Genomic DNA, 72,089 nt, shown 5'->3' with positions numbered 1-72,089 from the left:
TTCTATTCATTTGTTTGTTGGTGTGTGTGTGTGATCTTTTTTTCTCTCCTTTTTGCAGAGGGTGCGCTTTGTGTAAACGAAATGGGGGATGGAGGTCATTCGAAGACTTCAATGGCATAATTGCTATTTTACAAGAACAAAAGCAACATCACATTTGCCTCATGGAAGTACAACAAGTGCTTTCGGCTACTAGCACAAAAATTACACAAACAATAACATTGAAAGAAGGTTTCATTCATCGCATGTGGACGGTAAACAACAAGTATAAAACTCATTCCACGCAAACACACTTACATCCATACATACATACATATATATCCATTCATGGCACGCACACACCCATGTTTTTGTTTGCTTGTAGATATGTGCTGTGCGAGTGCACGTCCCCTGCCGAGTGTTTGGTTGGATGGCAGGAAGTAGAGGAAATCGTCGTCGCGGCATTGAATGAGTGCGTGAAAAGAAATTAAGTTCAAATTTTGTGGCAAACAAAATGAAGTGGCCACTTGCATGTGCCACTTGTATGAAGTGTTGTTGAAGTTAATTGAAGTGTAGTTGGTATCGCCGGTGCTGCTGTTGTTGCTGCAAAATGTGTTGCATGTTGTGTGTGTTAACACGTGTTTTGATGCTCTCTAAGTTCGGTGATACGATTTAGACTTGCCTGTTTTTGTTGCATCTTTCGGTTCGCATTATGCTTGCAATTTGCAACATCTGCAGTTATACTTGGTAAGTGTGCGAATTTACTAGTAGGTTACTAAAAGGCGTTATTCAGCCTTTGAAGTTGGTTTGAATGAAAATATTTTCATAAGTATGCTAAGCCATTGAAAGCTTGGTCTTGAAGAAGTAACGGTAAAAATTTGAAAATTAAAAACAAAAGATTTACAATTTTAACAAATAGCGTCGTATGTCCATCTAATACCAGCAGAAAAGTAATGAAGCGCTTAAGCCTCAAAATAAAGCTTCCCATAAGTCAAAATCATTTTTTCTATTTAGCAAAGAAGTTATTCAAAAACAAAATTGCATGATTAATTTTGCGCCACCTTGTGAAGGGTTATTTAATAAGGGGTGTTATTTTGATATTCAAAGAAAAATGATATTTTTTAATATAAATGATCGGATGTTTATTTCATTATAAAGAGGAAGTTATGCCGTTAATAGTGGAAAATAACATCAGGCAAATGACCACCACAACCACGCTTACAGGACAATATCCTTTCATGAAATTTTCCACAACCGAATTGTAAAGTGGCTGCTCCTCGATAGCCTCATGGATTCCATCTTTGAGGTCTTGAATCTACCCTCGGCTGTTGGCGTAGACCTTCTCTTTCACGTGGCCCCAAAGAAAAAGATCTCGGTGGCCAATTGTGATCACCTCTTCGAGAGATAACTCGGTCCGGAAAGTTTTCGCGTAAAAGACCAATGGTTTCGCTGCTTGTTGAATTCCGCAAAGTGCCACCAACTACAGAGTGTCGTTAGCAAAAGAAAAGGTGAAGAATATTCACTACCTACCGCACTTAGATGCAGTTTCCTCGAAAATCATTGAAGAATTTAATTTCAAGACAAGGTATTTAAAGTTATTTCAGCACTATAAATTCCTACTGCTTAGGGAAGGTGGGAGTGAGGGAGATATTAACAATTTTTTTTTCGATAGTCAGGCCGCAATCAAAGCTTTGAAGACGCCAGGGTGCAGATCCATACCAGTCGACTCCTGTAAGAATGATATAAATTCTCTTGGATATGCAGGTAACATTTATCTGATCTGGGTTCCAGGGCATAGGTGGCTAACGGGAAATGAAAGTATTGCTGAGCTTGCCAGGAAAGGGTCAACTGAATTGGTCTTAGAGACCCTTACCCAATCATCGGTATCCCTCTGACTGTTGTTAAATGGGAGTTCCCTTTTTCTTCCTAATTGGCGCAATAACCGCTTACGCGATTTTGGCCGAGTTTAACAAAGCGTGTCAGTCGTTTCTTCCTCGTGCTAACCGGCAGCTGTTGGACACAACAAGTGAAGCCAAGTCCTTCTCTACCTGATCTTTCCAACGCAAAGGAGGCCTTTCTCTTCTTCTGCTACCACCAACTGGTACCGCATCGAATACTTTCATAGCCGGAGCGTTTATTTCCATTCGGACGACATGACCCAGCTAGCGAAGCCGCTGGATCTTTATTCGCTGCGCTATGTCTACGTCGTCGTAAAGCTCATACGGCTCATCATTCCATCGTGCAAAGGTCCAAGAATCTTCCGCAGAATCTTGCTCTCAAGTACTCCAAGCGACGCTTCATCGGATATTGTCATCGTCCACGCTTCTGCGCCATACGTTAGGCCGGGCATAATGAGAACCTTGTAGAGTATTTGTTTTGTTCGTCGAGAGAGAACTTTACTATTTAATTGCCTACTTAGTTGGAACTCACGTATTTCGGCCTGTCGTTTCTTCTTTCTGATAATACGTCTCTCGCGCTTTCTTAGCTCTCGGTAGCGATCCCACAAGGCTCGCGTTACTCCCGTTCGCAGTGTGGCTCTATAAACAGTATATTTTCTTTTTGCCATTCCTCGTCGTACCAGCTGTTTTTTCGGGCTCGCCGAACTCCAATTTCTTCTTCGGCGGCGGTACGTAGAGAACAAGAAATGTTACTCCATTGCTCGTGCATGCCTGGACAGTATTCTCCGAGAACAGGAGTGAGAGTCGAGTAGCGAATCTTCTGGCTGTATGTTGCGTTTGCAGCTTTTTTATGTCGAATATTTTTTGCGTAGGTAGATAAATATTTTTTTTCGCACAGAGGCGTGTGCGTAGTTTGGCTGCAACAAGGATTTTGGCCGCGCCGCCAAAGTTCATGGATACCGAATTGGAGGAATTGCTCGATCAAGATCCGGCTCAAACGCAAGAAGAGGTTGCAAAAACTTTGGGAGTTGATCAATCAACCATTTCCAAACGTTTAAAAGCCATGGGAATGATCCGAAATTCAAATTTCGGAAAAAAACCGCACGAACCTATTCATAGACCTATTAATGACCCGAGTCGATGTTGGGTACTCGGATTGTATCACGATTCGGATTCTATCACAACATAATCGATCTTGTTTTGCATTCCGATCAGAAGACAGCCACGTTGCTTAGTGTATTTTCTTATGCTGGAATCTGGTGCTGTAGATTACCATGCTTCGGATTCCGGCAAAATCGATGAGCGTCTGTCAGTTACCGCATGTATCGTTGAGCAGGCTGAATTTTCCGACTGTGGTTGAAGTCGCCAAGCACGACTTTAATGTCGTAGCGGGAGCAGCGCTCATAGGAATGTTCCAGGCACTTTGACCGCATTGTCTTTCTCTTACCTCAGGGAGTGGGCGCAAATGAGGTAGATGTTAAAAAATCGGGTTTTGATGCGGATTATTACGAGACGCTAGTCCATCGGAGTGAACGAGAGTACTTGGCGATGAAGTCTCTCTCCCACAACAAATCCGATACCGAATTTGCGCTCCTTTACATGGCAGCTGTAGTAGACGTCGCAAGGTCCTATGTTTTTCTTGCTTTGCACCGTCCATCGCATATCTTGAATGGCAGTGATATCAGCCTTTACTCCTTTACGAGGACATCAACCACCCGAGCAGAGGCACCTTGCCCATTAAGCGCCCGGACATTCCAGGTGTGTGACCCCTCAAATCGTAGTCCTTAGTTTGTTTGCAGGGGTCGTCATCAGTATAGGAAGTTCCCATCCTAAATATTAAATAATTTTTAGTGATGGAAATCTTTATTTTGACCTTTACGCGCTCCATTGCTTGTCTGTTTGCATACTGTAGCTCTCTAGTTCACAAGGGTATAAGTCTTCCGATAGTGGGATATCGTAGGGTGTATGTGATTTTTGGCCGGCGCTGATCTTTGTATTGATATTCGATCGCAATCAGGGCCGGTCATTTACTTAAAATGAGCTAAGATATCTCATCGTCCTCCAGGCATAAATAGTTGGCATTTTGTCTCAGTTGGCAGATCCATCCGGTGCAGATACGAACACTACCGTTTATTCCAAAAGAGATGATTCTTAGGCAATTTTAAATTGGTCCTACTCAATCGATTTAGGTACTCACTACGAATAACTCCACTTTTTTATGACAGGTGGGCGAGGCACAACAATTATAAACACTAGGTTATATTTAAAAAAATAATAGTTTAACATCAAAACCGGAAATGGAAAAACGCGTATTTTTTTTAAATCGCTGCCTCTCACTTGAATTTACAGTCGCTTAAATTTACTTCCACTTGCACTTTTCAAAATCAGTTACCTTAATTATGGTCACATTTAGACATGTCTACCCGCAACAACACGCCGATAAACCGGTAAGCGACAATGGTTCGTATATAATTTATTCCTTGTAGCAGTGGCGCATAAATTAAACTTTATTATGCATAATCTAATTCGTAACAGATGAGCCACATCAAGCAGAAGGTGGTGAGGGAGCATCAGCCAAGTACCCGCTCCTCAATCATACAAACAGCCAGCCAGCCAACCAGCCAGCGAGGCAAGTCACCAACCCCACAACAATCACAAAACATTGGCACAAGCGAATACCAGAGCCAACCCTGCGCACCATCAACCAACGAAGGGCACACACTCACACACACACACGCAACTACGCAAAGGCAATTGGCAATCTATCATAAGCGAGTCGCTTAACATATCCCGTTACACAGCCCATATCCGCTCAGTACAATATGCGAGAAATTACGAAAAGGAAATGTTAAAGGACGATTCATCGTCAGCGTCGTTGCTGCCTTCAAGTGGATGGCGAACGATAAAATGTTGACAAATCTAATAAAATTTTCAACACCCAAAAACAAGCGAACACGGCAACGGCCCACGATTTGCCGCTGTCTCTGTGTGTCTATCTAAATAAATGACTGTTGTCGGCTGAAATCTGTGCACTCGAAAAAATTGCCCAAATCTGTCTTTCAAAGGCAGTTACATAAATCTCACTTTCCTTTTATATTTATGTGCAATTTGGGTGTGTGTGTATATGTATGTGCATATTTACTGACTGACGACGGGATCAACTGCCTCAGCGTTTCATACTTTACTACCCTGCCTGTAGACGCAGCGAATTCCCCAAAGGGACTTTAGTGCAGCCAAATCATTCCATGTCATTTCGCTTTATAACAATGACGCGGCAGGAGTAGCCGTGCAAGGTTGGCAGGCTGTGCAATACTCACAGTTGGGGTTGGGGTTGAGGTTAAGGTTAAGGTGGAAGTATTTGAAACAGACTCATGAAAAACAAGAAGAATTTGAATGCAAAAAAAGAATTACATAATGCAATGAAATAAAATCTCAAAGCCTCGGGGACATTGCGCGTTTGTTGACTATGCACCGCCTTGCTTCTACTGAATCTACTAACTTGAATTTCATAATATTTATAAATTTCTTATCAAAAATAGGTGTTACCTTCGGAGCAATATTTTTCCTAGACTCAGTGCAACTTAGTGCATAACTGAAAAGCAGTAGAGACTCGACGATCTTTTATCTACCGAGAGTGGGAAAGCATCCGCTAAGAGTTTTTGCAGAGCCTTGTGCAAAGTCGCTGTAGCAGAAGCTTCATTTGGCCTGTGTGGCGAAATCGGAGAGTGAAAGTTCAACTATGGGCACCCAAACACTTCTAATATAACTTTAATGCAGGGAAATTCTTAAAATAAAGGAGCTGCCGAAAGTAGTGAAAGATCTCGATGGGGAGTGAGATCAGATTAAACTAATTTGACATAATATATATTAGTTTTGGAGTTTTAGGAATCGCTCGAAAATCGCGGACTATAGGCTTTCCGTCAAAGGGAAGTTTTATTAGTCAAGGACCCATATATGGATACAAGTTTTTGAGTTGGAGTTTAAGATGGAATAAACCTAAAAGCGATCAATTAAAGAAGGAAAGCATACCGCTGGAAGATGGGAACGTATTGGAGGATGGAGCAGGAATCGAAGTGGAAGCAGGTTTTACAGAATTGGTCTTTTAGTAAAAAACTTATCTATTGAGCTTCTAGAACTCAAAGTAGAATATTTAAAAATAGTAGAACAACTAGCCGATTCCAGTAAGGAGATCTTTAGACAAAAGCGAGTTTCAGTTAAAGAGATCTCTAGATATCAATGGTTCAAAGCGAAGGAAATTCTTTGTCGAGTATCGCAGACGATGGAACAATGAGCTGTGTGAGCTTTACGACAACATAAACATAGCGTAGCGAATAAAGATCCAGCAGCTACGTTGGTTGGATCATGCCGTCTGAATAGAAACAAACACTCCGGCTCTGAAAGTATTCGATGCGGTAACAGCTGGTGGTAGCAGAGGAAGAGAAAGGCCTCTTCTGCATTGATCAGGTGGATGAGGAATTGGCTTCACTTAGTGTTTCCAACTGGCGCGCTTTGTTAAACTCGGCCTAAATCGCGTAAGCGGTTATCGCGATAATCATTGTGCTCGCCCTAAGGCCCATTGTAATACCTGCATTGAATTTCCATCTCCTAACTAAGTTTTTTAAATCAGTTAGATCTTTTTGAGAAGGTAATTAGTCCCTTTAGTAAGATATTTTGTAAATTTACCAGGTCTTCAAAGAAATAAGCGCCAAGATATTTGGCACGGCTTCTTTGAAGTGCAGGGCATTCACAAGGGCACTCAATTTCTTCTTCATCTCCACAGCTCCTACAAAAGTCATTGTGAAGTACACCCATTCTATTCCCTACGGGGCCAATAGTGTCCGTTATAACACCTGTGAGCACGCTGGTAGTTGATCTGTTGAATCCAACCATATATTTTTTTCCTTTCCTTTTAAGATTCTGTTTTGGCCAGAGCGCTTTTGAAGACCCTGCAGTTAGTAGTCAGAGACCACATTCTTTCTTCCTTTCCGTGATTACGCTCAAGTCAACTACAGTGTACAGTTCGTTTGGAGGAACGATTATGTCCTCTACCACTCGCTGAAGGTCAAGCTTAGAGCCTTTCCTTGCACACTCATCCGCTCTTTAATTTTCCTCCACTTCAAAGAAAGTTGTAGTTTCTAACTACTGTCGACTATCAGTCAGCACTTGAAACACTCGAATATCTTAGCGTTGAATCGAAATATCCTTTCTGTCACACCCTTCTGCAGCGATGAAAGCCACGGTTAGGAAAGGGGTTACTCTTACCCACAACCGAGCTTGACAGGCTGAGAGAGGCCGCAGATGGGCATAACTGATGTTACCTTTCATGTCCGACCGACTGTCGCAGTTCCTCCTGACACAAAGCAGAGGGGACTGCAGACACTTTCTGTGGGCAAAGCACATGGAAGAGGTGGGCATCTCGGACAATGCACTCTGTCCAGCATGTGGAGAGGAGGATAAAACGGAGGACCATTTTCTGTGCATCCAATCCTCCGATAGAGTGATTAATTTTGCGCCACCTTGCTTGTAAAGAAAGGGGTATTTTTGTGTCAGATAAAGAATTTTGTAAGTACGAGAGAGAAAAGCCTGCGTCTGGCTTCATTAGAGCGCCGATGCCCAACGATGGGCTCATTGTTTGAGAAATTGGCTTGAAGAAAATTGGAAGGTAGCTGCTTTACTTACTTTCAACCAAAAGTCTCATTAGAAATAAAATGAATAAATAATTAGCGCGTACACTTTTGTTAGGTGTTTGGCCAAGCTCCTCCACCTATTTGAGCGTGCGTCTTGATATTGTTCCGAGATTGTGCCCTAACAAAAATAAGCGAATCTTAAGTGAGCGTCACAATGAAGTCACTTTCGCTCACTTCTTCCTATTTCTTAATCTAGCGGCTGTTGTACTATTCCCACTTTATGAATGACTCAGTCCACTACGCTTCGTCATCACTTTTTATAAACTTTGAATTTTTAATTATTCAAATCTTATTTGGATTACAAATTTCCCATGAGAATTTTCTCATTTGTTTGATTTTCACGAAACAAAATTGTTAACTGAAGAGACACAAATTACTTTCCTATTGTTTTAAGTATTTTTTTGTTTTTACTATGCAACTTCTCACCTTACCTCACCAGTCTAGTTACACTCGCAATTCTTTTGTCATAACAGCCTTATTGAAATGTCCTTTGAGACTCGCATAAATATGTGTGTATGCGCGTCTTCGACACGGTCTCAAGGCACCACACTTTAAAAACCGATTAATTTTCAAGCACAAAGTGGATAAGTGCCAAAATATATGCAACGGCTGTCCGCCCGCCCGCCTGGCTGTTGTGTTCAACGGTCTGATTGTATTTTTAGTGTATAAATATATATATGTATGTCTGCGTGCCTGCCTGCCAGTTGCAAGTGAATGTCGCGCGTGTCAGCATTTTGCATGGCACGGCTTTGATAAGACACAGCCGCCGCTGACGTTGGCGTGTGTCAGCAATAGAAATGCAAACGAACAACTTGCAACACCAGCAAGGACAACAATATACATACAATTACACCGTGTGTATGTGTGAGTGGATGTATTACACACACATACATAAGTACTTAGCGAACATTGGCGCCTGGCGACAAACAAATGTGGCAGTGATTGGAGCGGCAGCCGCGGCGGCTTTAATGCTCTACGATTGTCTACTGTGGCCACTTACGCAACACACACACACGCACGCAATCACACTATTTTAGCTCAACACAATGACATTCACATGTTGTTGTACGTGCATGCAACATGCCACACGCGCTCGGTCACGTGCCGTTGGGCCTCAATTCGTTGGGCATTCAATTCGTAGTGGTGCGAGATTAGCTGAGCAAATATTATTTATTGCATTTGTTAAGTTGATTCATCATCTTGTTAAGCAATTTCGGGTACAAACAACAACGTTCCAACGATGCATTGTTGTTGTTTAGCGTGAAAGGGAATGCAAGGAGATACGCCGGTACTATTTAGCGACGGAAGAGGCACGTTCAAGGGTTAAAGTTCACAGCCTTGTCAAAATTAAAAGCTTCTATTGTAAGTTTGAGGTGTCTAACGGGGCGTGTGCGGCCAGTCTTATGTTCATATGTATGTATGTATGTGTGTAGCTATGATGTAAGTTGCAAAGTAGTACGTAAGTAACTCTACCATAATATTAATTCAAGAACCGTCTAAAGGACAAATACGGAGCCTGGGAGATATAAAGTGGGGGTCTATCCCTTATAAAGAGGGAGCGGTCCATCCGCGTACGTGTATTATTATGCCGAAAGCGGTTGATTGCACTTTGTTAAGACAATTCTGCTGTCAAAACTTAGTTGCGGTCAGCATAAAGTATTGATTAGAGGGGAAAGAAGTAGAGACAATTGTCGTCTCGGCCTATTTTCCTTGCGACTCTATTCTCCCTCACCCTACGAGGGAGTTTATGGAAGTTGTAAGATATGCTGAATCCATGGGATTAGGTCTAATTGTGGGATGTAACGCAAATTCACAGAACACACTCTGGGGTAGCACAAAATGTAACTTCAGGGGACATAAACTCATGGACTTCATTCTGTCATTTCGCTTGGTCATACAGAACGTTGGCACCAGTCCGACTTTTGTGACCAGCAAGGAAGTGATTGATACTCGTATGACATTATCTAACGATAAAATATCAGATCATATCACCGGTTGGAAAGTACTCGATAAAGATTCCCTGTCGGACCATCGTTATATAGAGTTCAGGCTTGCGGTCGAGATAACCTCGACCCCAGTAGGCCAGAATCCTCGAAAAGCGGATAAGACACGATATGAGGATCTCACTAAAGAGGAAATCCGTGATGTTCCCAAACTCCGGACAATAACTGCAATTGAAGAAGCCACAAACTCATTGGGGCGAAATTTGATCGAGTGTTATAACAAGGTGTGCCCGGAACGTAGGAGAAGAGAGAGCAAGACAGTCCCTTGGTGGAATGCCGAACTCTCGAAACGCCGGAAAACTTCCAGGAAACTTCTGAACAAAACTTTTAAAAATCAGTTGGAAGAAGATAGGACTGGCTACCGAAAGCTGAGGAAGGAATATAAAAAGAAAATTAGATCATCTTAATTGGACTCTTATAGAACCTTCTGCAGTGAACTGGAGGGACGGAAGAGTTCACCGAGGTTATGCAAAGCCCTCCAAAGAGACCGGACGGCTTGGCTAGACTCATTGCTCAAACCAGATGGTACTTATATGGTTTATTGCATCCAGGATATTTAACAAGGAAACGATAAGGTTCGCCTTCTCGTCATTCGAAAACTTTAAGTCCCCAGGATGCGATGGCATAGAAAAACTAATAAAGGCTTTGAAAAGAATCTTTACGGCATGTCTTCCGCACCCTTATGTGCCACAATTGTGGCGTTTGGTGAAAGTTGTATTTGTCCCAAAGCCAGGCAAGGATAGCTACACTTTACCAAAAAGTTCCAGACCTATAAGCCTGACATCGTTTATGCTTAAGGGTCTGGAACGTAAGGTGGAGGAGCAAATTAGGACGAGCGTTCTAATCCGAAACCCTCTCAACGTCAGACAACATGCTTATCAAAGCGGGAAATCTTGCGAATCGGCTCTGCACGAGTGCGTTAGTATAATTGAAAAAGGGCTGGAAACAAGAGAGTACACCCTTGGTGTGTTTGTGGACATTGAAGGAGCTTTCGACAATGCTACCTTTGACTCTATGTGCTTTTCTACCAGAAGTCATGGAGTGGAAGAAATCATGGAGTGGAATAAATCATTGCCAGATGGATCCACTCTATGCTATCCAGAAGACTGCTTACCATGGATAGAGAAAGCGATGAAGAAGTCAGGGTTGAGGTCAAGAAGGGTTGTCCACAAGGCGGTGTATTCTCTCCCCTACTTTGGTGATTCGTGGCCTTCAAGCCTACGCAGACGATGTGTGCGTACTAATCTCAGGACGATCACTTGAAGTTATATGCAATAAAATACAGGTAGCTCTAAATAAGATTGAGTATTGGTGCGAATTGCATGGTCTTTCGGTGAATCCTACAAAAAGTACCTTAGTGCTTTTCACTAGGAAACGCAATATGGAATTCCTGTTACTACCCACATTGAAAGGGGTAACACTGCAACTGTCTTCTGAGGCTAAATATTTAAGAGTAATCCTAGATAGTAAACTTACCTGGAAGAAGCACGTCGAGCAGAAGATCTCTCGAACACTAAAAGTCTTCTGGCAGTGTAAAAGAACTTTTAGCAAGACATGGGATCTAAGACCGGCGATAGTATTCTGGCTGTACATCACCCTGACTAGACCCATTATTACATATGCCTCTGTAGTATGGTGGGAAGCCACAATGGTTAATTCCAAAGTAAACCAGTCTGAACAATAACAGAAGAAGATGGGTAGAAAAGGCGGATAAAACCTAGCCCCAATGCGCATAATATATTTACTGACGGCTCGAAAATGTTGGACGGAGGAGGTGCAAGGATCTATTGCTCAGAGCTAGGCATCAGACAGACGTTCAAGCCGCCTGACCACTGCAGTATCTTTCAAGCAGAAATATTTGCTGTAGGAAAGGCTACATTTATTATCAAACAACACAGACAGATGCGAAAATTGCGAGCCGAGTTTATCGAGCAGCTTTATTCGTTATGTGAGTTATTGAAGTCGTCATTGGCTTAAAGGAAAAAGTTTCTCTATACATATTTTTGCTAACCTTTTTAAATATCATATACAAAAAAAAGTTATGAAAACTGGCATCAATCAAAAATATGGGAAAGCGTCAATACAACGCTGGTTAGGCGAAAATATCTTTCCACATTATTCAACTTTTTTGATAATTGTAGCAGACTATGCAAGTTTTCGTTCCCTCCTCGCAGAGTTGAAAATAACTTTCCCAAATTGTATATCGGAAAAGTGGCAATTTGTACTAAACATTTCCTTGCCATAAAAATTTTGCTTGCCACACCTGACTGCATTTCTATTCCATCGTCACAAACACATACACACTTAACGCAGCTACTTAACACTTTCCCCTATAAAAATAAGTACAACTAAATGAACTCAGCATCAGTTCAGGTTCCCAAAACATTTTGCATTAAAAACACATTTTTCATTCCATCAAAATATCTTTCCATTTATTTTTACGTAATTTCCACTTTTACATATTTCCCATTCAAATTTAGTACACCTATCGATTCGACTTATTTCCTAATCAGCAACTTTTTGTTGTACATCTTTTCAGATTCATTAATGGGTTCCGCCAGCGAAGATGAAGACGACGATGATCCGCCACATTTGCGCGGGCCACCACTCGGCCTGGGCGTATTAGGACCGAATGGCCCAGACTCAGCGGGTGGACCATTGGGAGCATCCGATATCTCAGTACAAAGTATGAGCACGGATAGTAAAAACACGCATGACGACTCCGATCAGGTAATAATCATTAGCAAGCAGCTAAGAGAAATAAAGCCAAAAGCAACAACCAAAAACCAAAAAAAAAAAAAACGACAAACACATAAAAAAGAAAGCGAAAAGACAAAATGTGGCAAGCGTGTTGTTGTTGATGAAGCAGCAATAGCCGGTGTAAGCGGTGCATAACTCATTGTGAACTTCGATATGTGGTTTTATTTTTTTTTATTTTTATTAACTATTTTATGTTACCGACAAAGACGTGTGTACTTGGCTTTTTGACTTTTTAACGCCGCTAAAATCGTTGGGCCGGATGAATGATGATTATCCGCGGTGCGCTGCTGATGACGTTGTTCGCTGTCGACTGTTGGCTGTTGGCTGTCGACTCTCGGCACTCGAGCCTTGGCTAATGTTGCCGCTGATGATTAATGATTTGCAAATGGTTATTTAACAAATTTATCGATATGCCATTGCATTGTATTTCGTTCACATAAAATTGCTTAATTCCCTTGCCTGGTTTTGCTGCTTTAACAAAAAAACAAAACACCGTTTGCTCTCACCTTCACGAAATATTTCACTTGAACCGCACACCTTTCATTCGCTTCCTCACACTGCATTACATTTCATTTGTTCTTCCTTTTTCGCAGGGTTCCTTAGATGGTGATCCTGATGGTCGTGGCGATTCGCAAGCGGAGAACAAGAGTCCTGACGATGCGAACGGCTCGAAGCGACGTGGCCCGCGAACGACGATAAAAGCCAAACAATTGGAAGTACTGAAAACGGCATTTAATCAAACACCGAAACCGACACGGCATATTAGGGAACAATTGGCCAAGGAGACGGGGTTGCCAATGCGTGTGATACAGGTGAGTTTTCTTAACGAAATCATTAAAGAAACGAAATATTTATGAAAAAAAAGAACATTCATTGCGAGTGCATTAACGAACCTGTAAAGCGTTGCAAAGTGTTGTCACAAAGATGAATGAGTATTTTGCATGTGGGCGGCGAATGGTGAAATTAAAAATAAACGAACAATTTAAGAAAGATATCAGATATATCAAATGAGAGGCATTCATTGTAATGCTTTTATCTGTTTCTGCTGTATGAGACAGGCAAGCAAGCAAAGGCTGATTGTCCACTAAATTTAACCAAATGTTTACTCTTACACAGATCCAAGTATGTTCGGACACCGCCAAACCAGATTGATAGCTTAGTAAATTCGTTGTTTTCATTGTTTATGCTGAGCTCCAAAAGCACATTTAGTAGAATATCGCATTTTGTAATATGTAAAGCAATAACTGAAAAACAAGTAATAAAAAAAACTGCGTGCTTGTGAATTTGGTGGTCATTTGAGCAATGTGGGTTCTAGGTGACTATTTGTAGTTGGCTCCGGATCTTATGCATTAAATATCAAACATTAAAAAAACCACTTTCTAATAATAGTCGCCCCACACGAGGCAATGGTAGGTCTTCTAAAGGGTGGTTAAGTTCTAAGGCCCGATGTTGATTTTGAATAAAATACAATTTTTTTAGGAAATTGTTGTCATTTCTCTTTTTAATGATAATATTGGTATGGCTCAATTACGCATGAAACAAAATATCAGCCAATTAGGCACACCTCCATCCGATGGTCCAAATTTTCGATGACGCTGAGGCATAATTGAGATTCTATGCTGTTAATGTGCCGAAATATCTCATCATTTAGCTCTTGAATTGTTGCTGGCTTATCGACGTAGACCTTTTCTTTTAAATAACCCCAAAGAAAGAAGACTAACGGTGTCAAATCACATGATCTTGGCGGCCAATTGACATCGCTGCGACGTGAGATTATTCGGCCATCACATTTTTCGCGCAAAAGAGCCATTGTTTCGTTAGCTGTGTGACAAGTGGCATCGTCCTGTTGAAACCACATATCTTCCACATCCATTTCCTCCAATTCGGGCCATAAAAAGTTCGTTATCATCTCACGATAGCGAACACTATTCACAGTAACTACCTGACCGGCCTCATTTTGAAAAAAATACGTCCAAATGATGCCACCGGCCCATAAACCGCACCAAACAGTCACTCTTTGTGGGTGCATTGGTTTTTCGGCAATCACTCTTGGATTATCATTCACCCAAATGCGGCAATTCTGCTTATTGACGAATCCACTGATTTTCTTCACGAAATGCGATATGCATTTTGATTTGAACGCCCGTTTTCATAATAAGCCTGAATAACTTTAGTGCGTTGCTCGATTGTGTATCTTTCCATGGTTCAAATTGAGTTAGTCTGAAATTGAAAATTGTCAAATGAAATGCAGAAAAAAACTTGACTTTTACAATATAAACATTTAGCTTCATATCAGCCTCTAAGTAAGAACCAACGAATCTTAATACTCAACGATCTTATCAAGTCGCGTATGGCATTCTGCAAAGAATACAAAAAACCCTGGGTATGGCAGGAATGGAGTCTGATAGAAGGTATTGCTGCTGACATCGTCCGGATGCAAGACTTCAAGTGCGCACGGTCAACTCAATTGCAACATGTTATGTAGAGCGCGAAGCCATGTAGGATGTGGCTTTTCATTCAAAAAATGGGCTACTTTGTGCGAAATTACTATTTGGGAACCAAAATTTTGAGTCCAATTATTGAGATAAGACCGGGTAGTTTACAAAGCTAAAGCTAATAGGCGCCGCCAACTGTTCAAAAACCAACAACAAAATTCTAAAGCTCTAAATAAAGTTTAGAGATTGACAATTACAAGTTCAGATTCATTCACAGCTACGTGGAGCGAAATTAAATGGAGAGGTATCATCAATACGTTGCTGAGGAAGATAAATGAGTTTTACGACAAAAGTCAGATCAAAAGTTAAATAGGTAGTCATATTAGATGACAAGAGTACTACGGGTACACTACAAGTAGCACTAGAGTGCCGTTTTGATACCTACTTGCGAGAAGTTAGAAAACTTAAAGGAAGAAAAACCATCTACAGCCATTCAGTGCTGTTAGTGTAGTGCCGAAGAGAAAAGAGATCTAGGGTGGAGAACTGCCTCAGGCTATCGCCAAAAGGTACCCTAAGGAGCCTCAAGCGCCTAGCCGCCAAACCTGGAAGTTTGCAAGAAAGTTTTCAACAGTTTCTTTCTCTGAAGGATCCCCACAGCTTCTGCAATGAGCGTTGTACGGAAGTCCAAGCTTCTACCAATCACGCAGTGACCAGTGAACACCGCTATGAGTTTGCGAATTGAATGGCGCGCACTTTGAGTGTCCTGCTTCTGTCGTATTGAGGTTCAGGATGTGTTCTTTTTTAGAAAATTTACTCACAGGCCCGACCAAAGTATGGAATCGTTAGTGTTCCCCAATGTAAGTAAACAAAGCAAAGGCATATTATTTAGGTTTATACAAATTATTCGATCACCGTAGCCGAATGAGTGGGTGCGTGACTACCATTCGTAATTCAGAGAGAACGTAGCTTCGAATCTCGGTGAAATACCAAAATGAAGAACAAGTTTTTTCTAATAGCGGTCGCTCCTCGACCCCCTAAAAAATATCTGCCGTTCAGAGTCTTCTTGAAACCGTAGGTCGTCCCTCCATTTGTGGAAGAACATCAAGACGCTCGCCTCAAATAAGAGGACGAGCTCGGCCAACCACCCAAAAAGGGGGCAATCAAGTGTACGTGGTGTGTATGTATGTATAGTGTTTCTGAAACATAGTCAAAGAGCATAACGGGCTGTAGCAAATTCTTTTTGAAATTCGCGAAAAAAAACATGCTTTACTATTTTTATAATTTTCCTACTCCTAAAAAAAAGAAATTATACAAATAACGCCATACTAAAAGTTCACTAAACATTAATGGAAATATGCATAGTTCAGTCGTTCACCATCGCAACCATTTTCCCCTGATTGCTTTACCAAATCTGGCGTAAAATGCGTTTGTTTTCGTATGCGCCATTTTAACTGCATAAAATAAAACCAGAAAAAAAAAAATTATAATAATAATGGAAATACACTTCAAAATATATGGCAGCAATATTTTGCTTGCAATGCGACCACACAAATCTGTGGCACCAACGCGCTTGTTGCCAGCCGACAGTGCGCGGTTTGCGTTCTTCGTACATTTGCGGTTAACAGCCGTCATTTTTCAGAAGATTTTTGTTTTAACTTTCATACTTATTGTAGTAGTTGTTGTTTTTAATTTTTTTTATTTTTTGCTGCATCCCAACTGCAATGGCAACTAAAATAGTTTGTGCGTTTTTATTTTAGTTGCATTTTTATAAACATACATATGTACTTACCCACACACATATATACTCGTAAATACACTGTATATACTGATATTTTTATAATTTTTTTTGTTTGTTTGACTGCGTCCATTTAGTTTGGTTTTGGCTCATCTTTGCATTGCTGGGCGATGCTTTGCTCTTTGGTTTGCTCGGATTTTGCTGCTAGTGGCTTTGATGCGGCTGAATCGAATGTGGTTAGCCGTAACTGACAAATGTGGCTGTCAGTTGCAGTTCAAAACAATTTTCTGCTTTAAAATATGAACATTTTTGTGGTTTAGCCGTTGTGTACAACGAAAAATGGGAAATTTGTTTTTTGTTTTGTTATCTTGTTGTTGTTTGCTAAAAGCTCATCTTTGTTGTTGCTATTGTTGCATTTTTTTGCTGGTTGGTGCAATGCTTTCATGGTTAACGTTGATTTGTTTTTTTTTTTTTGTGTTTGATTTGACAAAGTGGAAAAAGAAGCTCGACTCAATGGGAGAAAGAATGATAAAAAAGCCGATGAAATAGAGACAACAACAACTAAAGTTGCGGTACATTCAGAACGAAAATGTAGGTTTTTCCAACATTTAAATACTCCTTTTCTTCATTATGACATTTTATCGATGGAAATTGGTTGGGTTAGTTTGAATAGAATTTTCTTTAAAGAGGCCATTCATGGGACACAGCATCTAATTTTTATATTTCGGAAAGAAAAATGTCCCAATATCCCATATTTATATGGGTTTGGTTTTTTTATTATCTTCTGTTTTAAAAAACATACAATAAAATGTAGAGTAAGCGCTTCGTCTTTTTACGTCCAAGCCGGAAACTCTCACTCCGTCGGAAAAAAGGGTTGACATGGCGATTGATTGTAGCCAGGGTTTCCATAACATCTACATACTTCCCACATTTATGCCATCCAAATTTGCTTCTTTGCTCTGTTCAAATTATCCCATAAAAAATGTATCATTTTTATTAGCATACAGGGTTGGGCACAGTGCACTAAATAATTAATGCAATAAGCGAATACTTAAAACACTAAAAACTGAAGACTTAATGATAATGAAACACTTATTTTAAGTAGCACTAAAAATTAGTCATAGTGTAATTTAGTGGTAGTGCAAAATGCCCACCTGGTAACAAATGTATAGATCAGTTCTCGATGCTCCTCCGCCACTGGTTGTTCCTGCTTCCACAACCAACTTCAGCATCGCCACCCAGCCAATGGATAATACGCCTTCTCTCTGAAGAACCAGCCAGTTCTAGGCCTGTTCCTCCCGCTGAAAAATTTAGTTTTTGTTTTTTTTATCACGATTCCGAAACTGACTAAAAAAAGTTGTCTTACAGCAGAAAATGACAAGCCTACGAGTGTATTTGTGTCATGAAAAAGCTCCTCATAAAAAAGCCATCTACCGTTCGAAGGCGCATGAAACTGTAGGCCGCTCCATTTGTGAAAATAGTTTTTCTTTTTCCTTGTTCACTCCTCTCGGGAGCATAGGGCTTTGACAAGACTCAGTTTTGCGTTGGTTTCGTTAATCTGTTTTGATTTCTGACAGGGTAGGTGAATAGCCTGACCTAAGTAGGGGGAATTCCCACCTGTCGTTGCTTAGGAGCAACGCCTTCTTACTGCTTGGAGCGCCATCTCTGTTTCACATTTTTCTAGCATAAGTATCGCACAGATGTGTGAGGACTTCGCTAAATTTCGTGTGTCTGCGCTATTACCGCGGTCGCCCGCTTACTCTTGCTGGGGCCACTGATGCAATGTGTAACTGTGTGTTTTTTCTTTATTTTTTTTTCCTTGTTTTAACAGCCACAATGCAAATAATACACAGGCATTGGATGGAAAGGATACGTTTTTGTGGATTTAGAGGAATTTTTGTTTTTTGGAAACAGGGAAAGGGTAAATTTGGAAAAGTGCGAGGAGCGTGCTTTACATGCGATTCCAACCCACATCTTCTGGGATGCCAGGCTAGTGCACTTACGCTAGACCAGGCTAGTGCACTTACGCTCGAAAATAGTACCTCGACCAAAAAGTGTCAGAAGATTCTTCGAACGCCTCCGATGCACACGTGGCTAGAAAGACTCCGCGACCTTACAAGTTTGTGTTCTTACTCAGCGCTCACTGAGTTGGCGCGAACCCCATATTTCTAGAAGCAGACCGTAGATGATCAAGGGTATGCCAATCCTCTGTTTCTACTGGAAAACTACCTCACAGAGCAGGCATTTGCAAAATTATAAATCTTCCGATAGGGTTATTACTTTTGCACCACCTTGCATATATTTACTAGGGTGGGTCAATAGTTTTTTTCGCCACCGTTCCTAGCCGATTCAAACTCTACATAAAATTATACAATACAAAAAAAAAGTGCACCAGAGTTCACTTAAGCCAATTTCGAGCCGCCCAAATCTTAAAGGAAGCTGTGTTTAAATATCTTAAAGTACTATATTCGATATCTTACCTGCTGGTGGTAGCAGAGGAAGAGGAAGACCGCTTCTGCATTGAAAAGATGAGGCGGAGAAGGACATGGTTTCACTTGGTGTGTCCAATTGACGCCGGTTAGCACGAGAAAGAAACAACTGGCGCGCTTTGTTAAACTCGGCCGAAATCGCTTAAGCGATTATCGCGCCAATCAAAAAGAAGAAGAAGAAGTACAAACAAAAGCTATATAACTTAGTTTAGACTTAGCGACAAACTTGCTGCCCAACTGCGTCTATGGATGTCAATCAAAGTCACTCACTCAACGAGCGCCTAACTTCCTGACTGGCTAGTTGATCGGCAATACGAACTAACCAGCGCAGTGAGTAAGTTGCGGTATGAGCTCATCGAATTTCGGTTGCCACAATCACTCTCGCAGGCTTGCCGAATTCTACCTAAACAAGTCTTACGCGTGGCCCAGGTCTTACTGCGGCGTTAAAACACGCATATATGGCATATGAATGTACCTACATATGAATGTGAATCGCTAAAATCGTCTACGTTTTGCTTTTCAAAATCTGTGCATACTTTAAAATGTGGTGTTGTTGATGATGTTTGCATTTTCTCCATTGCTCCATTGCTGTTGTTGTTACGCCGAACTCACTTGACCTTAAAAACTGTCAGTTAGCTACGCTGTAGCGTAACACATCAGTTTGATTTGCTCAACATTCGTCGCTGTCGTTTTCAGTTGCCTCCTCGATACAACAAAAACTACATGAAGTCACTTCCCTCAGCCATCACACAAAACATTCATCATAGGCACCCCGTTCGCCAAGCATCATAGATATATCGATTCGACGATACACCGATTCAGCGATTCAACGATACAACAATTCACCGATTTGCCGTTGTCTCAAGCGTTGCAACAACGAGCCAACAAGAAACATACAAACAGAATCGAACTCGTCATGACTAACTGGCCATCTACAAATCGTCAGTTTGCACTCGCTCACTCACCAGCTTCAGCGCTGGCGAACACAGTTGCCAAAAACACACACTTAAGCATACCTACTTCACACTCACACTGTCAATAGCCAATTAGTCACTGAGTCAGCCAAGTAGATAGGCAGTCAAGTTGCTGAAGTGTCAGTTGGTCGCTTGTGCGCGCTTGTACGTACATATTTTTTAATATTTTTTTTGTTTTTTGTTTTTTAACTTTTAAAATTTTTTTCTTTCTTTCATTATTGTCTGTTGATATTCTTATTTTTTGCTAAATTTCATCACTACAACTGGCGAATACTTTCAGCTCATCAGCATAAAAAATGCATAAATAACCAACAGCAGACGTAAATGTTTTGCAAAACAATTCAACAACAAAAAAAAAAACAAATAAAATAACAGAAACAAAAAGGAACATTTAAAAAAAAAAATGATGTTGAATAACTTAAAAAAACTGACAGGGAAGCTGTGAAGAGCAATTCTTTTTAGGGGGTGGTGATTTTATGTCTTAAAGCAATCATTTTTTCTTACACAAAAAGTTTAGTAAAGATACAAAGTGAGCCTTTTGCATGGCTATTTTTAAAAATGTACTAAAATAAATGCAGTTTATCTTTTCAAATTCATTGCTTTATTAGTCAAAAGAAACCTCTCGAGTATTGATCAATGCAACATTTTGGAATTGGCCACCCTGGAGTACATCTACTGAATATTTATTACGGGTATTATTAGGCTGCTCGGCTTTTCATAGCATTTTCGATTGTTCTGGAATTTATTTCGCTATTGATTGATACCACTTTCCGTCGTTTCGTTTGGTGATTATCGGCAATACATCGCTTTTTAACGATACCCCGCATGAAGAGGCAAGGGGAGTGTAGAATTTTTTTCAAATAATATATAAAAAAGTTGGTTAGGTTGAAGCGGTTAGGTTAGGTTGAAGCGGTTGTCCTGTGTGTGACACACTCAGGCTCATAGCCCATTGTGATGCTGCGTGGGGAGCTTGTACCTATCTTTCCTAAAACCAGTGTGTGATTTTCAAAAATTTTAGAATATCTCTGATTTCTGTAGAACTAAGATCTTCCTGCGTCTGGATAGAGCAGGACAGTGGCACAGTAGGTGCGAGATTGTCTTTTCCTCGTCCTCATCTAGACAACTTCTACAGAAGTCATGTGCTTGCACAGCCATCCTTTGGGCGTGTCTACCTATTAAAGTTGGTATAAATGCTTTTCGGACAGCGGATACTTGGATGGAGATTAAAAATATTTGAAAAAATAAACAAAAATTGCATAACCAAAGTTACCGGCTTTACCAAAAATAATATAAAACAGGAAACCAAAAAATGGGTCCAAACTAGAACCAGGGAACATTGGAATGGCACAAACGGCCTTAATCACTCCAAACATTTTTGAACTGCAATGCCAACAGAGCAAAATTTGCTCTAACCCTAGATAAAAAGTGCTTCAGATTACTCTGTGGAGCACTTACAGGTCACTTTGCCTGTAATAAACACTTTAATACAATAGGGTTATTCTTTTGTGATGAAGAGGAGTCCATGGAACACTTAATCATCAACTGTAAGGCATTAACCAACAGGAGACATAGAATCCTGGGCTCGTACCTACTACATTAGGAAGACCTACAATTGCTCCCTCCTAAGGAGCTGGTTCGATTCCTCGGTATACTAAATACATACTTATAATTAAGTAATAAGGGGCGCACAATAGATCAATCTGGTCGCAGTGCATAAAGACCTTAGCCTAACCCGTACAACCATTACCATTATATATGGTAACCATAGGCATCATCGACGATCCACAGATGGTGCATTTTTGGAACGGACGTATTGAGAATGGAGGAGCTACAGTTTCCTTTCCTCAAGGCGCTGCCAAGATTCATAAAAAAATCGGGAAAATTTCCTGAAGAGCAATGAATCCTCACTCTCTCTATCACTCACTGTCTTTTTAAATCATATCTCTTCAGCTTAAGTTAATATAGGTTCGGTTATACTGGCTGGTCGTAGCCACGCAGAGACCGGAAAATATGCATCATTCACATTGCACGTACTGTTCGCAAATTTCAGGACTCGCTCAAACTACAGTTCAAGGATACATCCTAGGCTTTCAAAACTGAGAGCACACAGTTAGCATAGCTTAGTTTTCGAGAGAGTTAGACAGCAGCATTTGAGATGCTCCAGGGTTTCTCTTGTACCCGGCTCAGTATATCTCCTGCAAGCATCGTTACGAGTTAGATTTAGCTTGTGCCCTGTTATCACACCAACTAAAGTTGTACTGGTGCTTCTATCGAACGATATAACCGATTTACAAGGTGAAGTTCAAAATAAACAAGACTGAGCTAAAATAGAAACGACAGGAACTTTGTTCTGATAACTTCCAGTTTATTTATTCAAAATAGTCCCCTCTGGCCTCGATACACTGTTTTGCGCGATCTAAACATGTGCTCCTCTGGTTCTTTTTGAATTGTGTGACTTATTTGTTGCCCTGCAATTCTCGCGCCTTCTTCAGCTATTTCGTCTACTATCTCATTATTCTCTATGCCATTGTGCCTCGGAACCCAATATGCACAAAGTCTGCGATTACAAGCGAGCTTTTTGATTGCTTTTATGCATTCATGGACATTTTTGGATGATAGACAGTATGATTTGGCTATCCACGTACAAGTTTATTGCGCAATTAGCTGTTACTTCTGTGCATACAAGCTCTGCTGCTTTCTTTAGAGCAAAGATCTCAGCTTGAAACACAATAATTAGGGAGCTGAAATAACTTTATGATGCTTAGATCCGCTCAATATATGCCAGCGCCAACCACCACCTCTATTTTTTATCCATCTTGGTTAAGTGCAACGAGAAATATTGCCATTCTATTCCATTCCCGCATGTGCCGAGGTGACAGTTTTCATTGAAACTGTAGAGAAGCTGGAAGGCACAGACTAAAAGGTGCTCTCTCATTCTGACGTATACCAGTTTGTCATTGTTAGGCCCAGCGCTTTCGCAAAGTGTTGCATATTTCCTATGAAGGGATGCACTCCTAGCATTATGCTACCTTCCAAGATTTTCAGTGCAAACATACGCTCTGAGTATCGCCATTACCATTCGAAAGGCGGCTGCTGTGAAAAAAATCTCAATGACCTTGAAGTGTTGTCGCGTTACTTCAACGTTTGCAAACATTGTATTTGGAATGGAAACACTTACAATATGCATGTGTATATACATATGTATATATATATGTATAAAAGTATATTGCTTAACACAAATTAAGTTCTCACTTGCCAGCTTTAGGAATGAGCGATCACAAGTAAGACAACTTGATATTTTAATCTCCTTCGCGAATACCTTGAGACTTTACGCACTAAGCGCATTAAGATATTTATCACCTGTTGGCAAAGCGAAATGTACTCGACAAATTAAAGAGAAAAAAACGACTAAAGCAAGAAAAAAGTGAGAAAAATACCTACAAATATTTATTTCAGATTGAAAATGAAATTATTACAGAATGAAGCGATCGAATGTGAAAGAATTAATGTGTCGAAGTTATGAAGTGATGAAGTAATCAGATTAAGTTTAAGACAAGAGAAAGCGTTGAAGCAGAGCACGCAGTGTATGAATATGGACACATACTCATGTAGGCGCATGTGTGTGAACATTTGGATATGTATGCGTAGCAAACTGCAAAGACTGTTGGCATGAGGTCAAAACGCCCATCACTTGCGGATTTTGGCACTCAAAAAGCCTGCAAGCAAGCGGCGGCGCATAAGGTGATAGAAACCTCAGCAAGCGCGCGCGCGTCGTTAAGTAGTTGGAGGATATTTACAGAGGCAAAGTGACAACACAAGCGTCCATAAGCATGGGGCCGAATAGTGAAAGGCGGAAAGGTATGCGCGGTGCAGGTGAAACACAGGCAGCAATTGTAAACGGACACTGTTGTTAAATAAAAAAAGAGCAACAGCATTGCCATTTCACTTGCTGATCGCTGGTTAGTTAGCGCACATTCAAGGTGTTCGCCGCGCTGCCCCAACACTAGCAAGACGAGCGCGCTCGCTGTAAGTGGCGTTAAGTCGTGCGTGTTAAACAACGCCTAGCGGCGGCGGCGGCCGCACTGGTAACGGTAGCTTGTTAAGGCGGAGCAAATTATGCCATAGAATATGCACACGTATGTGCACTTACATATATATACATATAAGTATATACACATACACATACACGTAAGCGCGCGCTGGGTTATTTATGCAATCCAGCACCAGGCACAGCGGTGAGTCGCCACTCACTCTTGTTATCAACGCGCCGCGGCGATAATGTATGTATGCAACGTAAAGGGCGAACGCCGCCGCGCGGTGACGCAATGACCCCTGCAGCTGACTGTAATTATCAGCAATGATGTGGAGACTTCATCACTTCAATGGCAACAATGTTGGCTGGCGCTGGCATATCAACAAAAATGAGCAAATAACTTTACTACAATAAAGTTGGCTATTACTGCCAGCGGTAGCCAACAAGTTGTGACGCGCTGTTAAGCGGTTGGCAGCCACCTTTGTTACGCTCAAGGCATTTATTGATGACCGTGGCCATGCAAGCATGCTAGGTTGCAGCGCCTATGATGTGTGTGTGTGTATGCGTGTGTGGCGTGATTGTTTGCCAGTTACTTTTGTTGTATTTATTGTGGAGCAGCGTGATGTGATGTGGTAAGCTGGGACTCTGCACTAATTGCAGGCAAAAAATGGTTATTAACAAAAAATACTTCATGAATAAATCACGAGAAATATATTATAATAGCAACAACAATTTTTATTAGAAAATTTTAGCATACATTTATTTAAGTATGGAAGTATGAGAAAAAGTTATGCTACTGATTACAAATTACCCTGTTTTTGGTAGGCGTTAACATGGCGCGTCTCAAGCATTGAAGATTTATGAGCCCTAGAATACGAGTGTATGCACAAAATTTTAATATTTTTAATACAAAAATTTATAGAAAGAGAGAAACTGCAGCAAAAAGGTACGACTGCACTCAGCGGCCATGCCACTTGGCAATCTAGAACAGCCTATAGCGCGCAGCCGTCGCCATCTCTTATCGCGCCCTATTGGTCTGCCTTTTTACGTAAAATAAACTTTTGAAAATACTTTATGAAAACATTAAAACTCTATATGAAAAAAATATGAAAAAATGTGTGAGGCGTATTCGCTTGTTTATATGCAAAAACTAATTAAAATGCAAACAAATTTTTTAGCATTCTTTCCACTGTGGACGGCAAACAGGCAGGCATACACACACGTAACATATATGCCGTCACAACTTCCGCTTATGGAATTTCTTCACCCTTCACACCGAGTATAGGTACTTTTTCATATTCTGCACTTTTGTTTTATTTTCGCTCATTTATTATTTTTTATGTTTACCTTACGTTCCCTCATCCCTCTAGCAGTAGTGGATAGCGGCAGAGCTAGCAATGAAGCGTTAAAAAATAAATAGTATCCATACTGAAACACACACACACACACAAATATTTATAGTTAATACTATAATTGTTGCTCACCAACAACCAACAGCACAGTCAGTTGCTCTCTTGCAATCAGCGGCAACGATCAGTGCAACCGCAGCAAAACTGCCACGAAGTTCGGGCCAAAAAAATATGCTTGCATGGCCAACTGGTAGGGCTGACAAAGATACTAAATGAGTTTAGGTTATTGACTGCTTTCCCGGTTATATGACAGTCAGTTGTTGTGGTAATAGGTAGAAAATATGGCGGTAGCTGTTGCCGTCATTTATATGCAACTAATTGATTAGAAAGGCCAAAAAGTTAAATGTTTTCCATTACAATTTTTTAATTTTTTTAAGTACTTGGTTTTATTTTTTTGCTTCTTGGCTTTGGTTTTGCATCCCAGACTTTTCGCAGACGTCCGAAAGTGTTGAGCTCACGTCAAAGATGAAAAACAAAATATGGAAAATTTGAAGTTGGTAGCTTTCGCGAACATAAAATTACACACATAACAACAAATTTCAGTAGCAGTGCAGGTGCAGTGGGATAAAGTGAAAAATCGCGCACGTCGGGGGTTTACTGCTGAAATTATATGGGCGCTCTATTTTTTAAATAAGGTTTAGGTAATCAGCAGGTAATTGCTATTGAAATTGAGAAGAAAAGCGAGTTGAGTTGGAATGCTGTGAAAAATTATTGCTACATACTTTTTATAGTCGTTTTTGGTTATTTTAAAATAACGCTGGTTTTCAATAAGTAAACCCAAAAACTTTCACAAGAGCTTAGAAAATGCAGCCATAAACTGATAGTTACGAAACTCGGTAGACAATAGTTAAAATGTCGGGTATACAAAATTCGATACATAACAAAACTTATAATAAAAAAAGGCACAATGGCGCCGATATCAATATGGCAAAACATATTAAAAGATGGGCATATACAAATGACAGAACTAGAAAATTGTAGGCTGACGAAAACTATGACACACGAAAAAGGTAAGATTTGAAAATATGTATACCAAGACGAAAGAAATTTGCAACTCATGAGAAAAGTGGAAACATGAAAAATGTCAAGACACAAAAACTGACCAAATATGGAAAAAATCAAGACATTGGCAAAACAGGGAAAAGTCAAGGCATAAAAAATGTCAAGACATGAAAAATGTCAATACAGGGAAAATGTCAGAATATAGAAAATGAAAAAAGGCGAGACATTAAAAATGTCGAGACATAAAAAGTGGCAAAACACCAAAAATGACAGAATATGGAAAAAATCAAGACATAAAAAATGTCAAGACATGAAAAATGTCAATACAGGGAAAATTTCAGAATATGGAAAGTGAAAAAAATGCGAGACATAAAAAATGTCGACACACAAAAAGTGGCACGATAAATGACAGAATATGGAAAAAATCAAGACACGAAAAAAGGCAAAGCAGGAAAAATGGCAAAGCAGGAAAAAGTCAAGGCATGAAAAATCTCAAGACATGGAAAATTTCCAGACATGAAAAAGGGCAAGACATGAAAAATGAAAAAAACCAATACATGGGAAATGACGTACAAAAAGGTTACCGCACGGCAAGTCAAAAATGTGCAATGTGCTTATATAGCTAATTAAAACCTACAAATTATTAAACTTGTAACAGTTCCAGAAATAATTTAGATTCTTGCAAAACTACGTTGAAATACAGGGTGGGCCATATAGCGTTTGCTTTTTGAACCACCTATTTTTTGAGAATGGTAACACAAATGACATTTCAAATGTGTTCATAATTTACTTAAAGGTTTGACATTTACGAAATGGGACGCTATACGCTTGAACAAAATTGGGAAATATTGAAAACCTATTTCCAAAGTGGTGAGTCTTCTTCTTCTTCCGCGGTTACAGTAAATGGCGAGCGTTACCGTGACATGCTCAACGAGTTTTTGTTTCCAAAAAATGAAGAGGGTGACATGGACGACATTTGGTTTCAACAGGACGGTGCAACTTGTCACACTGCCAAAGTTACACTCGAACTTTTGGCTACCGTTTTTGAATTCCGATATCAATTGGCCACCTCGGAGCTGTGATTTAAGCCCGTTGGACTATTTTTTGTGGGGAGCCGTTAAGGACAAATGCTATGCGAACCATCCAGAGACGATTGATGCTTTAAAACAGAAATCGAAGTTGCCATTCATGAAATTGAAGCCCAAACAATCGAAAATGTGCTTCAAAATTGTGTTGATCGAATGGCCTACTCTAAAGCCAGTCATGGCAGTCATTTGAACGATATTATTTTTTATTCATAAATAACAATGTTCAATCTTCGAAATAAAAAAAAAGTTTAAAAAAATATTGATTAGTTTTCTTTTTATAGCCGATTCAAAATTAAATAATTGAGTTTTCAATAAACGGATAACAATTTTATAATTAAAATCGTTTAAAATTTGGGTTTTTACGATCTAGCAATATTGAGTGCACAAAACTTTCTGCGGATGGATTGGCTTCTTAACATCTCAAAAGCTGCAGTTTTAATACATATTTAACATATTGTTACTTTTGTATACAAAAAAAACCTCTTTCGATAATTCCTCTGAGTTTGATGTCTGGACAATTAAATACAAGTCACAAGTCGCTTTACATTTACACGTTTACGCGCTTAACCTAAGACTAAATATCCTATGCGCGTACACTTTTGCTACTATCGTAATTTCTAGATGTGGCAACTCGTATCGTCCGACAACTTCTGTTTCGCCTTCTTCTGCCTTGTCATCTGATGTTAAGGCGAATTCATGTTTTTATTGTCAGTGGGTTCTGGAATTAGCGTGTTGCGTCTGTTATGAGTGTAACACTCGCGGTCATAACATATGAACATGGGCGTCGTTAGAAAATATTAATGCCGATCACATTCGACGTCCAATTGGAGCTGTGAGGTCCAAAATGAGAAGCGATAGAAAATGGATGCCAAGTCACTTAAACGTTACAAAGGAATCATCCGAAATCTTAGTACAAAATTCTCATCCGACTCTTGCGTGAAATGTTAAGTTATTAAGATCAATGGCGACTTAGATAGCAGGAAGGTAGACATACAGCATGACATATATTAAAATGGTTAGAAAACAAAGGGAACAAAAATGGCATATATCTAAAATTGCGGACATAAAAATTGGCAAACATAAAAAATAGCAGATTGAAAAATGGTTAGAACACGAAGCGAACAAAAATGGCAGATAGTAAGTTAATAAAATTCTGGATATAAAAATTGGCATGCATAAAAACAGAAGGCATCAAAAATGGCAGGCAAAAAGATGGCAAGCGCACAAAGTAACAGTCATAAAAATAGCAGACTTAAAAAATGGCAGACATAAAAAATGGCGGACATAAAAAATGGCAGACATAAAATATGACAAATATAAAAAATAACAGTCATTAAAAATGCCATTCATTAAAAATAGCAGACATAAAATGATTAGAACACGAAGGGAACAAAAATTACATATAGTATGGTACAATAAAATTGCAGATATAAAAATTGGCATACATAAAAAAAGGCAGATATAAAAAATGGCTGGCCTAAAAAATAGCAGACATAAAAACTGGCTGGCATAAAAAATGGCAAACATAAAAAATGACAAACCTAAAAAAAGTACAGATATAAAAAATGGCAGACATAAAAAATGTCAGACATAAAAAATTACAAACATAAAAAATGCCAAGCATGAAAATTTAAAAACTTACAACTATTTTTTTAGCACCAAACTCTTTGTCGACTCAATATTTGAATTAGGCCTTAAAGCAGGCAGCCATTTGTCATACATTTTTGGACTACACTGTCAGAGATATAAAAATGGTTAGAACACGAAAGGAACGAAATTGGCATATATGTAGTAAAATTGCAGGCATAAAAATTGGCATTCAGAAGAAATTTTAAACGTAACAAATGGTAGGCATAAAATATGGTAGACAAAAAAAAATGGCAGACATAGAAAATAACAGTCATAAAAATTGGCAGACTATGGACTTTGATACAAAATATTTATTTGTAAAAATCAATATACTTTAGACTTTTAAAAGACAGGAATGAAGATTTTGAAATTTAAACAATGTAATATACTTATAGGGTATGGTATACCTAAATCAGACAAGAAAAAGGAGCTACAAAACATTGTTTCACTTAAATTTGGTGCTATTTTTTAACGATAGCTGCAGTGTTTTTTTTTGGTTTTTTTTTATAATATTAAATAAAAAATATGTTTGCTCAATCCACAAGTTGCCGTCCAACACCCTTGTCAGCATGTGTCTTCCCTCTTTAACTATTTCATTATCTCGCTGCTTGCTGGCAAACATATGTTGCTGCCTCCAATCAGCATATGGCTGTGCACATCAAATGGCTGACTGCCTGTCGCTCCATATCAATCAAATCAAACTTTTCAAAATTATTAAGAAATCGTTTAGCTTAAACAAAAAACTAACAAATGAACAAAAGCAAAAATAGCGACCAACAAACAGGCACAACGGAGGAAACCACAGGCACCATAGTTACATACATAAAAAGCTAAATAACACTACTCCTGCACGGTTAGTGCATCATTTATGTATACGCACAAAACAAAAACTGCCTTCAAAAAATTCGAAATTGTTTTTTTTTATGCCACACTAAGGCCTTCAAAACTAAACCAAGAGGAGGATATGTAGAGCGCCCAGTTTAATCCCAATCAACAAAGTATTTAACAGCTTAGGAACAGACATGTCGACAGGTTACAGGCGCAACATTACACACACACACAGAGGGATGCAGAGTATAAACCGCAGCGCTACTGTCACCAGCAGCCGCAATGGCATGGGAATCGATTGGTGGCGTCGGCATTGACCGCTTTGATGTGTCATTTGATACAGTTAAAGGATATTGCAAGCGAAAAGGAAGGGGGCACCACAAATGCACGAATATGAATATGTAAATGTATAAAAGTATTATATGCATACATACATACACACACCCACATATGTTCAGATTATTGAGCAACACCTCCGAAACTGCGCGGTGATTGTAGAATTGCTTCACACTTTCCAAAAGTGCAATGCGACAACAGGCGAAGTGTCTTTGAAATGAAAGTGACAAATTCCAAAAATCAGAGGAGGAATGTAAGGCAAGAAAAAACACTTGTAGCAAACAGAATTCATGCTCGTAAACTGTATGTGTGTGTGTGTGCGTGTTGTAGCGCTCACTGTCTAGCGATAGAGCTGTCATAAGTTGTCAACTGTGGCATCTTCATTAAGTTGCGCAGGAGCGGTGAGTGTCGGACGTCAGAAGAAATTACTGAGCGGGAAATATGTTTGAAAATAAAGCAACAATGCACAAATAAATACCTACTTAAAAACATGGGTATGTGTTTGAGATAAAAATACTAAAATTCAAAAAATTAAACCACCAACAAAAATCACACAAAATTGTGGAAGCAAACGTACCAAGCTGATTCAGTGCATGATGCCTCAATATTTTTTTATTTTTGTTTTTTTAATGCAAGTGTTGAATACCTCAGTATCTGATTCTGATCTCTGTCCATTTTTCATTTTCATTTTTATATTCTTCGCCGAATCACCAACAAACGTCACGCACAATATTCGTGAAAGCCGATAACGAGCAGGTTGACAAAAAATAATCGAATAAACGTGCAATAATCGAATGTACAGTCTGTTTAATAGGAGCGTGAACAGCACAATTCAAACTTAGAGTTGAGTAATAAAATAAAATTTCAATGCTGCTAAATTGGCGTACGCATTTTCTTGGTTTTGTGAGAAATTCAGAAAATGTACGTGGAATTATTTAAAAACTAAGATCAATGATTAAGTCCATAGAACCTATTAACAGAATATCAGCACACTTTCCACACCGACGGATCCAAAAAAAGTTATGGTAGCGAATCTGGATGGTATTTAGACAAATACACTAAGTACTCCTATGTCACAGGACAGATGGCCACGGTATTCCTAACGGAAGTATATGCCATCTCGAATGTGGCATACTGTCTAAATGAGTAAAAGTGGCGGGATAGCAGTACTGGAATTTGTAGTAACAGTAGCCCTTACTAACTCACGCTGCTCTTCGAAGTTAGTCGGTGAATGTAAGACAAAAATGAACAGTGTTGCAAAACACAACAAAGTTAGTCTTCTTTGGGTGCCTGGACATTGTGGTATTACAGAGAACGAGTTAGCTGATAAACTGGCTAATGAAGGCTCTACAAATATGCCACTAGGCTCTGAACCATTTCTAAGTGTCAATTCCGCATCGATTCAACTATGGATTGAGGACTTCATGAGGTCTACCCATAGAAGATGGTGGTCAGGGTGGAACTCGTGCAGAGTAGCCAAGTGCTTTGTGAAAGAAGCAAACAGGAAAATAGCGACCTTACTCCTAAAAGTCAGCAGAAAGGACCTGAGAGTACTGTTGGGTGTAATCATATGGCACAATACCTGTGCTCAGCATATGGCTGCCATCCTGGTCGCCGACAGCCCCGATATGCCTATTCTATCTTGAGGATGACGGCACTGCAGAGCATTTTTTCTGTAGCTATCCGGCGTTTTCCCGAATCAGACTTAGGATATTGGGTTGCGATATACCGAATATGGTTAAGGTTCATACTCTTCCTCTTCCGGATCAATGAATCCAAGAGATTTTTGGAAGAGTGACCTCAAACTAATTTATACGTCTTACCACCCACATTTTATCTTTCCTATCTCTATTCTTTCTACTGAAATCTATCCGGGTGTAGTGCAATGGTCTCCTGACTGAGTGCTTAGACTTGTCTAATCCGCCGCTATCTAATCTAATCTAATTTAATAACTAAGAAGTACAAGCATAAAAAACTAAGGACAACTTCATTTCTTTCGATTTGTTGTTCGGAAACTGGAGGAGCTCGACCAAACACCCAAAACAGGTGTACGCGCCAATTATATATTATTTTATATTTATATATATGACTCCAAATATACTTTATAAATTGGATCTAAAATATATTTACTTATATGTATTTATTCTTAGTGCTTAATTTTTTCTTTGCATTTCATTCTGTTCCATTCACTTTACTCTTCTTTCTCGTCCTTCCTTCATCCCCTTCCTTTCCTTTCCTTTCCTTTCCTTTCCTTTCCTTTCCTTTCCTTTCCTTTCCTTTCCTTTCCTTTCCTTTCCTTTCCTTTCCTTTCGTTTCATTTCGTTTCGTTTCGTTTCCTTTCCTTTCCTTTGCTTTCCTTTCCTTTCCTTTCCTTTCCTTTCCTTTCCTTTCCTTTCCTTTCCTTTCCTTTCCTTTCCTTTCCTTTCCTTTCCTTTCCTTTCCTTTCCTTTCCTTTCCTTTCCTTTCCTTTCGCTTCGTTTCGTTTCGTTTCCTTTCGTTTCGTTTCGTTTCGTTTCGTTTCGTTTCGTTTCCTTTCGTTTCGTTTCGTTTCGTTTCGTTTCCTTTGCTTTCCTTTCCTTTCCTTTCCTTTCCTTTCCTTTCCTTTCCTTTCCTTTCCTTTCCTTTCCTTTCCTTTCCTTTCCTTTCCTTTCCTTTCCTTTCCGTTCCTACTCTTCCATTCATTTCGTTCTGTTTCCCTTATTTTTGATATCTGTGATTTATTTTATTCCTTATAATACTTCTACTATCCTTTACTCCATTTAGGCATCCATACCATTCAATCTTTCTATTTTATTCCTCCCATTTTCTTTAACGATCCTTTTGATATTCATGGCCTCGCCCCATTCTGTGGCCTTAGTCTTGCTTCTCTGTTATAAATTCATATTTTTCGCACATCTTTGAACCGCTTATGTTTTTCGGCAAGGTCCCATAGTATCTTTGAGTAGCGATGAACGTTTCGTTTGTCCTCGTCTCGTATGATTTCAGATATAATTCCGTGTCTTTTGTTCTGCCATTAGCCAGCTGAATGCGGCATCATTACGTGCCTTTCTTGTTTAAATTCTGTGGCAAGTCGCAGTGCTCTTGACTTCATTTTTTTCTCTGACTAGGATCTCTGCCTGATTATACAATAGAGTCTACCTCCGTACACTTATCGACATCATCACTCCAGTCAATCTATACTTATATAACTCCAGTCGAATATTCATTATTTTCTTCACCATAAGCATCAATCTTGCTTGGATTTATACACAGCTTACTCAGAAACTTGGCAATTCTCTAGTCAACGTTTTCTTTTATTTCGATATGGTAGATAAGTGATATGGTAGAAGTACCAGACTGACACTCCCCAAGTATCACTAAAGCGCCGGTTTGATACCATTATGAGACCTCTAACAGGCAGATATCTAGAGCTAACCAGAGCGGTTGATGTAATGGAGAAGGTTGATGGCATTTAGGTTGATGCACTCCCCGAGACTGTCGAAGAAAGAAGCACCCAGTGGCCTTAATCGTCTGGCTGCCAAGCCCGGACATTTACAAAGAAAGTGACCCACAGTTTCCTTCGCTGAAAGGTCGCCACAATTGCTGTAATAGGGATTAAATGGTAAAGCTTTTTTGCGTAAGTAGATATGGAGCCTTAGATCAGTTTAAATGGCTTTCACGAAGTACATGGCAATCTGTTCGAGAAGATCTTCCCATGACCTTTTAAGCAAAATAACTAGAGCGGTCACATTCATATTTAGTCAAATATTTGTGAATTTGCTTTGCACCAATAAAAAGGTAGCGTGAATTATTTTAGTATATGTTTTGGAATTTTTAGTAATAAAAAATATTCCACACTTTTCTCACAAAAACCGCTAAGACCAAAACTGAAACGAAATCCGAATAGAAAGTATCCACATTTATAAACACTTATGTGTGTGTGTAAAAATACAGCGATAAAGGGGTACGAATTGTCCCCACTTTTAAGGAAAATAAAACTTAAACAAAAAACAAACAAACACAAAAATTATTTTTCTTTTGAAAACAAAAATCGTTGCACATCTGTTAATTCCCAATAACACGCTTCCGTCACAGCAGCAGTGCAGAACGAAAAAGAAAGCGAAAATGTGAAATGGTAATTTGATCTCAAAGGAGGCGTCAACAGCGCTTCTTGCCGAAGTGTTAAGAAACGCATGCATTCAATGTAACTGAGCGCATTTAACGTCACTGACTTTGAAGGCGAGAAATTTCGGGGGCGCGCACACAATTGACATTGAAAGGCAACCCAACAAACTGCTGTCAAGTGTTGTCACCAACAGTCAGTTAAGCGAAAACAAAGAGAAAAAAGATCAAAAGGCATATCAACTGTCTGCTGCAGAAGAAGCAAAAGCAGCAGCAACAGCAGCAGCAGCAGCCGCTCTTTCTTTTTCATTGCCACAACCGCAATCATTTACCGGCGGCTGTAACGCTTCCTCACTTTTTCGAAAGGTTTTCTTCTTTTTATTCTTCGAATTAATTTGAATACTTAGATGTTCACCGCCGTCACATGCACATGCACACACACACAAATGTGTGCATACGCAACCACCGTAAGGGGTTTTGCGTCACGGCATATGCAACACATCCCAAGAGTCAGTAGGTGTCCTCCTCTGCGCAAATTGCCGCTGATCACCAGTTAGTCACCCTGTGAGCCAGCGAATCAGCGGTAAACATTCGACGGTGGCCATAATTTGTCCACATGATTTTTATGAGTCATTTGTAGGCGATTTGCATTTATTTCTGGTTATTGTACTTGTTGTTGTAGCTGAAATTACCTTTTTCGACTTGTTCCCTTTTTATGAGAGATTTTAGTGGATTTGGTCACTTGCTGCTTTGATTTCTGTTTGTTGTTGTTGCTGTGAGATTCCCGTTTTATCTGACTGCTGCTGTCGTGCGCTGAGATTTGTCGCATGCGCTGACTTTTATAGTTCTATTATGAGCATTTTTCGCGAATTGCTGGTGCACACACCGGCGTTTCGTAGCTTTTGAATTTTTCTCCTTCCACTTCTTTTTTTTCTCCTTCGCCGCGCATACTTGCACTTCTTTATAGGTTAGCGCAAGTGTACAAGTTTAACACTAAACTGATTGCGTTTCTTCCTCTTGCCATTGCATCACCAACAAATGGTGTTGCAACGGCATCTCTGAGCAACCAACCTGCCACTTGTAAGCCAAGCTATAACTATAAGCTAAGCACAACTTCTTTCTATAGTTTTATAAACACCGTAAAATAGCAGCAATGCCAACCGAATTGAGGTCCAGGCGGTTGACATTTGAGTGCACGCACTTAACGGAACAGCAAACGCTTCAGCGCTGGACAGGTGTAATGGCTCATATAAAGTTACTTGCATCCATCGAGGCACTTATTTATGTGCAAGTAAAAGCACCAATCCTCACCTTAGGCCCAAACTCACTTGACCAGATAACCGTTTACGGCTGTGCCTATAACATTTACGGCATATCTCGACTTTTGTTCGTCATTCATGGACTTTAATATGCACGCGTACGCACACACACACATAAGTAGGTACATTAAAAGGCCATCTAATAAGCTTTAGCCGTCGTCAAGTTGCATAAGACTATCTGAAGCGGAAGCGGCGCTTATCCGTCACATCAAATCTGGCTGCCTCATATTAATCATTAGCTCTTAAGTGTTTTTGTTTTTATGGGTTTTATTTTGTTGGCCAGAGGTAAAAAGATTACAGAATTCATGAGTACTTAAAATGTATGAAAAATTTCAGTGAAAATCAGCTGGAATAGCTAAGCAACTTTTTCTCAAGCGAGGGTTACAATAGCAAGTTTTCAGTAGGAACATAACACAACTTTTGCAGAATCCAATCGGAGATATTTCAACGCTTCAAATAATCCATAAACTTTCCTTTTTCAGCAGGTTGATGTATTTAACGTATAAGCAATAAAAGCGTTTCTATTTAAATCCATCACAATCGCGCTGTTAATATAATTCGCGTCTAGTGAAATTGAGAGCCATTGAGCCGTTATGAAGTTCGGAACGCTGTGTTTTAGCCATTATTGGTTCACTCGAGCTTTGTGAGACAGTACCGAGTCCCGTTGAAACCGAAATGTTTGTCTGCACACGGCTTCAAAGCAACCTTCATATTTCGACAACCTTCATTCCCGATAATATTTCGAATTTACCTTGACACCAGGTTCGATGAAAGCGATGCTACCAGTTTCATTGTAACGAGTAATGGTGCGAAAAAAAATATATTTAATTATAATTTTTATTTATTTTATTTTATTATATTTTAAAGAGGGAAGATCAACTATTGACAAAATTTTCTTAGCAAGACAGATTTTAGAAAAGTCTCGCGAATACGATATGACAACGCATCATCTTTTCATAAACTTCAAAGCAGCTTACGACAGCATAATTAGAAACCAGCTCTTCTTAGCGATGGCAGCTCTTCTTAGCATGACACTCTCGACCATGCAGAATGTATGATAGTAGTAAGAGTTCAGAACAATCCGTTTCGAAAGATCGACACCTGGAACGGACTTCGGCAAGGGGATGGGCTCTCATGTCTCCTCTTTAATATTGCCCTTGAAAAGGTTATAAGGGGCTCTGCCGTAAACACAAAGGGAACTATTTTGTTTAAATCGGTTCAATTGCTGGCTTACGCGGACGTCATAGACATAATCGCATCCTCGCAGCCAAGTTTGAAAGACTTCGCAAGTATTGAGAGAGCTGCAAAAAATATGGGTTTAGAAATAAACGAAGACAGAACTAAAGCGGTAGTTTCAACTACACCGGACTCTGTCAGTCACAATGTGGGTCAAATACTGAAAGTCGGTGACAATGGTTTCGAAGTAGTGAGGGAATTTAAATACCTTGGAGTAATCATTAATCATGACAACAAAATTTCTGCAGAAATCGGCCACAAAAACCTTATGGCCAATCGCTGCTATTTTTCGATTTTTCGCTATGTCAACACCTAAAGGGTCGCCTCGTAGACAATTATGATTTCCATCTTGCTTTACGGTAGTGAAACGTGGACACTCAAAGAGGCAGGTAAAGAGAAGGTACTGATTTTCGAGAGGAGAGTTCTGCGACAAAATGTTGGCGCGATATGCGATAAAGGCGAGTGGCGGAAACGCTACAATCATGAATTCAAAAAAGTATATGCGCACCCATCTGTGATAACCAGAATTATGATCAACAAATTGAGATGGACAGGTCACATATTGTGGGCTAACATGGATTACCCACCTCAACAAATACTCTTCGGTAAATGCCACAAACAGAATAGAAGCGGCCGCCCGCCGAATAAGCGGCATAGACGAAGACGCAGGCTTATTGGAATTTCGGGCATGGAGGACACAGACACGAAACCAAGACAATTGGAGGCATATGCTACAGCAGGCGAAGTCCCGACCAGTGTTGTCCAGCCAACAATGATGATGATGTATGTTTATCATCATTATTATTTTTGATACAACTTTCTGTACTAAATAAAACCATCGGGCTCTGAGTCTTGTGAAACAGCTTAAGTATTATGAGAGTCTGATCTGATACTCGTATTGTCAAAGTTGGATTTCCTTACGGCTAGCTGAGTGGTGGCAAAAGAAACTTAAGACGTTAGCCTTTGAAAAGGTGTCTGATTCATCGTGAACGCTATTTCAATCCTTGAGAAGTGGCTTCTTGAAATTTTTAGTTGATCTGTACGTACATTTGTTTAATTAACTGGGAAGGCAGCGCTACGAAACTGATCTCGAATGTATGTATTATTTTCTTTCTAACAATTTACTTGAAGTTCCATTATAAGAGGTACTCACAAAAACTTTCAACAGCCTGTTTAGAATTGTAAAGGATATATGAAGGGACAACGTAAGGACAACAAAAAAATTAAAAAAAAAGTGGAGCAAAATGCAGTTTTGACAGAATGCCTCTATAACCTCTATAAAGTAGGTGTGTTAGTGTTTGAGTGATAACAACTTCAGCTCTCATACTTTAAATGATATTCTTTGCATCGCTTATTTGGTGTAATCGTGAAGAGAAAATATCTGTTGGGTTCTTTGTGAAAAGAAGAACTTTGTGCAGTGATCAACCACTTTCAAAGCAATGGCTAAACTAAATTAGTGAATAATCTTCTTCTGTATTCCATAAAATTGTCAACCGGCGATTATTATCCATTTCAAAGCACGAAAATGTGCAAAAAGTGGCTTGTTTTGCAAGCTTTTGAGAGAATATTTCCCAGAAGCCGTTGAAATGTTGGAGCACCTTTGGAACTTGTACAGCTTTACACTTGTACAGCTCTAAGAGGAGACTGCATTCACAAATAATAACGAAATAAAATTTTACGAATTTTTTTTTTTGCTTTGATAGTCAAAACACTTAATAGCTTTCCCGCCTATAAAGAGACTTGCATTAATTTCAATAACCTTCCGCTCTAACAGGTTCGCCAGTTATGTCTTTTTATTTAAAATTCACATCAAAATTCAAAACGGTTTGAAATCATTAGTAAAGCCTAAGCGGGACATTTATCAGAAGTCAACTTCCTGCTGAATTGTTAAGTGGCGACAGAAGATGTGGCGTCTTAGCTACGCCACATTACACGCGCACACAAAAACAAACCATTTTGAAACACCCACAACGTATTGATGTCAAAACAAATACTTAAAAAAAGTCTAAAATAAACCAAAACTGGCAAAAGCAGAAACGTCAAAACACCTACACAAAAATTCGGGCAACGCATGCGCCCTATGCTGTGCTCTGCAGCAGCTCACAACAGCTCAGCTTATCTACAAACTTACAATCTAAGCAAAAATCAAAGAAAAAAAGTCGCGCCGCATATGATTAACAAAACAAACTATGCGAGTGACTCTGGTGACAAATGACAAAACTGGCGTCAAACTTGTTAATATGCAATTTTTTTTTAAGTTTGGTTTCATGTGAAAAGGAAAGGGAAATCGCGGGCGCTTGCGCGTCGGTTGGATGGGTGCTGAGTGCCGCTTGCTTGAACTTAACATTTGTTTTTTCGTTTTTTTTTTTCCTGTAATTTGGCCTAGCCATCAGCGCCAACGATCATTGATCGGTGAATGTTGGCGCCGGTTGCCCGTTGCTGGCGTCGTTGGCGTCTTTGCCGCTTCAACACGCACCATTTCTGGCTTAATTTTCTGGCAATTATTTGGGCGCATTGTTATTGCCATGCGGTTAGCTTTGAATTTCATTCGAGTTTGAGTGTCTCTGTGTGTATGTTTTGATTAATTTTGTTTTTTTACGCGACTAAACAAATGTCTTTGGATTAATATGCGACGTAAATGGAGCAAATAAACATGAAGTCAAGCAATAAATGGGCACTCAACATGTCGGTATGAATGTGGAGAAGACTTTAGTGATCCAACGAAAAGTAAGATACTGTATGCGAGTATAAAAGTCACAACCACTGTAAACTCGATATGTTAATGTTGAAAACTTTGGCGAATGATTTATTGTGACGTGGCTCTCTGCACTTTCAGCCAAGTACTTTTTCATTTTTCTGTAATGTTGTTGTTGCTTTTTTTAGCTTTTTTATAGAGCGTTAAAAACGTTGGAACGATATGCAGTTTAATGATTTCATGTACGACTATTGTTTTACTGCTACTATAGCATTAATGTAGTTTAATTACGCTGAGAAAATTTTTTTTACTATTTTTTGGTGCAATAGTTTCGCTAAAAAATTAGGCTGCATGGCTTTTTCTCATGACTCTCAAAAAACAGAAATCTATTCTTGAGTTAGATAAATATTTGCAGAATTGCAAACAAATGAATGTCTTTAGATGAGAGCGAAAGACCAGTGCCAGTTTTAGGAGGAGAAGTGGCGAGTTAAGGGGTTTTCGACGCAAATTGTAGTATGCAACTTACCTAAATTCTTTGACCGCCATGCACACTTATTGTCACTTATTTTAAGTTTTCCACTACATCAACCGCGCCCCGCACTCGAAGTGTAACCAATAAAAAAGGTCTTCAATTTAGTTTGGAAAAGTACTTTTATTCAACTCAAATTAAAAAATGTATGAAATTAATACAAAATTAAGAATCAATTTACTTTTGCTCGATATGACTACCTTTTGCCTTGAATATGGCCTTGAGATGCTCCAGAAACGAATCGCAAGCTGGACGAATGTGACTTGTAGGTATTTTGGGCCACTCGCGGACAATGGATTTAGCTTTTTTCAGCGCCTCGAGACTGGTGAATCTGTTAGTTCGGACCTTGCTCTCCAAAATGGTTCAAAGAGAATAATCCATCGGATTCGCGTCTGGTGAATTTGAGAGCCATTGTTTGGATGTTATGGAGCTCGGAACGAAGCTTTGTGAGACAGTGCTGAGTCCTGTTGGAACGTCCATGGTCTGCCAATGAAATATTTGTCTGCCCACGGCCTCAAAACAACCTCCAAAATACTTTCCCGATAATATTTCGCATTTACCTTGACGCCAGGCTCGATGCTCGCCATTACCTGTGGCGGGTGCTGCCTCCTGGTGTCCAATCTATGACTCAAATTCAAAAGTTTTCTCGTCAGAGAACACAATGTTCGGTAATTGACCGCTTTCGGCCAAGTGAAGCAACTCTTTCACTCTCTCAAATCTGACTTGTTGCTGCTTTGGTGTGAGATCAGGCGCCTTTTGGATCTTGTAAGGCTTGACTTTAAGATATTTTTTCAGTATGCGGCGGATGCTACGGTCAGATGTTTTCAGTTCTTTTGCCATTTGATTGGCACTTTGTCGGGGATTTCACTCAAGTCGCTTCTTCTATTTTTGTTATTGTGTTATAACAATAAATAAAGGCTTCGACTCCACTCGACGGTTATGAAACAGGGAGTTAATAAATTTACCCCCTTTTCGATATATGTTTCCAAAACCACGCGTGAACACTTGGCATACTTGTAAAACGTTGTAAGCAAAATAACAGAGTCTAGGAAAAACAGTTTCCACGGAAACCCTACAGGAAAGCATTAACTTACCGTTACTGTGGAACCTAGTCTTAAATGAATTTCTTGTTACCATGAGCAAGAAGAAGATCAAGATATTTGATTATGCAGACGATGTAGTCATCCTGACGGCAGGGAGGTTTCTCTCGATTATCAGCAGTCTCATGCAATCAGCGTTAAGGGAACTCGCAAAGTGGACGCTCTCAAACGGTCGAATCGTTAACTCAACCAAAACCGAACTAGTTCTGTTCACTAGAAGATATAAGATGTCGAGATTTCATTTGCCGTCCATAGATGGAGTAATACTAACCCCATCGAACGAAGCCAAGTATTATGGCGAAAGTTCTGGACTCAAAGATTTCTTGGAAAAGAAACACCGAGGAAAGGATGAAGAAAGCTTTATCTGTAAGGGGACGTTTGGCAAAAAATGTGGACTGAAACCGTATATCAATCACTTGGCGTACAATACAATCATCGGACCCATTTTGACTTATGGAGCTTTCGTGTGCTGGGAGGCGGTGCAGATATAATTCTACCTAAATAATGTCATAAAAGTCCAACAGTAAGCTTGTGTAGGTATAACAGGTGCGCTCCGATCGACGTCTGAGGCGGCCTAATCTGCTTCCAGGAATAAAGCAGCAGGAATGCTAAAAGAAAACTCGCACGGTCACGCATCAGTCCTACTCTCTGTCGAACACTTGCAAGACGCATCGAAAACAGACTATCTGGTTCCCAAGAAAGATTTGAAAAGAGAGTATAAAATACCCGAATACCCTTCAAAAAGGATTAGCACACCAGAGTCATATCAGTTCATAGTGGTCACTATATTTATACTGACGGCTCAAAGATGGACAATGGCACTGGATCAGTCGGAACAATTATCCTTAAATTGCTCCGTTAGACTCCCAGACTGGTGTAGCGTCTTCCAAGCTGAGATCTACGCTATAGACAAAGCAGCAAAAACGTTAAGACCGATGGACTTACCTCCAGCAAACCTTACTATTTTTGTTGATAGTCAAGCAGCGGTCAAGGCACTGGCCTTAACACGCATCAACTAAAGATGTGTTCAAGAATGCAGTAGGTCATTGCCGCTTATCCAACAACACAACACTCACTTTGTAGGGTCCTCGGCCGCACTGGAGTGGAGGGAAATGAAAGAGCGGATGAGTGTGCAGGGCAAGGCTCTAAGCTTGACCTTCAGTGAGTGGTAGAGGACATTAGCATTCCTCTAAAAGAAATGTACATTGGGATTGACTTGAACGTAATCGCGGAAACCAATAGAAGGTGGTCTCTAACTCCACGGCGCACTGGCCAAAACTGAATCTTGTAAGGACAAAATGTCTGCTTGGATTAATCAGCGTCTTCACAGGTGTTACTTCGGGTCACTGCACTATACATACCCTATCCAGTAGAATGGGTGTACCTCACAAAGACATATGCAGGAATTGTGGAGGTGAAGAAGAAATTGAGTCGGAATAATACTTTCTCTGAGAATACCCTGCACTTCAAAGAAGCCGTGCCAAATATCTTGGTGATTATTTCTTTCCTGGCTGTATTGTCAAGACGTAGACGTAATCTAACTTATCTTAGGCACAGCTCAATTTAACTTAACCAGCAGCAGGTGCTTCTTGTTAATCAGAACTGAAATTTACTTGGAAATCTTATTTTTTGGATACCTATTTTACTCACGTAAATTGAGAGAACCTGACTACCATATAAAATGTTTGCTGTTCGAATTTGAATACTGATACTCCAAATAACCCTCATCGTTGGTAGATTTTGTCTACCGCAAAGTGAGCGTCTCAGCGCTGTCAAAAAATTCCTCTCGCTTGTGAAAAGGCAGAGTGAAAAGAAGAATTGACTCCCGAGTAACAATCGCTAAATTTCGGCAAAAACTAAGTTAAGTCTTAGTCTTGCCGAACTAAAGCATAATTTAAATAGTCTATGCCACTGACTAATCATGGAAATCAAATGCAGGTATCACAATAGGTCTTAGGGCCACCGAGTGTCTTGCCTTAGACAAGCAACTTGGCTAACCTAACCTAACCTAAACTAAGCTGATGCAAAGCATAAAAAGATTATCACGAAAAATTTTCAAAATAAGCATGTTTTGCTTTGCTTCGTTCAGATTTTAAATACGGCAGGCAACTAAATTTTCTCATAGTTGGTACTTTCTCCCCTATTAACTTGTTTATATAGCGATACATCGTAGGTTTATACTAAAGCACTTTGCTTGAAATTTGGTACTTGTAATTGCATTGAGTCGCCGCTAAGTGGTATCAAGTAAAACAAATGTGTGCCTCTTTTCTCCAGCTTGCCCTTTCAGCGAACTTTTTGACCTCAACCAGTAGTTCAACACCCAAATCTTTACAAAAAGAATAGCACATGCCTCTGCCTTCTAAGATCGAATAAATGAAATTTCACAGTTCGTTTCTCGCCCGCTCTCGCGCTCTCTCTATCGCGCCATGCCGCTCTACGCAGCTTAGAAGACATGTAATCTTATACAGCAATTATCTGCAATTCAACCCGCAATTTAACCGCAACGCGACTATTTGAAATTCAAAATACCCTTTTCACGATGCGTTAACGGAAAATACAATGTAATAAACAACAAATAAAAACAAATCATTAAAATGCACAAAGGCCAACTAATCAACGCATTTATGCTCAATTTTTCTTCCAATTCAACAAATAGTAAGTAATTGTTTGAAAAAAGCGAGCAAGCCGACAGACAGACAGACAGTACCTACAACATCCGACAGCCGGCTGCTTGAATACACGACGACGACGATGGCGATGATAATGATGATGATGATGATGATGAAAAGCCCTCTTTTCGGGTAATAGCAGAAACAATAGAAACACGCGTCTGATTTCAACAACTCATCAGCGGACGATTAATTTTGTGAATTGGCCATCTTCTGGCTGTCATTGCCTACCAATTGCCTACTGTAAAGCAGTGAGTGGTATGGGGCATAGTACTTGAACAAATGGGTTACTTAGCAGAGCCGACGGCATTGCTTTAGAAGTCTCTAACTTGGGGTGCTGCCATCGGGGATCGCAACGCCGCCGGTATTTCTGCTGTTGTTAGCATGCAGGCTTTATTGTTGCTGCTTGCATGCTTTATGTTGTTGTTTTTGTTTAATAATATTGTTATTTTATTGCGTTTTCATTTGGACTACCCAAGAAAAATGTTTGACTACCGCTCAGCGCCTACGCTGGAGTCGCGCTACTTCCTTGCGGCATGACATGGCAACAAAATAGAACCTAAAACGAAAAATGGAGAAGGAAAAGGCGTTAACACTGGCGCTATCTGCAACTGAAAGAAAAAAGTATGTATGTATGTATGCATGCACGTACGTCCATGCATTTTAACAAACATAGTTGGAAAACACAAATTGCAAGTCATGAGCAACGATCATGCGCAAATAGCGAGAACAACTCTTTTTAGTATCACGGAAAAATACCTAACTTCTATGCAGCTAATCAAAAACCGAATATCTAAAGCCATTTTTTGCAGCACAGGTGAGCGGTAGCCCAGCTCGACATGAGCGCGCGGCTGTCTTTAACCGCAAACGTGCCGTCGTTGCATGGGCAAGTCCAATACGACAGTGCGCGAGCCCCGGTGCATGAGCTGGCGGCGCTGCACTTCAGAAGAGTTAACAATTAGCGTTCTCGAGTCAGTACTTGTAAGCGCTTCATATTTTCTTTTTATATAATTGAAAGTCATGCAAATATTTTCCAAGCAAGTAAAGCAAAAACAAAAGAAAAAAACAATGTTACATTCCGATTTTTCAAAACTACAATTTTTAGTGCGGTGGTTGCCCAATCGCACGTTCCATTGCTATTTCGCTTCCGTTTTCTGTACTAAGCAATTCATTTGTGCAAAACGAAATAACAGAAAATCTATGATACTCAACTTTTTTCGACCACCAATAGTTCGAACGCGTTTTGAATAGCGCACCGCCGCTTGAAATTGGCTTTTGTTCACTTTCATATGTGCTTGCTTGTGTGTGTGTGTATTTGCAATCGAAAAAAGCACCATAACAATAAACTCAAGAAATAATCATAAAAGTGAAAGACTCAAACAATAAACAAAGTACCAATAGACCGAACAAATAATGAACCAGCCAATGGACCAACTGCCAAAATAGACCCGCATAGACAAACCAATAAACCGCAAACAAAGCGGGCAGTACAAAACGATGAGCCAACAAAAATCAACCAATCAATGAAAGCAACCAACCAAGGGGGCATGTAACACCTCGAAAAAAAGCAACAACGCCACGTTAACAACAAAGAGGCGCCGAAAAACATGTGCAACAAGAAAAACAAAAAACCTGAAACCAAAAAAAAAGCTGAACGTTAGATGAGTTTTCGGTTTACAATTTCAGCGCCCTCAGCTTAGCATAGTTTCGACAACTTTTCCACAACAATATCGTATACCCCGAAAACATTACATAGCAATTGTTGTAAGAGCCACATGTACATTTGTATGTGTGTATGTACATAACGGACACTGATATTTCGAAGTACATTCATGAATTGCCATTTGGTGGCATTTCGATTCACCGCACTTGGCGCACATGACGCGCATGACCCATCCCGCTGCCATTGGTCGATGGGAGTAGCAGTAGAAAAACACCAAAAATAAAAAAATCGCTAACTCATCGAAAGTTAATTTCGAAACAATTGAGTTTTTCAATTGGTCCGCTCAATGAACAGCTTGAATATGTGAGGCGCCAATTTTTCATGCTGCCTGCAGCTCCATTTTTGTTTCACTGAAAATTACTAATTTTTCTGGAATATTATAAACAATAGAAGAAACGCCGCACGCTAAAATAAGAAAGCTGAGGGAGGGTATACTGCACAAGGCCAACTAGGGTATACTGTGAGGAGCTTCCAGTCAAGCTCAAATTTAGGTTAGCGGGGAATTGGTTGCTTACTTTTGTAATTTTGTTTTAAAGGATGTAAAAATCGACTCCGACAGTCAAGCGGCAATAAGGGTCTTCAGCTCGTTGTTTGAGCGTTCGAAAGTAGTCGGGAAATGTCTGACTTCTCTCTGGATTGCGTCCGTATACTTCGATTTTAGGTTCATCTGGGTTCCCGATCACAGCGACATATAGGGAAACTGCTGGGTCTATAAGCTGCCGAGACAGGCGAGCCTGAAAACGGTTTCATCACAAAACGAGAGATCTGGGGTTCCCTTAAGTGGTTGTGGTCTACTCCTGGAACGAAGGGCTTCGCATGAACTCATTGAGCGCTGGACTAGTGCGAAAACGTTTAAAGTCGTGAGATCCTTCTAGCCACGGGTAGATTGGGGACGCTCGAGGGAATTACTAAGGCTAACAAAGCCGCAAATCTCGAATTTGGTGAGTACTCGTTATGGAAACTGTCCATGTGGTGAGACTTGGGATTGCTTCAAGTCCTTTCTACAGAAGCTGTCAGGAGGATGACAGCTTGAGTTGCCCTGCTCTCGTCAGGCAAAAATTTACACATCTGGGTTCTCACTTTTTCGCTACACCTGCGGAAATTGCGGATTTAAATGTTACACACCGGGTGAAATTCATCAGTAGTTTGAAGTGGTTAATACAAACGTAATTAGCCACTGTTGGTCGTCATTTCAAAGGATTCAGGTTCAAGATTTTTATTATAAAATCGAAATAGGATAAATACTTATGCAAAGCTCTATACTCACAACCAGTTAAGATATTTATAATATTACATAAATCTAACGTCTTTTCACCAAAATGTTCTAAACGACAACTTTTATAAACTGGGCAGATGCCTATGACGTGTTGGATGTTTTCAAGGACACCCAAACTACAAACTGTACAGGCGATAGAAAGCACATTCTTAAAAAGTCTCACATTTCGAAAAATTAAACGCAGGCTGAAATATTTAGTATCTCAAAGTGCTAAGTTAGCATACAAAAGTGTGATTCTGTCCAGAAAAGTCGAAAGTTTTGTATTCTTAAGATTGTCTAAAATCGAAGGTATGAGGACACGCAAGGACTCAGAAATAGAAGCATTAAGAGGCTCCATATTCAACACTAGCAAGATGTCTATGCATAGGCGTAGAGTCTCCTCAGCGCGGGAGCTTGTGAGTTGGCAGAAAAATCCACCGCAAGGCAAAGCAAATAGGTGCTCGGAGTGTATGTTGATATTGCGGAACCAAATCTGTTTCGATGTGGATCAAATAACTCGGAGTATTTCGCGACAAAAAAACTTAATATAATTTGTTATTAAAGAAACGTAGTCATATTCGTCGACACCCCATAAAACATGATCGAACTTGAGCGTTTGAGGTTTTTAGTTTATTTGAAATGAAGATTCGGGGACTATTAATATATTCAAGCCAAGTAGCATTGATAGCGGTTTTAGAATCAGCGAGCTTCAGATTTAAGTGTTGCGCATAAGAGAGTTTGTAAAGGGTGGTTAAGTTTCAAGGGCCGGTGTTGATTTTGAATAAAATACATTTTTTTAAGAAATTATTGTCATTTCTCTTTATCATGATACTTTTGGTATGGTTCAATTGCTCATGGAATAAAATATTGGTCAAATGGCCGCCGCGGTCTTGGCGACACACCTCCATCCGATGGTCCAAATTTTCGATGACGCTGAGGCATAATTGAGGTTTTATGCACTTAATGTGCCGAATTAACTCACTCTTTAGCTCTTGAATTGTTGCTGGCTTATTGACGTACACTTTTTCTTTCAACTAACCCCAAAGAAAGAAGTCCAACGGTGTTGTTGACGTTTAGGTGTGGTTCACATTCAACATCGGCCTTGAAATTTAACCATCCTTTAAATTTGCTCGCATTTGCTCCCTTAATTACTAATCCGAATTATTATAATTTAACGATCACTTGATCTTAAGCCAAGAGTTAAATACATATTTTAAGTGCATCACAAGCATTTCCTCTGACTGTTGTTGCAGCACTATTGCCGACCACTCCAACGTCTTCTCTTGATAGCCTCGTAATTACTTGTGATTTCTTTTATTTATTAGTTATTGCTTGGCTTCGTATATTTACCACTTTGATCAAGCATTTTAAGTGTCATCTAAGCTAAATATTATATGATATGTTTATCAGTTTAAGTAAGTATCTCGTGAGTAGCTGCAGTTGCCCATAAATCTAGCATCGCAACCACACGTCATCACATCAACTCCATTTCACAAATCACATCACTCGCACGATTGCAATGATCGGAACAATCCACTTCTATCTGTCGACGCAGTGAAGTTTTAAAGCAGCACCACCAACAGCTGGTGTATAGCTGGTACCTGAGCCCGTTAAGAAGATTGACCGCCACTCGCACACATGCACTCTCAGGATCTCACATACGATTAGCTAATCATTCATGCTTAAACAATAGTATTTCGGGCCAACCCGTGCGCCTGGCGTGTGACGAATTGCACTAACCAAAGTAGTTTCTTTCAGTCATTTTTCTTCACCACTTGTCGACGATCAGTTTTCTAGCATTCATATGCGGCTATGACTCGTTGATGATCGTTGCAAGTAGCAGCAGAAGCATTAGTAGCAAACACCAGCAGCTTTTTATATAAGTATAATTTTTCAGATTTCCTTTTTCTCCTTTCCCTTCATCTTATTTTCATATTATCTAAGTTGTCGTGGCGTTAATTTGCTGATGTCCATACATACAAATTTGTGTACTAATGATGCCATGGCGTAATCAATTATGTACATCTTCCATGAGTGTAGCGATTAGAAATCGGTTACAAAAATTCGTTTCTACACGGGCTATAACTTAGCAGATTTGTTACACTACACACATACACATGCGCATACACACATACATACACACGCATACGCGGTGTGTGTGTGTAAGTGTAGAAACGAAAAAGAAATATCGAAAATACATTACCGCCAGAAGGAAGCCGTAATCGTTGCGCGTTTCAAGGTGTTAAAAGATCAGCAACATCAAAGCTATCAAATTAAAGCGCATTTAAAGAAAGTTGTTGAACTCAAATTTTGTAGTGCACTCACCAGCACTCACTGCATACCAATTAAATAATCAATACGCGCTGAAAGCCACTTTTATAAATTATGGCCAATTTCCCAGACAGGGCAACGCTGGACATGCCATAGGAACCAACTAACGATTATAGTTATGACAATGGTCAGAATTTCACACACATACCTATGTATGTATATTTGTAAAAATTTATTTACTCGTTTGCAGTTAGTTGTACTCTGCAATGATTATTTTTCAATGCGCGCACTTGCAACGCCATCGATCGATCATCTTTCGCTTAGTGGTCGACATAATGAACATAATCGTAGTCATCACTTTAGAGCATATAAAAATATGTATTATATAGCAGATTCACATATAAAGGGTGGTTAAATTTCAAGGGCCGATGTGGAATGTGAACCACACCTAAACGTCAACGACACCGTTGGACTTCTTTCTTTGGAGTTATTTGAAAGAAAAGGTGTACGTCGATAAGCCTGCAACAATTCTAGAGCTAAAGATGAGATAATTCGGCACATTAACGGCATAGAACCTCAATTATGCCTCAGCGTCATTGAAAATTTAGACCATCGGATGGAGGTGTGCCGCGGCGGCCATTTGGCCGATGTTTTGTTCCATACGTAATTGAGCCATACCAATATTATCATAATAAAGAGAAATGACAATAATTTCTTAAAAAAATTGTATTTTATTCAAAATCAACACCGGCCCTTGAAACTTACCTCCCTTTATAATGGGTGCGCCACAAGGGGTTAGGGGTAGTCAGAATTTTCAAAAAATTGGATTCTTGTTTTCTTGCGTTTTCTTAAAGTATAATATCTTAAAAATATTGTGTGAAAACTTGAAGTGAATCCGACTAATACTTTTCGCGTTATTCAACAAGTAACAAAGGGCGCTTGGGCGATCCGGAGCAGATAGCAAAACTTTAAAAGCATTTTTCTCAAAACTATGTTCTTTGAACTGGTGATTACTGGTGTAACCTTAAAACCGCTTGGTAGAGTTCAATAAAATTCAAACTGCTTTTGAAAAACAAAAAAAAAAACGCGTGCGTGATCAAGGGAGTTTTTTTAAAATTTCGCTTTTTTTTTTGAAATTTCGATTTGTTTTCAAAAATTTCGATTTTTTTTAACAATTAATTGTCAGTTTTTTTCACAAAAATCTGAAAAATATGTACTGAGGTCACCATATTGTTTACTTTGAAAAACAAACAAAAAAAGCTTCGATCAGGCTTAAGATTATCTATTAGTAAAAGTAATTTCTCTTGTCCGAATGATTTTAGATGAACCTCCAGGGACTTGTGATGATCACCGCAAGGCACTTCTAGAGAAACGGGCTCCACACAAACAGCGATAACTTTTCCAATTACTAATTTTTTTTGTTTAAAATTTCGCTAAAGTTGAAACATGATGTATTAATGCTATGTTTTTGGTTTTGTAAAATACAAAGCAATTGACTAGCAGAAAAAAATTATTGAAAATCATAATTTTTTCGGACCTCTGACTATCCCTAACCCCATAAGCTGGTTTGCACGGTTTCTCCTTCTTTAATATCTTGGCAGCTTTGACAACAGTCACTATGTGGTACCCCCAGTCCATTTGCATGCCTTCCATTAATGCAACACCCTGTTAGTAGCCCTATCGTGTTTCTCATATCCTGTCGCCTAAGATTCAGTACCAATCTGGCCTAGTTTGTCTGCTTGTTTGGCAAAAAGATGATTGCCTCCAAAGGGCATTGATAGAATGTTTATCTATCACTAATTTGCAAGTAGCTAAGGGAATCGGTGGAATATTCATCTGCAGAATATTCTGGCCAATAAACATCAGTAACGACGCACTGTGGAAACTAATGAATGAGGAGCCCATCCTTTGGCAAATCAAACGCAGAAAGTGGCAATGGATTGGTCACACATTGAGAAAACCACCAGATAGCATCACGAAAATGGCACTGCACTGGAACCTGCAAGGGAACAGAAGTCGCGGTCGACCAAAACACACTTGGAGAAGGTCGATGTTGCGCAAACTAGCAGATGCCGACATCTCATGGGACAGTGCAAAAACAACAGCACAGAACCGTGTACGATGGAATAGTCTTGTCGAGGCCCTTTGTTCCCGGCAGGAGTGAACAAGGAAAAAAAAAACAATGGGAATCGGTATTATCACATTATTTGGGTGCATTCTTAGTGTTGTACCTTTCCTTGCAAGTTCATCTGCTCTGCAATTAACTTCCATATTCAAGTTTTTTTTTGAAATATTGCGATACTTCGCATACTAATTTATGGCATTCAACTACCGTTTTTGACGAGTGTTTTACTGACTCCAATGATTTCAGAGCTGCCTGACTCGTAATCCCCCAGCGGGGCAGGGATTAGAATTTGCCCGAGGTAAGATATGCCTGTCGTAAAAGGCTACTAAAATCTAGGGTTACCAGTCCCTGAAGGAGGTCGGGCGGTAGACTTAATATCGGTACCACGGGGAACAGGAGCCCTCAGAGTTCGCTCTGACCTGTTCTCGGGGGCGGCCCTTTTAGGGAGGTTTTCGTGGTGGCTGTGGTTGATACCTAAAGCGCGAGTAGGCTTTAGGTCAATGTGGAGTTGCATTGCAACCGGGTGCCGGGATCCATAGAATGGCAAGGTACCAAGAATATTGGGTTCTGATCAGTAATTAAATTGATCCGTGTGCTTTTGAGCACCGAGGGTTTGAGCCTGGCGTCAGGTACTCACGTAAAAAAAAGCACCGGACCTCCCTAGTAGTTAAGGAATATATATATGTGTATGGTTCAATGGCTCCGCGGGGGAACAAAGGGCCGCAACTAGGTTCCTCCATTTCCCTTTGTCATGCGCCAATCTCTTGATCTCCCTTCAGGTTTTGCTGGGTTGGATGAATACGTAAGCGTACAGTTTCCTCCTCCAAGTCGGTGATGGTCTCTCAACGACGGCTGCCTTGTTTGTTCCAGTCGATTGCGCTGCGAGTGATGTCGATTTGGTTTCTTCTCAACACGTGCCCGACCGAGCCCCACTTCCTTTTCAGGATTTCCAGGCGCATTGGTGTCTGGTTAGAACGATTCCAATAGATCAGTTTTTAAGTTTGATTTTTGAGATATTAGGGCTAGAAAATTTTCAATATTTTGCGGCGACAACGATTGGTGAAAACCTGCAGCGTTTGGAAGTTAGAGATTGCAAGGTTCCAGGTTTCACAACCGTACATATGAGAGGGCTTAACGCTGGAGTTAAATATTTTTAGTTATGTGCGCCGCATGATAATCGTGGAGCTCCACACAGCATTTAGAGCACCACAAGCTTGCATCGCTTTGTTGATATGTGTTTCGATGTCTCCTCTTGAGCCACCATTAGCGGATATTTTATTCCTCAAATAGCAAAAAGAGTCCACGTCTTCGAGCCCAAGGTGGAGGGACATACAGTTTTAATCCGACTCCGTACTTCAGATATTTTTTATGAGGAGCTTTTTCATGGCAAAAATACACTCGGAGATTTGGAACTGACTGCCGAGGGGCGACCGCTATTAGAAAAAAACTTTTCTTTACTTTCACCGAGACTCGAACCTACATTCTATTTGAATTCCGAATGGTAGTTTCGCACCAACCCATTCGACTAAGGTGGTCGCATACAGTAAATATACTGACTCTATTTTCATCACCTACCTAATCATTATCCCAGTCAGTCCTGTTGTGAACAGAGTATCGGGGTAAAGAAGCCCTACACTGTTGCAAAAATCTTTAGTATCTGGAATACTGGACAATTTTCCTAATATATTCGAACGGCCTTTATTGAATGCTATACGAAGGGCAAGTTGCTACCTGACCCTCAATTCTGACGTGGCAGCAAATCTCTTGCCATATAAGTCAATTGGCAATAAGTATAAAATTACATTTAGTGCGTCTAAGAGCTCCACTTATACACAAGCTTGGGGCTCTTTGAATACGAGCCAATCTGTTTACAATAACATTTTATCAAGTGACGGCCAACATACAAATATTCCGTATTGTACAATCCGTCTTACCACTGCCGGGTACAACCAGTGTATTATTTTCGAAGATAACCTTCAAGTTAGCCCTAGGGTTTTCTTGCATGCGTAAAGTGCTGTTGAGGCTTTCCTCACTCTGCCGCCTACATTTCATTTGCACTTTAGTTTTCTATCTAAAAATAAATAAATACAAGCTAAAGCCATCGAAAATGTGCTCCAAATTGGAGTGATTGAATGGGCAACTGACGAGCCACATTAATCTCTCAAATTTAATAGAGAAAATTCCGAAAAATATTAGGTGGTATTTGTTATGCAATTTCCAAAAGAAACCCCCTAACCACCTACCCTTTGCATGCATGTAACTCGTGTTCAGATGGCAAACAAATGATTGCCTTTGAACGCGTTGAAAGCGATTATACTCGTATCGACGTCCCAATTAGCAAATGCACCGCATATTCATCGCTTCAACACCAAACGCTTCAAAAGCTCACCAACCAGCACATGGCACATAATTGTTATACATACTGTATATATATGTATGCATATCCTGTGCGATCATTCCGATCATTACGAACAACCTACGATGTTGCCGATTGTTGCCGCCAAGGTTAGTGTGTGCCGAACAACCCGTACTCATGTTTCATGTCAGCTAATATTTTATTTCCGCACTTTACGCTTGTTTTCCCCCCTTCATTTTGTGCAATTTTGTTTACCGCATTTCCCATTTGCGCTCCTGAATGTCCATATCACTTTTGCCACAGCTGATCACCACCAAAAAAAAACACCCATTGCTCAGTGTTGTTTGTGTTCTGCTGAAGGATGTTTGAATTTTGATCACTCATTTCGTCGCGGCGGAGGATCATTTGCAGAACATCATTTTCGATCATTTAGCCAAATTACAGGTTACGCTTGGCATATTGGTATTATTGTTTGGCAGCAGGACAACAACAACAACGTCAACAACAACACTAACAAAACAACAGACATAATGGAGGCGCATGTTGTGCCAGAAACAACGCAAAATTTGTTACTATTATCTTTCGTTGAAAATTATAGTAAATTATACTTAAACGGAGGCACATACCGGTCGTCGTAGCCGCCAGCAACGCCACCGCTAACATCGCTTAAAACTCCAGTTGGACAATCATATAATAAGTACCTGGTATTGGCGGTAAAAGTAGGCGCTTTCAGACAGATATGACGACTTTGTCTCCGCTGTCTCTTGGCGATGTTTTTGCTATTCCTCACGGAAACACTCAGCTCTACAGAAACCCATAATTTGCAAGTTTTTGGGCTAAGCGGGGCGTTTAAAGTGATCCGCCCGCAAAGTGGCCTGCAATCAGTGCCGAAAAAGCAATGTCACGTAGCAGTGGGAAGTACAATTGGGCATAAATGGATTGGGACTAATTTGGCTGGTTGGTAATACTTCAGAAAACAAAAAAAAAAAGAAACAAAGAACTGTATGAAACTTAGCAAAAGGTCTCCAGGCTTTAACTGCACAATAAGAGGAGTAAGGTTATGAATGAATAGTAGCATATATATGTATGTGCTCGTATATAAGAGCAGACATGCAGCACAGTAAATATGAATTGGAAGATGAATAGATGCTGATATTGGGCGTCTCCCTAGCATCGCCTATTTTCACTGCAGATCATCTTTTGTACCGGTTCAATGGGTTGCTATATGACAGCTGTCGTGTGCAAATATTGAGGTTTAATCATGGAGAAAAATACGTACGTTAACCACCAAATTCATGCGAAAAATCTGTATTTCCCACTGCATGGTTTTTGGAGGAAAATATGTATGCAAATAAGCCAAGAACAATTCTGAACTGAAGAAGAGATCGAAGGGCCATTGACGCTATTGCGCCGCCACTGTGTCCAAAGAACATTGAAAATTCTTGTCAAGAGGCCCATATAAATTAGAGAATATGCAAAAGTGAAAATATTAGAACTTCCAAAAAAGATTAAATAAGCAGATTTACGCCATTATAAAAGAAGTTAATTTGTGCCACACACTTGACAGTTTTCGCTTTCGAAGGCAGTTTAGGTAGGAGACAGTTTAGGTAGGAGGTATCGGAATTTGAACTGAAAAAAAAATCAACGAAAATTCAAATTGATGGGGCAATCCTTATTATTTTTTTGTAGAACCACTCATGACATTTATTTTTTAAAGATAATCCTTTTCAACTGTTGGCGGCAGCTGCGCCGTAATTCGGTCAATCGTAAACACTAATTCTTCATAAATCGCAGGATAACTTCGGTCGGTATCTCGTGAAGAACTTTAGTAATGTTGGCTGCCACAAATAAAAGTCCAAAGGTGTAATCACACGTTCAGTCTGAGATGAGAGAAACCTTGCGCACCGAAACGACGACGCAATAAATCCAGTGTTTCACGGGCTGCATGGCAAGTAGCCCCGTCCGCCGTCTTGTTGGAACCAAATGTTGTGGAGATTACTGGCTTCAATTTCGAGCATCACAAAGTCGTTTATCGTGACGCGCTAGTGTTCGACATTCACTGTTATATTGGCGCCAGCCTCGTCTTTCAAGAAATATGGGCCGATGATTCCTCCAGCCCACAGGCCGAACCAAACGGTTGTTTTCAATTAATGCAATGGCTGTTCTTGAATAGCTTCGGGTTACTCTTCAGCCCAAATACGGCAATTTTCCTTATTGAGGTAGCAATTAAAACACAAATGGGCTACATCGCTCGACATCATAAGTTGGCCTGAGCGCGTAATGAACACTTTTCACAGAGCGTCGATTTTCGTAATGCGATTGTAGGATTTGTAAACGCTGCTGAGGCGTAAGTCTTTCCATAATGAAATGTCAACACTGAAAAAAATTATTTATTTAGTTTGGCAGTACTCAGGCGTGATCTGTCAAAATACCTCTATGGGAAAAAGTACCTCCAATCTGATTACCCTTTATTTTAGGCATGGTTTTCAATTTCTCTGAAAACTGGTATATTTGTAGACCTAAATAGGATAAGACATAAAGTGCAAAAATGTTAAAAACATCTGCTAATTATGAATTTTATTCAGTGCTGAGAATTTTGGAATAGAGTTTGTTAGAGTTAAACAGTTTTGGTTCTTTTTAAAATTTTCAGAAATTATTATTTTTTTTATTTTTTAGGATAAAAAATACTCAAAAAAAATTTAATTTATTTTTTTAGTTTTTGTTCACCATTTTTGGAAATTTTATATTTTATATTTTTATAATTTTTTTTTTTTTTAATTTAATTAATTTAACTCTAAACCGAAATTTTACTTTGTAGAATAAAAAATACTTAAATAAATTTGTTTTATTTTAAGGGGACAGATATCTGTAAACGGCCATATTTTCCATGATTTTCATTAAATTATTTAAAATGAAGAAGTCTACATATTTTTTCTAAATTGGAATACAGTTTATTTATTCATTAAAATAATATAATTTTTTTTTATTTTAATCATTTAAAATGGCGGATGTACACTCCATTCTTCCAGGAAGGTCGCAGCGGGGCTTCTCAATCGGCGGGCATTGTAGCATCGGCGTTAATGACCTGAATACAAAAAACCAACATTTTTTTTTATTTATTAATGTCATAATTTCTATATAAATTAAACAAAAATGGAAAAAAATCGCGGAATAAATGCTTTAAAAAAAATGAATTTTGGGGTGAATTTTCCTACTATTTTTACTTCGAAAACTTGTAAACTCACATAGAAAGTAATATCATAAAAAAGATGTGTGCAAAATTTCAGTGAGATCGGTCAATAACTTTTCGAGTTGTCGTGTACGCCAATTCGAAAAATATAGTTTTGAGAAAAACGCGTCGAACGCAAAGAATAGAGTCGTCACGGTTGACGATCTATAATATAAGAAATACTTAAATTTACGTTCTAAATTTTTTTTTACATATTTTTAAAGGATTATATTAACATTTTATGAAAAAAAAATTTTTTTTTTCAAAATTTTTCAGGTATCTGTCCCCTTAATTTATAATTTGTATATATGTATGTACCTATTTCCATACATCTCCATATTTCCTCTCAATTAGTCACACTCTTCATGGTAGCACTTCATTTACGCTATCATCAGCGCCACAATTAAACAGTAGAACTCTTCATTCAGACAGTGCGAGTGCCTTCTCATTTAAAAGCATCTTCAAATGCAAGATTTATAAAATCTGCAATTGTACCTAAAATCTTCTGCTCACCTTGAAAGCAATATGTCCATGACTGGCAACGACTTGTCCGCTATTGTTCAACAAAACGAAATATGATAGTGGTTTAGGGTTAATGTTTGCGAACAACAAATAGCCACCAAATTCCGTCATATGGTTTCCCTTTATATCTCTGCTATTTTACGTTATTGCACTACTTTGCATTCGCCCTGAATGGCAAATGCTTCATCACTAAAACATAATTTTTGATTTCAACTTTTATGAAAACCTATAAACTGAAATATTTTTGATTGCTAAAACTAAATGTCCGAAAAGTGTGATGTGAATGACACAATCACACACAACAGTCAAACAAAACAAAGTTGGTAAAATTTATTTGAAGTTTGCAGTTTGTTGATGATTTGCTTTACCCATATTTCGTGTTGTAGTCAGTCAGACAGTTTGATCGCTTGGTAGATGCAATTCGGCGCAAAGTTATTACCAGTTATTTCTGCCAACGTTGTTTTTTATTTCGTAACGTATACAGAAATATATGTATGTTTGTTTAAGTGTGGAGTATATGGTGAGTCGATGACTTGTTGTTGCCGCTGCTGCAGGTGCATCTAAACGGGCTGTCACACTGTCACTGCTCCACAATTTTGCTGGCAACGCTTTAGCCCACATTTACAGGTCGGTTCGATGGCGAAGTTGTGCTGTGCAGAGAGCATTGCAATTGCGCTGCAGCGTTGCAAACGAGTGAACTGTCAAAAGTGACATTTCACTACGAATATGCAAAACTGGCAAAGTGACAGCTGTTAAAAGAAGCACCATAAAACAGGAAAAAAAGGAAAGCAACAACTCAAATCGAAATTGAAACTGAACATGACAGCTGTATATTTCAGTCAGTGTTTTGAGGTTTACTTTTGCAAATACTGCCATTTCTAGGAGTAGAACCGACCAAAGTTTGTATATTTATTTGATAGTTTTTTATTAAATTCGGTGGGCAAAGATTTCTGCATAGAGAAATGTATGATTTAAAGAAAACTAAATGCAATGTTTACGTAAATAAGACGTAATTTTTAGAGATATAGAACTTCGGAATGAAGTGAAACACATCGACATCATGGCTACGCTAGTGATATGGACTTTATTTGAAAGTTTATTTAATGTAATTTGAGTTTAAACTGATTTCACGCCTCCCGTGAGCGGAGCGAAGCGCAACTGAAAGACCAATTTTCAGCCACTGTTCAAATAGCAGGGACCGTAAATCAGCAGTAATGAATGTTGACTTCCAGATGCGCCAATGCGTCAATGATGGAGACTCACCATGTAGACTCAAATCTCTACAGGAAGTCCTCATCATCATCATCCAGTAGCGATTACAGCTCAGGATGAGCTTTAGCTTCATCCACAATCCTCTTCAAATCTGCACGGTTCATAGCAAGAGACTTCCAGCTACTAACTCGTAGCTTTTTCAATTCGGCTATGACTTGGTCAAGTCAGGTTAACCTTGGGCGTCTTCGAACCCGTGTTGTTAGACAGTTTATTGTTAAAATGGATTCTCGAGGGCGGCTGTCGTCCATGTGCACAGTGTTTCCTAACTACCGATAGCTTTGGGATTTAATGCGTTTAAGGACATCTTCTCCCCGGCATGAGTTCAGCAACTCATCGATTTGGCAACTCTGCAATCCAAACGCATCTTTAATACTCTCTTTTTTGCCATTCTCTCCTTTTTGACCTTTATAACGACTTGACATAATAAATGTTAGATCTAAGCGATCACTTGAATAACACAAGCGATCACTGTAACACAGAACCGCCTGCAGCCGGTTGTCTTTTTCGTTTTGCGAGCGCTCGCTCGTAAGTATTCGTGGGACCTTATAACATGTATGTTCCTTCGTTGTAGCGTATGGCGGCAAACCACATTCGGAGCACTTTTCGCTCGAACGCTCTAAAGCTTCTCTCGCCTTTGCTTGTCATTGTCCAGCACTCGCAGCCGTACGGCAGCACCGGCAGTATTATTGACTGGTAGAGGCTTAGTTTTATCTTCATTTATTCTATGGCCTACTGGCTTTGCATGACTTTTAATGTTGCAAAAGGTTTCCAATAGATATCTTTTTTATTCCTTGCCACTATTGCGATATCGTGCGCATACGCGATTGTTACTCCTGAAAGTTTCCAAACTTGACTTCATTTCTTATCGCATAGAGAAGACGGAGATTAAAGGCAGATGTAGAAAGCGAGTAGTCGCCTTGTTTTACGCCGCTGGAAATTTCAAAGGGCTTTGACACTGTTTTTTTCCCATTAGTGTTAGTCAAAGTTTTCCGCTGGCACCCAAATCGGCAAGCGTTTCTGGGATTTTGTCTCGGAGCACACTGTCAAAAGCTTGCTGAAATCGACGAACATCCTGTGCAAGTCTAAGTTACTTTCATAGCATTTTTCAAGATTTTGCTTTATATATTTAGTATAAAGAGTTGGTATTTTCTTGATCCATCTGGACGAAGGCCGTCTTGGTATTCACCCAAGTTTTTTTCTGCTGCCACAGTTAGTCGGAAAGCGAGGGTTCGAGAGAAGATTTTATATGTATACTTAGTCGGGCCATATTGTTCCAAGGGGTCAGCGTGGCCACCATCCAGCCTCCGTAATGGTTTCATGGGGAGTATCTTGTAAAGGCGTTACTTCTCTTCATTTCTGCGAAAAAGGAGTTAAGATCGTGACAAAAGTGTATCAGGAGAATGTCTTAGAAGGCGTGGTGAGGCAGAGGTGCAGTACTCTCTTCAATGGAGAGCATTGGATCATTCAGCAAGATGCCTATCAGACAAAAACCTCCCAGCATTGGCTAAAAAACAATATTCCTGGGTTCACAGCCACAGAAGATTGGCCGTCTGGAAGTCCAGACTTGAATCCATTGGACTACAGTTTGTGGTCAGAATTGGAGAACATGGCCTGTCATGGACCTCACAGAAATTTGGAGAGTCTCAAACAGTCTTTGGTTCGAGCAGCGACGTCAATATCCATGGAAACCAGCGTGCTGCAATAGCTGAATGGCCTAATCGTTTGAAGGCTTGTGTAAAACCAAATAGAGACCATTTCAAATTGAAGCTATGTTGTGAAGTAAAAAAAAAACACCTTATATTAAAAATAAATCTAGTTTTAGTATATATTTTGTATTTAATATTGTCAGCTACTGTTGCCTTCGTAACTCTCGTATTTAAAAATAGTTTGAAATGCTTAAAAGTGTATGTCTAAAAGAAAAGTAATATGCGTCAAAACATAAGCAGCACTTAAGTAGTTTATTAAAGTTTTAATGCGGCTACCAGCGAAATTATTTTCCCACTGAACACAAATTTAAAAAAAAAAGATTAAGGGTAAATAATCACCGTTACTCAGAGGTCAAAGCACTTCTCGGGTACTTTCAAAAGCCGTCCAAACTAAAAATAAGTAGGCTGCCATAGGCAACCCACATAATGAGCGCCAACGATCGAGATTCACGCAGGCGAAAAAATGCGCAACAATCCACCAACGCTGCTAAATTTTACTGCCGAAATTAACTTAATTTTGTGTTTCTTTTTTATTTTTATTTTTTGCATTATATTTTGTAAAGCCAACTGGCAGTATTTTACGAGTGTACTCCTATTTTTTGCTAAGGCAAATCTTATCTCGAATCTTGTGCGGCTTTTAACCGTTATCAGCAACAGCTTGTGTGAGTTGCTTCAGTTTTTTGCACCTTACTCGACAGTCAACGCCTACCCTATGCGAGTTTTTGCACTCTGTTTAGTGGCATTAGAAGCCAAAAGCCGAAAAACAAATGTAATATAGCTCAAAGAGGTAATAAAGTGAACATAAAGTCGAGCCTGAGAAAAAATACACATATGGCTTGGAGTTTTGTTTGCTGAATGGATGTCCACAATTATAATTAAGAAAGAATAAGAAAAGTTTAAACATTTCAAATATCTTCGTTGGGGAAATGAACTTATGAGTGCGCGTTAAAAGATTTTTAGAAAAATTGCTATAATATACGAAAATGTGTACAGTGGCGAGCATAACTTAGTGCTTCAAATTTTTTTTCTATTTTTGATATTTGCAAAAAAAAAATATTCATTTTTGATATTTGTAATGTTTCCCGTGTTAAAAATTTTTTGCAATTTTTTTTTTTAATTTCTGTTAATGTTTCTCGAGTTAGAAATTAAAAAATATGGCAAATTTTTGTTTTTTTTTATTTCTGTTAATGTTTCTCGAGTTAGAAATTAAAAAAAAATTGCAAAAAATTTATAACTCGAGAAACATTAACAGAAATTTAAAAAAAAATTTTACCATTTTTTTGCAATTTTTTTTAATTTCTAACTCGAGAAACATGGTAATATCAAAAATTAAATTTTTTTGTCCAATTCTTTTTTTTAATTTTTAATTATTTTGTTTATTCTTTAAAAAAAATTTATTTACAATTTTTTTTTTAATTTCTAACTCGAGAAACATTACAAATATCAAAAAAGAATTTTTTTTTTTGAAATTTTTTTTTTTAATTATTTTGTTTATTCTTTAACCATAGCCATTTAAAAGTTTCTAATAAGTTTAGAAAAAGTAAACCAATTTGCGATCCTGAACTTTTAGAAATTTTCGAGTATGCAGTTTTATAGCCCATTGAATTTTATTGGAATACAGTGCAAGTCTTAAACATTTAAAATTAACGTCGATTTAAAAAAAAATATTTTGGAGATTTTTGTTTTGGTTTGTTTTTCATATATAAAAAGTGTAACTTATAAAAACTGGAGTTAAATATGAATATATGGAACAAAGCGCAAACAGCCGTCGGAAAGAAAATTATTAAAAATCCAAGCGATTTGTAGCCGTTTAAAACTGACACTTATTTTACACAAATTTCATGCGCCATGCTACTGCTTATCTGACAACTTTCTCAAAACTCAGATTAAAAGGCTCAAAATATAGATTAAAATTTTTGGAATTTTTGTAAATTTCGTTTAATGTTTTGGTTTCTCAAAACTCAGATTAAAAGGCTCAAAATATAGATTAAAATTTTTGGAATTTTTGTAAATTTCGTTTAATGTTTTAGTTTCTCAAAACTCAGATTAAAAGCCTCAAAATATAGATTACAATTTTTGGAATTTTTGTAAATTTCGTTTGGTTAAAGAATAAATAGTATTCAAAATAAAAAAATAACAATAAAATTTTAAGTCGAAAAAAATTTTGAACATTAAAAAAATCATCAAGCACTCACTTAGTTGCCCTCGCCACTGTATCTTTGGACGAGGACTCCGAGGTTTCAGACAGAGTGACTCCCTGTCGGGTGTTTCACTTGATGCTGGAAAAGATCGTCCGAGCCGCAGAACTTAATTGCTCAGGCACAATTTTTTACACGAGCGTACATCATCGGCCTTAACAACCGCGCTGTTAGTTTTGCTTTTTCCAAACTGGCTAAAGAAGCAAAGCGAATTGGTTTGGTGGTAAACGAGGACAAAACGAAGTACCTCCTTTTTCAAACAAACAGTCGGCGCACTCGCGTATCGGCACCACGTCACTGTCGACAGTTATTATTTCGAGTTTGTAAAAGACTTCGTTTATTTAGGAACCAGCGTTAACACCGATAACAATGTCAGCCTGGATGTTGGATGAATCTCTCTAGTAGTAGTAAATTAGTAGTAAAGTCCTCTCTCGACGAGCAAAACTAACACTCTACAAGGCTCTCATCATGCCCATCCTCACGTATGGCACAGAAGCGTGGGCGATGACAATACCCGATGAAGCGACGCCTGGAGTGTTTGAGAGAAATATTCTGCGGAAAATTTTTGGACCTTTGCACGTTGACGACGGCGAGTATCGCAGGCGAGGGAACAATGAGCTGTATGAACTTTAGGATGACATAGACATAGCGCAGCGAATAAAAATCTAGCGGCTACGTTGCGTGCGTCATGTCGTCCGAATGGATACAAACACTCCTGCTTTGAAAGTATTCAATGCGGTGCCAGCTGGTGGTAGCAGAGGAAGAGGAGAAGAACTTGGCCCCACTTGGTGTGACCAACTTGGCTTGTTAGACCCGGCCAAAATCGCGTAAGCGGTTATCGCGCCAATCAAAAATAAGCAAAAAATATTTAAAGAGGTAAAAAGTGAACTAAGCAAACTAACAGTTTCGGACATAGGGCAAGTTATTTTTTTTTTTCTGAAACATTTATTTCTAAAATTGCGGTCATAATGCAGGTCCAGCGCATCTAAGTAGACCATTTTGAGTAAATGCTCTCCATATAAAGGGTTTTCCAATAACAGGTGTTATTTTGAATAGCCATTGAATAACCCACTTTTAAAGTTGTCATTTTTTGATATTTGACAAGTAGAAACTACGCCATTAATAAAAATGGAACGATACACTCCTAAAATGGTGAAAATTTGGCAGAGACGGTTCGTATAACTCGAACATTTTTGGGTCATAGTGACCGCAATACAAAACTTGGTGAAAAAATTCGAGCTGTTGGGACAAGTTAGTGATGTGAAGAATAAAACTCGTGCACGTCGCTCAACAACAGCCGAAAATATTGCGGTTGTAGCCGAAAGTGTTGAAGAAAGCCCAGGTTTGTCCATTCCTTGTCGTTCTTTGGCATTCCATAAACGTCAGTACACCGAATTTTGCATAAAGTTTTGGGTCTTAAGGCTTATAAAGTCCAGTTAACACAAGAACTCAAACCGGCGGATCATCAACAACGTCGTGTCTTTGCTGATTGGGTCGTTGTAATGCATGAAAATGATCCGGAATTCCATTGAAAAATCATCTTGAGTGATGCGGCCCATTTTCACCTCGGTGGCTTCGTCAACAAGCAAAATTGTCGGATCTGGGGCTCAGAAAATCCAAGAGTTATTATTGAAAAGCCTCTCTATCCTCAACGTGTAACTGTTTGATGCGGTTTATGGTCCGGCGGAGTCATTGTACCTTACGTGCCACACAAGCAACGAAACCATTGATATTTTAACAAAATAACACCTCTTATTGGAAAACATTTAAAAAAAGAGGTATGGGAACCTGCGAGAAACAACAAAGCAGCTAAAATAAAATAATTTCTCCTGTCTCTAAAACCGCTACTTCGCAGACCAATGTTTATTAAGAACTTTGTTCCTTCTTTTGGCCCATAATAAGTCCCTTAAGCATTGTAATTTATTTTTTGCACACCCTGTATAAGTCCTTAAGTATTGTACATTATTTCTTAACACCCTGTATTGTTTGGCCTTCATGAAAAGAATTATTTTAAAAATCCGTTAATGCTGCCGAGCTTAGCTAAACAAATTATTCTCAAAAAAACCGAATATCCATCAATCCTATTCGCACAGCAGGAAGTAGCACAGCTGACAGACAGGCCAACTACCCAAGGGACCGCAAAAACTCAGACACACTGTCATTCTCCCACGAAAATAAAAGTGTTGGCAGCACCTTGGCGCGCTCTTCAATGCGCAATTATCGCTGCAACGCATCGCTGGCAAGCGCCAAAAGCCGCCGACTACGAGTTTATATAATAAAAATTCAAATGAACTCTGCAAATATTATATATGGACTGCCAACAAAAAGGAAAAGTTATTAAATAAAAATTGTCTGTGCGCTAGTAAAAAATTACGAAAATCAAAAACGAAAATAAAGTAAAGCTGCGCAACGAAAATTTCATTGGAAACTATTTGACGAACCAAATGAAATGCCTTAGTTGGGGGGCACTTTCAAGAAGTCGTTTCTTAGTCGCGTTTCGGGAATCTTTTGCATATTCATCAAATGAACGCTGCTGACGATGAATAGTGAGAAACAAGGAATAAATAAAGAAAACGAAAAAAATGACGCATAAAAATAATGACGTTTTCGAAAGCAAAAACGCATAAATCAAAAAAATTCATTGAGAAAAGTTCAAAATTCCAAGCAGTGGCGCACATTAAATGCCAAAAAGGTATGAAAAAAAGTGTGCATATGTATGTGTGTGCAGTGTGCGATATCAAGCGAAGCGAAGCAGTAAAAGATAAATAACAAACAAATAAAAAAATAAAAAAAAGGTTTTCCAAAGGTGCCACTAAAATTTTGATATATGAAATTTGTGCGCATAAATATGGATTTGGTAGAATATTTGGCGCACTGTCGTTAACCAACACAAATGTGTACATAAAATAGAATGGGTTGATAAAAGAAGCGAAACAAAAAAGGCAACAGAAAGGGATATAAACATCGAAAATCTGACATTAAAGACTGCGCTGAACTACATAACACATAAAATGGGCTAACAATAAGAATTTGGATGCGGCAGTAAACAGAACAGAAACTAAGTCGACATGATCGCTAATTTAGCAGTAAAAAATTTGCAAAGGGCAAACGTAGAATATACGGCTGGCTCACAGTGGTCTGGGAGCCAAGAAAATCAAGGCAGATAAGCGAAAATTTTATTTTTTATGAAAGATGAATAATTGAAGAAGGTTAACACGGGCATGCTCACACAGTCTTATGGAATACAAGCTCACCTAGACCCAAGAAAAAAATAAAGTTTTTCTGCAAATTCTTCCTAGTACCCTGCTCAAAGTACATATACTCAGGTTAAAGGAGGTTGGCATCTGGAGGCAATCTCTCAAGAGACATGGTGGCATTTTTGGGCAGTTAACATCGTATTTTTCTAAACTTCGAACATAAACAGATCTCTCTATCCGCAAACTGAATTTTGAGGCTTGTTCTAATTCAATCTTTCCAAGTAGGCAGTATTAGAACGAGGTGAAAATCTGCACCGAAGCCGGTACATAAGTTTTTGCAATTCACAATGAATGCGAAATGCTTAAGGAACGTGGGAGCGAGAGGGATATTAACATTTTTTCCGATAGTCAAGCCGCGATCAAGGCTCTGACAATGCTTTGGTGCAGATCAAAACTAGTCAAATCCTGTAAAGAGAAGATGAAATCTCCAAGGTGTGTTCGCAACATTTCTCTGATCTGTCCCAGGACATGGGATCATATAGGGTTAATGAACTTGTTGGTGAGCTTACCATGAAGGGGACTGAATTGGTCTCAAAGAACTCCCACTCGGCCAACGGCATCTTCCTGACCGTTGTTGAATGGGAATTGAAGACACAATCTCCACCGCCATACTTAGCTTAGTTTTAAATTTTGTAAAAGCGATATCGACCCATCAAAAACCAATCGGAACTGAAATAAGACAACGTAAATGGAGATGGCTTATCCATATCCTATGGAGAGGTAGCACTGAAATCTGCAAACAAGCGCTGGACTAGAACCTCGAACCCCGAAGGACAGCGCAGAAGAGGCAGACCTAGGGGTTCAACAGTTTACAATAATCCATACTTCTTATAGTTTCTTCTGCTTATGGAGCACCCTCCCGATTCGGATTATGGTGCTTATTCCTACCTCCTTTCTTTTATTTTCCTTTTGTTGCAGCTCCAATCCGCAAATGTCGAGCGATGATTATAGACTAACGACTCTCTAAAGCTAAAGAATTAAATAAAACATTAATGAAAAAATAAACAGAACGTAATTAAGTTAAGGGGTCCTGGTGGCCTAGAGCTCGAAAATATAGGGTATTCTCAGGAACTTTTTTTTTGCAATAAAAAAATGAAAAACGATATTTAAATTTTTTAGGTTTTTTATTTAACTTCTTTTACATACAAAAATTAAAAACAAAAAAAATTTCAAATAAAAAAAATATACAATTTTTTTAAATTTTACTAATTTAAAAAATTGCGCTGAAGTTGACCCTCCCGAAAAATTGGACCTGAACGGTATTGTCGATTTTGGCTCTTCTATTTATCTGAAACACAAAAACCAAAAAAATTATTAATCAGTATATCTGTAGCTATGTCCCGTACTAGAATAAGAAAACACAAATTTGACAAAATGGCGCGATTTTGAAAAATCGGGGTTTTTTCAGTTTTTTAATAAAAAAAAATAAGAAATAATTGAAATAATAATATGATTCTAGTATGGGCGATAGCCATTGATGTTGTTAACAACATATTAAAATTCAGACGGTTGACGGTGTCGGTTGAATAGTTTTTTTTTTTTGACAACACCAGGCCTAAAAAAGTCGTTTTGAGAGGAATGAGTTTAAAGTTTGTGTTGCAGGATCGCGGGGGCCGCTCTCTACCGAGTTAATGGGCTGCGGAAGCTATAATACTGAGAATTTCCGCATGAAAATTTCACAATATATTCTTAAGATACTATAGAAGACTATACTTTCGAAATAGCGAAAAAACAAAAAAACGATTTTTTGAAATTTCTAGACCACCGGGTCCCCGTAATGAATTAAATTAATGAGCAGTGGCAAATATTACCAAGGGACAGTGCGATGCTCGAAATTCATAGTAACTTAGTTTTTCATAATATTAGAAAATGCAATTTAAAACACTGTCGCACAACTTCCTATGAACACCCAGCTCTGGCAAAAGGAGGTTAAGGGCGCTCTCATAGACACTGGCCACGATCGAAATGCGCGCGTCAACTTTTTATGACTGCCCGGACATACTCGTACGGATGTATATTCGCATACGCAAAGAGCATAAAGAAAAATATAAAAAAGGAAATTAAATCCTTTCTTCGTGGATATGAATGCTGGTCGTCTGCTGCGTTGCGGCTTGTGAATGCTGAGTGCGAGCAATTATCCATGTATTTCCTACCGTATAAAATGTGCAACAACAAACCAGGCAATAAATGCAAAACAACAGCTACAGCAATAACACCAGCAGTAACAACACCAGCAACAACGCAAATTACAATAAGCACAAAAACGAGCGATAAACGATGCGAACCGATTGTGAAGATCATAAAATTTTATAATCTCACAAGCGTTGATGATGTGGGATCAACATATACAAAAGTAGCGCTACATAGCCATGCGCTGCGTTCATATTGTTGTTGTTGTTGTTATTGTTCTTGCTGTTGTTGCTGTTGTGTGCGCTGCTACAGCCGTTGTTAAAACTTTATCGTAGTTGTTTTTATTGTTAGCCAAGTTCAGCGAGTTAGTACATAAACCTGCCAACACACTTGACTTGGCCTGACTTTAACTTCGTCGTCTTCGTTGTTGTCTTCGTCTGTGGCGTCGACATGCTCAACGCGCTTTGCGCAGTGGACACTGGCAGGCGCTCTATGACTGCTTGCTTGCTTGCTTGGTAGTTACTTGCTGATGCTGACTTTGCAGCGCGGAAATAAACAAAAGCATACAAAATAGAAAACAAAGGATACCCATGCGCAAGCATAAAAGACCCACTACTATTCGCCTGCTTTGGGTTGTAAGCGAGCGCATTTTAATGTAGTTTCCCATGTCCCGAAATACCATTACTAATTCATAACATTCAGGCTGCCGAGCAACCGTCCGAATGACCATTTGGTGGCCAGGCATGGTTTCACCGCAACCACCAACATTGGCAGGCATGCAACTTAAATGAGCGCATCCGCCGCTTTTATGTTTTTTTGTTTTTGCAAACTAACTGCTAGTGTGTGTGTGAGTTCGTGCATTAAACGCTCCAATGCGTATCGCACTCGTCAGCTTATAGGATGAATATATACTTTTCTAGGCTTACTAAGTCTTCACCACCTGCATCCATTTTCACTCGTATATTTTTTTAATTGTATTTTTCCCTTTTCTCGTTTTTCTTTTCTCTTGTGCAGGTTTGGTTCCAGAATAAACGTTCCAAGGAGCGACGCATGAAGCAAATCACCAGCATGGGACGTCCACCGTTCTTTGGCGGTGCGCGTAAAATGCGCGGCTTTCCCATGAATCTCTCACCTGGTGGTCTCGATGATGGTCCTGGCTTCCCCTATTTCGCGGCTGATGGCAAATTTGAGTTTGGTTACGGTGGACCACCATTCCATCCGCACGATGGACCGTTCTTCCCAGGACATCCTGGTGGGCCGATGCCATTTAATACACCAGGTACGTTGCGCAACGAATTTTTAAGTTGGAATTAGAGTAAAGGTGAGAAGGGTAGTGTGTAAAAGGTGGGACGGGTAGTGTGTAAAAGGTGAGAAGGGCAGTGTGTAAAAGTATCCATCGGTTTGTGACCCAGTACGAAAATATCACTTTTTTTGTTCATATGCCCGTTGCACATGAATATCGCACACTTTAAGTTTGAAAGAATTTGTCAAATCTTAAATGGAAGAAGGCTGCGCACTCTTGATATAGCATTTTTAACCGATGTAGCGGACATAACGCATCTAAGACTAATGAAGCTCTGCTCGTTTATTAAAGCTACCGGATGGTTTGAAAAGGAACACGTAGGGTAAGGATAAGCTCCAGTGGTATCACAATGGACCTGCGAAAGGTCTAAGTATGTCGCTACGACAACCCCCAACCTACCTACCTAAATGAAAGAAAATCTTGGAAAGGAAGAAAACTAAACGCTCGAATTATGGTTAAGCTTAGAGTTTTGAGAAAACAATCGGGAGGTGTAAGCGTTTTCTTTTTTATTAATTTTGAAGCGGCTGAAACTTATTTTCACAACTTTGACTTGTTTACTTACTTATACTCGTATGTCGGTTTTAGCCGAATCTAAAACATTGCGCGAGCTCAGTTCGCTGCTTGCTGGCGCCCATTGATGACACCGAGTGCTGCTCACTTCTTTTCCCCAACGGAGATTAAGTCTTTCTCTTTCAAGTCGTCCACCAGTCGAAGGACTGCCTTGCCGAAGCACGTTTATCCTCGAGACATCGCCAAGCCAATGAAGCCGCTACGCTTCACTATATCCACATCTCGGTATAGCTCACACAGCTCGCTGTTCCATTGAATGTGGAACTCATTTTCGTCTACTCGAAGAGGAGCAAAGATTTTTGGGAGAATTTTTCTCTCGAACGTTCCTAGTGCTCTCTCTTCTGCTTCTGCTTCTGTGCCATATACAAGGACGAGGATGATAAGGCGCTCTTTTCGTTTTTCGAGACGGTTTTTACCATCTCAAATTAACAAGAGAAGCACAAATAAAAACAGTTCAAAGGTAAAACAAATTATTTCTGTGAGCTCAGAGTGAAACAGTTAGTTTTCCATAAGGAATTCATCGTATATTTCACTCTAAGAGAGCCACTATTGCGGAAGAAATCGATCTGGAATAAAATGCTCATATCATTTTTTTTCTGATGAGAAGCGTCAATGAAAACTTTCGGTCCACTATAAACACGCTTGGAATTAATCGAGGTATACTTAGTTTATTTTAACTCGTTTCAAGCTGATAGAGGCTGTGGAACATCAGTTTTGTCCCATCTGTAGCCTCTCTCAGCCTGCCAAGCTCGCTAGGTAGATAGTGCACCCTTAGCGAAGATGGCGCAGCTCAGCAAACACTGAGTGAAAGGAATTTAAACAAAATCTCTAAAAACACTTGTCTGCTCTTAATTTATGACAATTTCTAAGAATTCTCCAAAAAAACACTATACCATCAGTTTCTCTCTTACTCAGTACTCATACCCTCTTCTTTTCTACTCTCTCTCTCTACTACAGGTGGACCCATGGATCATACAGGCCCCATACCAATGGTGAATGAATTCGGTCTTACGCCCGAATCGCAATTCCTCAGTCAAGCTGGTGGCCCACCGATGAGCATACAATCGGCTGGTGGACCACCACCACCTCCTGAACATCTACTTGCTGCGCAACAACAGGCACAACAACAAGCACAACAGCAGCAACAACAACAACAACCGAATGGCCCGCGCTCAGCATCACCGGAATTTCTAACAGCGGCGAACTTCAGTGAGCCATCGAATATGCAAAATGAGGGACTGGTTTGGTAATATACAAAACAATTGGCCAATCGGCTGCTGCTGCTCAAAACATTGAGCGCACAACAGCGAATGCAGCAACAGCAACAGCATCTTCAACAGCAACAGCAACAGCAACAACAACAACACCACCACCATCAGCATCAAGCGCAAATGCATTTACAGCCGCCAGCGCCGTCGTCGACAACGCTGCTGCCGCCAACAGCGTCATCACAAGCTGAAGTCATGGCAGCGATCTTGCTGTCGACCGAACAGCAGACACAGCAAGCACAACAACACCAAGAACAACAAGAGCAAGAACAACAATTGCAACTAAAACAAGAAGTGCTGCCGCCAGAGCAATTGGAGTTGCTGGAACAATGGTGATGAAGCTAGGCAACAGCAGCAACAACTAACAACGGACGATCAAGTAAAACAAAATGGCGGCCAATTGCTGCATTACTGCATTCCTACATTGCGCGATGCACACTGTAAATTATATCAAATGGAAAACTGATAAAATATTGCAAATGGAAAAGTTGGCACACCTACATACCTACACACACACACACATGCAAGCGCAACTCACACGCGCGGGAGAAGCGCATTGCAACAAGCCGACCTTTTCATGTGAAAGTAGCGAATGCAGAGTTGAAAGCCAGCCGTAAAAGGGCCAAATAAAAGAAATTTATTTTAAATAAAAAACACAGCTACATAAATACCGCTCCAGCATGAAATAAATAAATAAAATTAAACAAATAGCTCACACACAAGCATCTAAGCTAAGCCTATTTGTATTTTGTGTAAAAAGAACTCGATAATCCCGAAGCATACATTTGTGGCACTTAAATAAAAGAAAAAAGAAATATCAAAACCCCCCAGAAAAATTTAAAATTAGTAAATATGTAAAATGAAAACAAACGAAAATCCATTTTGAATGTGTAACAAATAATTTTTGCTAAAATGTACCACAAAACAAAAACAAACAACAAGCATTTATGCTTTGTTTCAAAAACTTTGCCCA

The 72,089-nt window shown here is 39.4% G+C and overlaps 1 protein-coding gene across 1 annotated transcript; it reads left to right on the top strand.

Moving 5' to 3' along the window:
• Nucleotides 1-12,105: 12,105 nt before the first annotated feature.
• LOC129238584 (LIM/homeobox protein Lhx1) lies at nt 12,106-71,098 on the top strand. Its single transcript, XM_054873654.1, has 4 exons — nt 12,106-12,294; nt 12,918-13,136; nt 68,990-69,254; nt 70,806-71,098. Exons 1-4 carry the CDS (start codon nt 12,112-12,114, stop codon nt 71,096-71,098), a joined length of 960 nt encoding a protein of 319 aa, XP_054729629.1. The 5' UTR covers nt 12,106-12,111.
• The last annotated feature ends 991 nt before the right edge of the window (nt 71,099-72,089 follow it).

The sequence above is a fragment of the Anastrepha obliqua genome, chromosome 2, assembly GCF_027943255.1.
Source record: "Anastrepha obliqua isolate idAnaObli1 chromosome 2, idAnaObli1_1.0, whole genome shotgun sequence".
NCBI lineage: Eukaryota > Metazoa > Arthropoda > Insecta > Diptera > Tephritidae > Anastrepha > Anastrepha obliqua.
The sequence above is the reverse complement of the archived record's forward strand: the minus strand, read 5'-3'. Positions and strand labels throughout refer to the sequence as shown.

Excerpts from the sequence above, each read along its gene's own strand:
- LOC129238584 (XM_054873654.1), top strand. The coding sequence starts at position 12,112 with ATGGGTTCCGCCAGCGAAGATGAAGACGACGATGATCCGCCACATTTG. Across the intron at positions 12,295-12,917 it reads CGCATGACGACTCCGATCAG|GGTTCCTTAGATGGTGATCC; the intron begins GTAATAATCATT and ends CCTTTTTCGCAG. Across the intron at positions 13,137-68,989 it reads TGCCAATGCGTGTGATACAG|GTTTGGTTCCAGAATAAACG; the intron begins GTGAGTTTTCTT and ends TCTCTTGTGCAG.